Source organism: Euphorbia lathyris, chromosome 4 (genome assembly GCF_963576675.1).
Source record: "Euphorbia lathyris chromosome 4, ddEupLath1.1, whole genome shotgun sequence".
In the NCBI taxonomy this organism is placed as follows: domain Eukaryota; kingdom Viridiplantae; phylum Streptophyta; class Magnoliopsida; order Malpighiales; family Euphorbiaceae; genus Euphorbia; species Euphorbia lathyris.
The window spans coordinates 79,804,749-79,876,837 of NC_088913.1; the positions used below are offsets into that span (position 1 = coordinate 79,804,749).

At 36.9% G+C, this 72,089-nt stretch overlaps 2 protein-coding genes and 1 non-coding gene across 4 annotated transcripts; 1 reads left to right on the forward strand and 2 right to left on the reverse strand.

Moving 5' to 3' along the window:
* Window positions 1–4,131: 4,131 nt before the first annotated feature.
* Window positions 4,132–4,238, reverse strand: LOC136228256 (small nucleolar RNA R71). Its single transcript, XR_010688584.1, has one exon. It is a non-coding gene; the product is annotated as a small nucleolar RNA R71 (small nucleolar RNA).
* A 20,265-nt stretch (window positions 4,239–24,503) lies between these two features.
* LOC136226329 (phosphoinositide phospholipase C 2-like) lies at window positions 24,504–28,923 on the forward strand. Its single transcript, XM_066014762.1, has 9 exons — window positions 24,504–25,009; window positions 26,518–26,714; window positions 26,827–26,962; window positions 27,036–27,278; window positions 27,362–27,576; window positions 27,789–27,906; window positions 28,015–28,167; window positions 28,269–28,355; window positions 28,430–28,923. Exons 1-9 carry the CDS (start codon window positions 24,692–24,694, stop codon window positions 28,721–28,723), a joined length of 1,761 nt encoding a protein of 586 aa, XP_065870834.1. The 5' UTR covers window positions 24,504–24,691; the 3' UTR covers window positions 28,724–28,923.
* A 1,373-nt stretch (window positions 28,924–30,296) lies between these two features.
* On the reverse strand, window positions 30,297–33,360 carry LOC136227731 (F-box protein CPR1-like). 2 transcript variants are annotated; one of them, XM_066016469.1, is made up of 2 exons: window positions 31,093–33,360; window positions 30,297–30,841 (listed from the first exon to the last, which is right to left on the reverse strand). In XM_066016469.1, exon 1 carries the CDS (start codon window positions 33,273–33,275, stop codon window positions 32,139–32,141), a length of 1,137 nt encoding a protein of 378 aa, XP_065872541.1. In that variant the 5' UTR covers window positions 33,276–33,360; the 3' UTR covers window positions 30,297–30,841; window positions 31,093–32,138. The 2 variants fall into 2 exon arrangements, with proteins under 2 accessions (XP_065872541.1, XP_065872542.1); XM_066016470.1 differs by having other exon boundaries at window positions 30,297–30,851.
* Between the last annotated feature and the right edge of the window lie 38,729 nt (window positions 33,361–72,089).

Here is a 72,089-nt window from a genome sequence, read left to right on the forward strand (position 1 = left end):
TACAAGCGTATACCGTGCACTTGCAGAAATCGCTCAACACCCTACTAAAAAGAATTAAGCACCCGTTGGAGCTCCTTAGCAGTTGGCACGCACAAAAGAAAGATACTCATAAAATAGCGCCCTATTGTGAGAGGGTTAGAAACTCCCACTATAGCTGAAATAGCTACACTGAGATTTGAAGATACATTGTTGCTGCACATAATGTCAAATTTATAAAAAAAAAATAATTGCTTGACCGGAAGCCAGTGTTTTGAAAACCGGACCGGTCGGTCGAACCGCGAACCAGTCAAGTGTCCGGTTCGGTTTTAACTATACAGGTTCAACTATATTAAACCGCATCAAACCGGGGTTGAACCACGAACCGATGTTGAACCAGTGAACCAGATTGATCCTGATTTTTTGAAAAACATATTGAATTAAGGAAAAAATTTAAAAATTAGGTAGAGAACAACCTTTTAATAATTGGTGTTAATTAATTTAATTTTAATCTTAATATTGTGTTAAACTATGGGTTTGATTTTAGATGTGTGAATTTTTAATTAATGTGTTAAATTAAGGATTGGTTACCGATATGTGAATTTTTATATTATCTGTATGAATTTTTAATTTTTAATTAATATGTTAACTTAAGAATGGTTTATTATATGTATGAAAATTTTAATTTTATGTTCAATGAAACATCATTTTATTTTATATATATATATATTTTTATTTTTTTATCCGGTTGAACCATTCCGGTTGAACCTATTGAACCTTGAACCAGTTGTCTCACTGGTTCAACGTCCGGTCCGGTTTTCAAAACATTGCCGGAAGCTTCCTCATAAACAACTAGTAGATCCTTTAGTACTCTACCATCTACAATGTTGGCCTGAAAAAAATTAGAAAAGCACCATCTACAAATAAAAAGTGAGAAATAGAAGGGGCACCTCTACAAACACGACACCCATGTAAAATTCCATCACTCTCAGCGTCTATAAGTAAAGCGGATAAATCCTCAACATAAATAAGAAATAAGTATGGAGAGAGGGGTCTCCTTGGTGCAGACCTCTGAAAGGAGTGATTGGGCCAACTAAATCATTGTTAACTCGAACTGAGTATTGCATGGTGGTGACACAAAGTAACATAAGGTTCACCCCACTGAGCCGAGAATCCAAGCTTCAGCATAACTGCTTTCAGATAATTCTAATCCACCCTGTCACAAGCTTTACTGATGTTGATTTTAAGAGCCACATTCCTAACCTTCCAATTCACATTCTTCTTTATACTATAGATAACCTCAAAGGCAAATAGAACATTTTCTAGAATAAGATATCCCTTAATAAAAGCAAATTGATTGTCTGGATAATGCTCGTTAACACTAGCTTTAAGTGGTTAGGAAGAACTTTGACACAATCTTATACATCGCATTGCATAAAAGCAATAGCTCTCACATCCTTTATATTAGAGGGATCATTATATTTTGGAATAAGAGTTATCACTGTGTTATTGAGACTCTCAAGAAATGAGTCTTGCTCCAACCACCTGCACCCTGTTGCAAAAATATCATCTCCTAGAATCAGATAGAGTTTCTGGTAAAACCCAGTATTGCATCTTGTAGGTCGTAGTGCTTTATTGGGCTACATCTCAAATAAAGCTCAATGACACTCGTCCTTAGTGTAAGCAAAAAGCAGTTGCGAATTGAGTTCAAGGGTTACCTTAGTTCAGATGACATCCACAATTGGATCAAATATCTCTGACTACATGAAAAAAGTTGAGTGAAATATTCTTGTGCCATATTACACAAATATGCCAATTCTGATACCCAAACCTCATTCGATCTTAATGATTTAGAGATGAAGTTCTGTTTTCGACACTTTATTGCAAAAGTGTGGAAAAACGTGTATTTGAATCACCATTCTAGAGCCATTGAAGCTTCACTCTTTATCTACAATGATCCTCCTCCTGCAATAAAAAGAAGACCATTTTTGTTCTTTCATCCTAATAAGCTTTAACACCCTCCTTTGATGAACCACCTCGGAGCTACTCTAATATGAGGTTACTTCTCTTGATAGCTTGTCGAAACTGTACGTTTAAATTTCATCCCCTATTGCTCAAATACCCAGCTAGAACTGCTAATCGGCCAGGCATTAATAAGTGTACTAAAACTCACCATTCTGCCTCCACTAGACAATTCAAACTAGGTTCCCTAAGCCATTTTTGCTCGAACATAAAGCGCTTTTGAGGTTGCATATCAATCTGATCTTCCATTAATAAAACGATAGGGGATTGATTTGATGTGGGGGCTAATGTGTTATAAGAGGAACCATGAGGGAACCTAACCATCCAACTTTTTATTACAAATGAGCGATCAAGCTTTTCTTGCACCTTATTAGGCTTACCGCGATGCTGGATCTAGGTGAACAGATAACTAGCCATAGGCATCTCAGAGAGAACACAAGATGCAATGGTTTCTCGAAAGCCTTTGAGGCACCACCCCCAAAAAATCATTGAAATCTCCTATAATAGCTTAAGGAATCGAATAAGATGAAGCAATGGTTCTAAGAAGATTCTAAGAATCCTTTCGTTTAACCCGTTCAGGATACCCGTAAAAACCTGTCAATCTCGACCTACCATACACGCTATGTGTATTAACTTCTAGATCAATATGATTAATAAAGAAAGAAAGAAGGGAGCATTAACTAGCTTGTTTCCAAAAAACACAAATACCACCATTGTGGCCTATACAGTCAACTAAATAACAACCTTCAAAGTCAATTTTATTACGAATAACCTCAAGGTGAGAATTATAAACTAATGTTTCAAAAAGAAAAATAACATTAGGACAATGAACCCAAACAAGTTCACATAAAATAGGAATTTCCTTCACAGTACTAAGTCCTCGGCGCTTCTTGCAAAACAAGTGTGAAGGATGATTGAATTTCTGGATTCTCTTTGTGCGTTGGTTTTTAAAAATAAAATTTTCTTAGACATGGTTTGATGGATGTAAAATTGGATTTTGTGCGAATCATGTGTGGCAAAGTTTATTAAAAACAAGGCAGAACATTTTTTTATGGAAGTTGTTGGAGGGTTGACGATAGGCGTTCGATTTTTTTGATGCAGTCACATTAGATCACTAAGGTTGCCTATAATCATCCTTTATTTCTATTCAATGAATTACCCTCTCAATATATCTCATGCCTAATTGATTTTGATACATTTTGTTGGAAGAGGGATTTGATTCATTTTTGTTTCTATACAGAGGTTGCTACAAATATTTTACAAATTCCTTTGAGTCATCAAAATCTAAAGGACTCGTTTTCTTGGATTCATTCAAGAAATCGTGAATATCTGGTTAAATATGGGTATAAGATTGATGTTGGTTCTATATGGCTTTCTACAAATATGGCTTCAACTTCTACGATTTTTGAGTTGTTATAGAATTCCTTGTGGAAGATTAACGCACCCGTGAAATTTATTTATACAGTCTGAAGTGTTGCTAAAACTGTCATGCCATGCTTTGGAAATTTGGTTCAAAGGGGGTGATTTACAAAGGATGTGTTGCTTTTGTAATTGTTCTATGGAGTCTCTGATTCATCTTTTCAAATTTTTCCTAGCTACTAAACAATATCCAAAGCAAGCAGAGTTGAGTGTCAAAGTTTACAAATTAGCATATTATGATTGTAAGGACTGGATGGCTAGTCTGATCTCGTCACTATCAAGGGCTGAAGGTGTTGTATTTTACAACATGATTTGGTTCATGTGGCTTGAAAGGAATAAAATTGTCCATAAACAGTTGTGTTTTGGGCCTGTTAAAGTTGTTTCTTCTATGTGGGAAGTATTAGCAGGTTTTTGCACGGTGTTTCCTAGGTTTGACAGGTCTGCATTTCCGCTAGTCAATAACTCACGATGTAATGTTCCATCTCGTTGGTGCCCACCGCCTTTAATGCGTTATAAGGTTAATTGTGATGCACCAAATTCGATAGAAGTCACTCATCTCCTTTTAAGTTGGTGGTCCGGAATAATAATGGTTTAGTAGCCTTATCGAGTGATGGTCCTCTTGGTTTGACAATCTCAACTTTACATGTACAACTTCAAGCTATTCTATTAGCCCACGCATTTTTATCAAAAAAATTTCCTTTAGCAAAAACCGCAAGAGTCATTAAAGAGTTAACATCTTTTTCTGAAAATGATAATGAAACTCTTTATGAGGCTTGGGAACGTTTTAAAGAACTTCAACGTTTATGCCCGCACCACCAATTGCCCGCTGAACTTTTAATGCAAACATTTTATAATGGGCTAAATCCTACGACTAGAGGTTCATTGGACGCTATGTCTGGAGGGTTATTCATGAAGAAAACATTTGCCCAAGCAAGAGAACTTTTGGAGGAAAAGGCAATTAACAGCAGTATGTGGCCCGCGGAACGTGGACACGTACCAATAGCGAAACCATCATCCTCAACTACGTCATCAGTTAAAGGTATAGTGAATCTTGATCCAGTTGCGATGTTGCAAGCCCAGTTTTCTGCCTTATCGCACAAAATTGATAGGTTTATGGCACCGTGTGATCCTAATGGTAAGCCAATCCAAACGGATGTGGATTATGAAGGTATGAGCGAAATTGAACAGGTAAACTTTGTCCAAGGGCAAAACCAACCTAATAACCCTTACTCCAATACATATAATCCTGGATGGAGAAATCATCCTAACTTTAACTGGAGAGATAATAATAATAATGCTAATGCTAATCAAAATCGTACCACTAATTATCAAAATCAATCAAGAGATACGATTAGCACTTTATCTTCTAAAATCGACAAATTTATTGATGCTGTGAGCGGAAAAATAAGTAATCACGACGATGGTTTTAAACGGATCGAGAATAAATTCGATCAGCTTATTAAAAACCAATCATCTAGCATCCATAATTTGGAGGTTCAAATCGGACAACTCGCTAAATCAATTCCATCCCGCAAGGAGGGAAGTCTTCCAAGCCATACGGAAGAAAATCCGAAAGAGCATGTTAAGGCTATCACTCTTCGTTCAGGGAAAAATTACTTAGGTCCGGAAATGCCCGGAAATTCGACTTTACCTAGAACTGATTTACCAAAGTCCAAAGAAGATACATTAAATCAAAAAGATGCACCAATTGACTCTAGTACAAAACCTTTTGTACCCAAACCACCTTTTCCACACAAAGTCCGTAATAAGGACTATGACAAACAACTTTTAACATTTTTAGGCAAACTTACAAATTTGCATATTAATTTGACGTTTATGGATGCGATTACGCAAATTCCCAATTATGGTAAATTCCTCAAAGATTTAATTTCAAAGAAAATCAGTTGGGAAGGAATTTCATCCATTTCACTAACTGAAGATTGCAGTTCAATTGTGTCCAGTAATTTGCCCACAAAACTCAAAGATCCCGGATGTTTTACCATTCCGTGTAAATTGGGAGATATTGAATTTCCCAGTTGTCTCTGTGATTTAGGAGCAAGCATTAACTTGATGCCATTATCTATTTTTAATAAGTTAGGCTTAGAAGAAGATATCAAACGTACCAATATGGTTTTGCAATTAGCGGATCAAACCACTAAAAGACCATACGGTATAATTGAGGATGTTTTAGTTAAAGTTGACAAATTTATTTTTCCTACCGATTTCGTTATTTTAGATTTTGCTTATGACGTTAATTGTCTGCTAATCTTTGGTAGACCGTTCATGAACACGGGACATGCTCTAGTTGATGTGTCGGAAGGGAAAGTAGTTTTACGAATAGGAGATGATAAGATTGAGTTTGATATGAACCAAGCGATGAAATATCCTATGGAAGATTTCGCTTGTATGAAACTTGATTTGATTGAAGAATGTGTCAATGACATTGTTCAAAAAGAAGAAATAATAGAACCTATAATGAGTGAGGAACTAGAAGATAAGGACCCAGAACCTTTGATTCGAGAAGATGGACCGGTTCTGCCTTCGATTATAGTTCCACCTAAATTAGAACTTAAAGAATTACCAAGTCATTTGAGGTACGAGTTTCTTAGGCGAAGGCGATTCTCTACCTATAATTATCTCTAACAAGTTAACACAGGTTCAAGAAGAGAAATTGAAAGAAGTTGTTAGAAATAGGATAGGAAGTATGGGTTGGCAAATTTCAGACTTAAAAGGTATTAATCCGAGTATTGTAATGCATAGAATTCACTTAGAAGAAGATAAGCCACCTAAAGCGGATAGGCAAAAACGCCTAAATCTGAATATGAAGGAAGTAGTAAAAAATGAGATTACTAAACTTCTGGACAATGGAATCATCTACCCTAATTCGGATAGTGAATGGGTTAGTCCAATCCATTGTGTACCAAAAAAGGGAGGCATAACAGTTGTAAGGAATGAAGAAGGCGAATAAATACCTACACGAACCACCACTGGTTGGAGGGTTTGTATAGACTATAGGAACCTAAATAAAGCAACTAGGAAAGATCATTTTTCTCTACCTTTCATTGATCAAATGATCGAAAGGATAGCTGGTCATGCTTTCTACTGTTTTCTAGACGGTTACTCCGGATTCTTTCAAATATATATTTACCCGGATGACCAAGATAAAACGACCTTCACATGTCCTTACAGAACATTTGCATATAGGAGCCCTTTGGTCTATGTAACGCACCTGCAACATTTCAACGTTGTATGACTGCGATTTTTAATGATTTCATTGAAGATATCATGGAAGTTTTTATGGATGATTTTTCAGTTTATGGAGATTCTTTTGATTCGTGCCTAAAAAACTTGGATAAAGTTTTGTCTAGGTGTGAAGAAACAAATTTGGTATTAAACTGGGAAAAATGTCATTTCATGGTTGACGAAGGAATTGTTTTAGGTCACAAAATATCTGAAAAAAGATTAGAAGTGGATAGAGCAAAAACTTCAGTAATAGAAAAATTACCCCCTCCAACTACTGTTAAGGGAGTAAGATCATTTTTAGGACATGCCGGTTTTTATAGAAGATTTATCAAGAATTTTTCTGTAATTTCCAAACCACTCACTAATCTACTCATGAAAGATTCAACCTTTGATTTTAATGAAGATTGCGTTAAAGCTTTCGAAACATTGAAAACAGCTTTAGTCAGTGCACCTATTATTGCTAAACCCGATTGGGATTTACCCTTTGAAATTATGTGTGATGCAAGTGATTTAGCTGTCGGATGTGTTTTAGGTCAAAGGAAGGATAAGAAACTTCATGTCATTTATTATGCAAGTCACACACTGTCTGGTGCACAATTAAACTACACCACAACTGAGAAAGAAATGTTAGCTGTAGTTTTTGCATGTGATAAGTTTAGGTCATACTTGTTAGGTTCGAAAGTTATTATTTATACTGATCATGCAGCATTAAGATATTTATTTGCTAAAAAGGATGCAAAACCACGTCTCATTAGATGGGTTTTATTGTTACAAGAATTTGATATAGAAATTAAAGACAAAAAGGGAGTAGAAAACCTTGTCGCCGATCATCTATCAAGACTTGAAGATGAAAATGGTCCTATAGGTGAAAATATCGGTATACGAGATGATTTCCCTGATGAACATCTTTATCAAATAAAAGATGTCATGTCACCATGGTATGCGGATATTGCAAATTATCTTGCAGCCAACATTGTTCCGGAAGGATTAACTTTCCAACAAAAGAAGAAATTTTTCTTTGACATTAAATAGTATTTTTGGGAAGATCCTTTTTTGTTTAAGACTTGTGGTGACGAGATAATTAGGAGATGCGTTAGTGAAAATGAATATGAATCCATATGTCGGAATGCCATTCTAGCTCTTATGGAGGACATAATGGAGTTAGCAAGACAGTAGCTAGAATATTTGAATGTGGTTTCTTTTGGCCTACGATGTTTAAAGACGTCCGTTGATTTATTACTCGTTATGATAAGTGCCAAAGAACAGGAAATCTAGGAAGGAAAGATGAGATGCCCCTCACAACCATATTAGAAGTTGAAGTCTTTGATATGTGGGGAATAGATTTCATGGGACCTTTTCCCCCTTCTTTTGGTAAAACTTACATATTAGTTGTCGTTGATTATGTTTCAAAGTGGGTTGAAGCAATTGCAACCCCGACGAACGATTCTAAAGTAGTCATTAATTTTCTTGACGATATATTTTGTAGATTTGGTTGTCCTAGAGTCATCGTTAGTGATGGCGGTACCCATTTTATAAACAGAAGTTTTGAAACGCTTATGAAAAAATATGGAGTACGCCACCGCGTGTCTACGCCATACCATCCTCAGTCAAATGGTCAGGCGGAAATATCAAATAGAGAACTCAAATGGATTCTAGAGAAAACAGTTTCATCTTCAAGAAAAGATTGGTCTTGTAAACTAAATAATGCGTTATGGGCATACCGTACTGCATTCAAAACACCAATAGGAATGACTCCATACCGCTTAGTGTATGGGAAGGCATGTCATCTGCTAGTCGAATTAGAACATAAAGCCTATTGGGCTATTAGGGAACTTAACTTTGATTTACGACAAGCAGGTAAAAAACGTTTGCTCGATTTAAATGAGTTAGATGAGTTACGCCATCTATCTTACGAAAATGCAAAGATTTATAAAGAAAAAATTAAAAAATGGCACGATGCCAAAATTAAAGTCAAACACTTTAATGTTGGGGATAAAGTGCTGTTATTTAATTCACGACTTCGTTTATTTCCAGAAAAACTTAAGTCCAGATGGATAGGACCGTATTTAGTCGTCAAAACATTCGATTATGGTTCTTTAGAACTGGAAGGTCCTAAGGGGGTTCGTTTCAAAGTTAATGGTAATCGATGTAAAATCTATTACGAAAATATTTCACAAATAGGAATTGAGTTCGTAACAAGATTATCTGACGTATAAATCATTTCGTTTATTTAGTTTTTTTGTTCATTTTATTTTATTTTATTTTTATTTTATTTTTATTTTTTCTTCAAAATGCCATTTTTATGATTAGATGACTTAATGTTATGATTTACATGCATAAAATGTGTTTACTTTATGATTTTAGATTTGATTTTAGAAAATTAGACCGAAATTGAAGTTTCAGGCAATTCTCTGCCGAGAATTTGGAATTCTCAGCCGAGAATCCTCTTTTTCAGAGTTGTCCAAATAGGTTAGGTTTTTTTTTCTGAACTTACCGAGAATAATTAATTCTCTACCGTGAATCAGAAAATGGGTTACGACGCCTGATTTCCGTAAGGAAATCAGCGTGTCGTGATCGAGAATTTGGAATTCTCGGTCGCGACACGCGTTATTCCTGCACTATCAGACCTGATTCATCTTCAACCTGCAGACAAACCCTTTCATAAACGAAAACTTAAGTTTCTTCAATTCCGAAGGGTGTAATTTTATGCCTTTTCGCATCAAAACAACACCTCATTTCGTCCTACGATCTTATAAATTCATCCATAAGGATCTTGGTTATGTTACAGATCTTTTTCATCTTTGTCAGATCAAATTTCTGATTTTCTTCAAACACCATTTTTCACTAAGTAACAGAAACCTTGTTTCTTTATTTCTACACCATGCCTACTAAACACAAAACCTCTAAGCACAATACTGTTTCAAACACCAAACGCCCAGACTTATCCAAACGGTATGGGGCGCCTTTTCCTATCTTCAATCACGACGAAGGTAGGCGTTACTGGAGGCTCCGTTACAAATTCTTCACTGGAATGTTGTATATGGATGACTTTCTGAACACTCAACTTGGCATTAGCGATGACATGAGTCGCTATTTGGAACGTTTAGAGTGGACAAAATTCACCAAAATGCGATTTCCAATCATTGGCGATTGGATTCTCGAATTCTTTTGTACCGTTCGTTTTGTCAATAAACGACGGGTACGTCTCAGTTTTCGTCGAGATGGCGAAATCTTCACTTTCGGCTATCCCGAGTTGCATGCTTGGTTTGGTTTTCCTCTGAAGGATACCATCAAACGTCATCCTGGAAAAGACATGACGTCCACGGATATTTGGAGAATGCTTAGCAGTTTTTGGCGTTTCAATCCTAGACTCGCCTATAATCATTCCTTTCACTTCAATTCCATGTTGTATTTGCATAAATTTTTGTGTCACAGTTTATTCGGTCGCACATTTAGTAGTGTGGTCCGTGACACAGATCTTTATGTTCTTGGAGATATATTCCAGGGAAATGCAGTGGATTCTTCAAAGATTCTGATGGAGGGTCTTGTCGCCACTTCTCGATCCAAGGATAAAAAGATTGGGTTCAGCAATATAATCTGTGGAATAATTCTAGGTACCAAGGGTACCATTGATGTTCCTTGGAGTGATGATGAATTCTTCCCGATGATAGACTATGAGTTTTTAGAGTTCGAAGGACTCGTAAAACGTGTCTTTCGTGCAGGCCCGCATTTTCTTTCTGCACCGGAATGTCAAGCTTTCATGCAGTTAAAAATCGACCATTATAGGGCCACCGAAATCCCGCTTGATAGGGATGAATATGTAGAGTAGTTTAGGTTTTTCATTTTAATTTGTATATATTTTTCTTATTTTTGTTGTAATTTATTTGTTTGTTTTTAATTTTGTACATATATGATTCAATTAATAAATTCACCTTGTTCATATATTTCATCTTTGTTCATTTATTTTCTAATAATTGCAAATATTGGTTAAATGACAATAATTAAATGTCTAGATTAATCTAATAAGATTTCTTATTTAAAACACATAATCTAGTTTCACAAACTTAATTCATTAAGTTTAATACATTAGGATTTTTCAATTCATTCGATTGATTACTTTCATGTATTCAATATATATTTATATGAACTTAATATGCACTTAATATGGTTCTTTTAACTTGTATGCATAAATGAGCATTTAAGTTTCATTAATTCTATATTTATCACCATTTAATTCCAATTAATAAAGTTAAACCTTTGGTTTTCCTTGCAATTAATGACATTTATTGTTAGTTTTTGAGTACAGGGACAGTTTTTATTAAGTTCAGGACCCAATTCCTCAACAAAATTGCACAAACCAAGTCATTAGGCACCATTATAGCCATTTTTGACCAATTCTCTACCGAGAATTAATAATTCTCGGTATGAGCAGAAAAAACGGACCGAATTCAGAGAGAAAAATTCTCTGAAATTCGCGTGCCGCGACCGCGGCTTTGCCATTCGCGGTCGCGACACGCGATTTATAGGCCCTTTTGATTCCGATTTTTGACACAATTTTTGCCTATTCCTATTCCTATTCTATCTCTACATCTACCTAATACCCCCTATATAAACCTACATCTTACACAAACCTCACATCACCTCTCTTTTTACCCAATCCCTTACTCCAAACTATTCCCCATAAAACAACTTTCACTCTTCCCAATTTATTCATTCCCATTTCTATACTCTCTTCAAATCAAACACCTACCATTCCATCCCCCACACTCATCTTCAAGCTTTGCTCTTTCTCTCAATTCATTTTTCTTCTTCTTCTTCTTCCCAAACCCTAAAACACCCTTAAAATGCCTCGAACCAAGCGTGTTGGTCACAAGCCCACTGTAACGGAAGCTAATCGCCTTCGGGTTCGATGCGGGGCTTATTTCGATATCGAAACGGATGAGGAAGCCGCTCATGTCAAACATTTTTCACAAGCCGATCGTCAATTTGTGGACATGCACTTCCTAGACTTCCATTCGGTAAGAGCATTGAATTTCTCCACTAGAATTGATGCTTTTATTGAGGCTTTGGGTTGGCAAGCATTCGTTAATATGCGTTTTCCCCGTATTAATGAATATATGGTGGAGTTTTTGGTCACTTTGACCATGAACAAGAAGAAAACTTTAATATCTTTTAGGAATGAGGGTACCACTTACACCATTGATTATGAAGCAATGGGAAACATGTTTGGTTTCCCTACTTCTGATTTTTATGATAAGCCTAAGGATTTTGATAATGATGCTATTTGGCAAACTCTTTCGGACCAAGACTATTTTAATTCGAAAAACACCTCAAGCAAGTTGATTAAGGACAATTGTGTGTTCTTCTTTCACAAATATTTGAGTTTTTCCTTGTTTGTGCGTGTTGAGAGTTCGAAGATTCAGGTTCGGGATTTGTTTGTTTTGGATAGTTTGTTTAAAGGCTTGAGGGTTGATAGCATTGGTATTCTGTTTGATAATTTGTTCCGTGCCTCGAGGGCTACTACCATTCAAATCCCTCTCTGTAATTTTATCACCGCTATTGTGTTGGGAGCACGGGGTGAATTGGCGGATTTTGACATGTCCACCTACCGTGGGTATATTCCACTATTGGACATCTCGGCTCTTGAGTGGGCTTATTTATTGCTTCCGCAAGGTCCCTCCGTCTTTATTTCGTATGTTTCCCGTATTGCACACCTTCGTGGCACTATGGGTGGTGGCGCTTCAAGTTCTCAATTTGTAGGTATCGACGGCGGGGGAGAGGCGGAGGGCGAGGAAGATGCACTACCGGCTCCACCACAATCCCAAGCACCTCAAGATGATGATCCGGTTGATCTTAGGCGGATTTTGGACCAAATCAATTCCAACAATCGTCAAATGAACTTAAGAATTGACGATTTGGTAGAAAACAACATGGTGATGAATGACAACCTCAACCTTTTGAGGCGTGAGCATAGGTCTACTCGGTCTCGGATGCTTTCATTTTTCCGACGCCGAAATGTGGAGACTTCACCTACACCTCCAGATTCCCCACCTCAAGCATAGGTTGTTTTCTTTATTTTTATTTTATCTTGTTACAATTTGGTACAATATTTATTTTTAATATGTTTGGTACACTTTTCAATTTTTACTTTTTGTTGAATGCTTTTAATTTGCTAATATTCTATCTTTATTTCGTATGCTTTCTTTCGTGCTTATTTTTCATGATAACTCGATTTTTGCACCAATGAGGACATGGTCCAATTTAAGTGTGGGAGGAGATATACATATATCATTTTTAGCACATATAACAAATGCAACGAATAATTTTTATGCAAATGCAACATATATTGCAACACATTTTATTTTTACACTATTTTTATAAACTTGTCATTTTTCATATATTTATAAATTAATCATAAGATAGTATGATTATTTGTTTAGGTTATCGTTATCGTTAGGAAAAATATTTCTATACGGGTAATATTTTTCAAATTTTTCACAAATCTCCGATACAATTTTAAGTAAAATTGTCTCGAGTGAATGTATTTTAGTTAAATAAAATTCTTTATTTTTAATCTCTATTTTATATCATGCAATTCATGATACAATAAATCTTATTTTAAATTTTCAATTAGGTTTATAGGCATTAAATTGAACTAAAATTTTTTCGCTCGGTTTGATTTCATCTTACATTAACACCAATTGAAGTTTTTAAGGAAACTTTAGCCATAATACATGTTGAATTTTAAGTCAATATAGGATGAATGTGCTATCTTTCTTTTTCCCAATTTACAATTTATAATTCAAATTAATTAATCAATTAGTTGAATTCTTAACTTTTGGCCACGATTGAGACCAACCTTATCACAATCGAGGTATGAAAGGGAAGAAAATTAAGTACCGTTTACTTTTGGCCACGGTTGCGACCACCCTTATCACAATCGAGGTATGGAAGGAACGTTAAAACAAAAAAATAAGCGTGTTTAAGTTTAAAGTAACGATTGCGTCCACCCATGGCATAGTCGGTACCTCTTAAGCGAACACTAAGCAATAACATACGTATAAAAGTTACGATCAAGACCACCCTTATCTCGGACGTAACTAAGCAAATAAATTAATCCTAAGTACTTATTTAAATATACAATATATCTCATATATTAGTTTAGGTTTGGGAAAGGAAATTTTGTGCTTTGAAATGCCTTGAGACGAAAGACTCAATAACATGCGAGCTTATATCGTCCCGAATGCTTCAATTCAAAATTGAAAATACAAGACGAATGATATATCGTATATTATACTAAGTTAGTTTGATGTTTTGCGTATAAATTTGCCATGCGAAGTAAGTCTTTTCGGCTTAACTAATTCAAAAGGTAATATAGAGATATATGTTTTATTTTCAATAACGAGGTTAGTTAAAGAATAAATTCAGTGAAATTTTGCTCGGGACTAGCAAAAGATTAAGTGTGGAGATTTGTTAACCGCAAAATATACCTAAAATATCATCAATAATTACATCAATATTGCTATGAATTTATGCTGTTTATATCTGTTTAGAATACTTTTACTCTCGAATATGTTTCTTTCATTCAAAGTACATAAATATTTGGTAACATCCAAATAGGAGTGAAAAAGGATCAAAAATAGAAGAAAAACCCTACAAAAGGAGTCGAAGACGACGAAAATTAATAACGCCAAATCGAGGACGAGAACGAAAGCCAAAGACGCGGAAAAGTTCCGTGCCGCGACCGCGGCCCCCCCAATTCTCGGTCGCGACACGCTCCCTTCAGCTTCTCCTTCCCTTCGTTCGAAGACCAAATTGATGCTCCCCCATTCTCGGCCGAGAATTAAATATTCTCGGTAAGAGCAGAAATCTGTAGAAGCCAAATTGCACACTTTCGTTTTCGACGAAACGCGTTCGTTCGGGTGGATAAAGACGTCCTTTCACAACGGATACGATCCTTCACAACGGACACGACACTTTAATCAAGACTCTTCAACATCTATAAATAAAGAGTTGATGGAGAGTTGAAGATATGTAGAAGAAAGAGATTAGTATAGAATTTATGCAGAAATTCCGAGTCAAGTGATTCAGAATTTTAGATGTGTGAATTTTTAATTAATGTGTTAAATTAAGGATTGGTTACCGATGTGTGAATTTTTATATTATCTGTATGAATTTTTAATTTTTAATTAATATGTTAACTTAAGAATTGTTTATTATATGTATGAAATTTTTAATTTTATGTTCAATGAAACATCATTTTATTTTATATATATATATATATATATATTTATTTATTTTTTTATCCGGTTGAACCATTCCGGTTGAACCGATTGAACCTATTGAACCTTGAACCAGTTGTCTCACCGGTTCAACGTCCGGTCCGGTTTTCAAAACATTGCCGGAAGCTTCCTCATAAACAACTAGTAGATCCTTTAGTACTCTACTATCTACAATGTTGGCCTGAAAAAAATTAGAAAAGCATCATCTACAAATAAAAAGTGAGAAATAGAAGGGGAACCTCTACCAACACGACATCCATGTAAAATTCCATCACTCTCAGCGTCTATAAGTAAAGCGGATAAATCCTCAACATAGATAAGAAATAAGTATGGAGAGAGGGGTCTCCTTGGTGTAGACCTCTGAAAGGAGTGATTGGACCAACTAAATCATTGTTAACTCAAACTGAGTATTGCATGGTGGTGACACAAAGTAACATAAAGTTCACCCCACTGAGCCGAGAATCCAAACTTCAGCATAACTGCTTTCAGATAATTCTAATCCACCCTGTCACAAGCTTTACTGATGTTGATTTTAAGAGCCACATTCCTAACCTTCCTATTCACATTCTTCTTTATACTATAGATAACCTCAAAGGCAAATAGAACATTTTCTAGAATAAGATATCCCTTAATAAAAGCAAATTGATTGTCTAGATAATGCTCGTTAACACTAGCTTTAAGTGGTTAGGAAGAACTTTGACACAATCTTATACATCGCATTGCATAAAAGCAATAGCTCTCACATCCTTTATATTAGAGGGATCATTATATTTTGGAATAAGAGTTATCACTGTGTTATTGAGACTCTCAAGAAATGAGTCTTGCTCCAACCACCTGCACCCTGTTGCAAAAATATCATCTCCTAGAATCAGATAGAGTTTCTGGTAAAACCCAGTATTGCATCTTGTAGGTCGTAGTGCTTTATTGGGCTACATCTCAAATAAAGCTCAATGACACTCGTCCTTAGTGTAAGCAAAAAGCAGTTGCGAATTGAGTTCAAGGGTTACCTTAGTTCAGATGACATCCACAATTGGATCAAATATCTCTGACTACATGAAAAAAGTTGAGTGAAATATTCTTGTGCCATATTACACAAATATGCCAATTCTGATACCCAAACCTTATTCGATCTTAATGATTTAGAGATGAAGTTCTGTTTTTGACACTTTATTGCAAAAGTGTGGAAAAACGTGTATTTGAATCACCTTTCTAGAGCCATTGAAGCTTCACTCTTTATCTACAATGATCCTCCTCCTGCAATAAAAAGAAGACCATTTTTGTTCTTTCATCCTAATAAGCTTTAACACCCTCCTTTGATGAACCACCTCGGAGCTGCTCTAATATGAGGTTACTTCTCTTGATAGCTTGTCGAAACTGTACGTTTAAATTTCATCCCCTATTGCTCAAATACCCAGCTAGAACTGCTAATCGGCCAGGCATTAATAAGTGTACTAAAACTCACCATTCTGCCTCCACTAGACAATTCAAACTAGGTTCCCTAAGCCATTTTTGCTCGAACATAAAGCGCTTTTGAGGTTGCATATCAATCTGATCTTCCATTAATAAAATGATAGGGGATTGATTTGATGTGGGGGCTAATGTGTTATAAGAGGAACCATGAGGGAACCTAACCATCCAACTTTTTGTTACAAATGAGCGATCAAGCTTTTCTTGCACCTTATTAGGCTTACCGCGATGCTGGATCTAGGTGAACAGATAACTAGCCATAGGCATCTCAGAGAGAACACAAGATGCAATGGTTTCTCGAAAGCCTTTGAGGCACCACCCCCAAAAAATCATTGAAATCTCCTATAATAGCTCAAGGAATCGAATAAGATGAAGCAATGGTTCTAAGAAGATTCCAAGAATCCTTTCGTTTAACCCGTTCAGGATACCCGTAAAAACCTGTCAATCTCGACCTACCATACACGCTATGTGTATTAACTTCTAGATCAATATGATTAATAAAGAAAGAAAGAAGGAAGCATTAACTAGCTTGTTTCCAAAAAACACAAATACCACCATTGTGGCCTATACAGTCAACTAAATAACAACCTTCAAAGTCAATTTTATTACGAATAACCTCAAGGTGAGAATTATAAACTAATGTTTCAAAAAGAAAAATAACATTAGGACAATGAACCCAAACAAGTTCACAGAAAATAGGAATTGCCTTCACACTACTAAGTCCTCGGCGCTTCTTGCAAAACAAGTGTGAAGGATGATTGAATTTCTGGATTCTCTTTGTGCGTTGGTTTTTAAACATAAAAATTTTCTTAGACATGGTTTGATGGATGTAAAATTGGATTTTGTGCGAATCATGTGTGGCAAAGTTTATTAAAAACAAGGCAGAACATTTTTTTATGGAAGTTGTTGGAGGGTTGACGACGGGCGTTCGATTTTTTTGATGCAGTCACATTAGATCACTAAGGTTGCCTATAATCATCCTTTATTTCTATTCAATGAATTACCCTCTCAATATATCTCATGCCTAATTGATTTTGATACATTTTGTTGGAAGAGGGATTTGATTCATTTTTGTTTCTATACAGAGGTTGCTACAAATATTTTACAAATTCCTTTGAGTCATTAAATCTAAAGAACTCGTTTTCTTGGATTCATTCAAGAAATCATGAATATCTAGTTAAATATGGGTATAAGATTGATGTTGGTTCTATATGGCTTTCTACAAATATGGCTTCAACTTCTATGATTTCTGAGTTGTTATGGAATTCCTTGTGGAAGATTAATGCACCCGTGAAATTTATTTATACAGTCTGAAGTGTTGCTAAAACTGTCATGCCATGCTTTGGAAATTTGGTTCAAAGGGGGTGATTTACAGAGGATGTGTTGCTTTTGTAATTGTTCTATGGAGTCTCTGATTCATCTTTTCAAATTTTGCCTAGCTACTAAACAATATCCGAAGTAAGCAGAGTTGAGTGTCAAAGTTTACAAATTAGCATATTATGATTGTAAGGACTGGATGGCTAGTCTGATCTCGTCACTATCAAGGGCTGAAGGTGTTGTATTTTACAACATGATTTGGTTCATGTGGCTTGAAAGGAATAAAATTGTCCATAAACAGTTGTGTTTTGGGCCTGTTAAAGTTGTTTCTTCTATGTGGGAAGTATTAGTAGGTTTTTTCACGGTGTTTCCTAGGTTTGACAGGTCTGCATTTCCGCTATTCAATAACTCACGATGTAATGTTCCATCTCGGTGGTGCCCACCGCCTCTAATGCGTTATAAGGTTAATTGTGATGCACCATATTCGATAGAAGTCACTTATCTCCTTTTGAGTTGGTGGTCCGGAATAATAATGGTTTAGTAGCCTTATCGAGTGATGGTCCTCTTGGTTTGACAATCTCAACTTTACATGTACAACTTCAAGCTATTCTATTTTCACTAAGGATTGTTCGGGAATCGGGATTTCATTCTGTCTTCGTGGCTACAGATTCATTATATGCTATTTATATGCTACGTCGTGATCAAATAGCTAAAAATTGGTTGGGTGTGATTGCTTGTTATATCTTTCAAGTGGAAAGATCTTTTGCTCCAATTGAACTTATACATGAAAGGCGTCGAGTAAATACAGTAGCACATAATTTGGCGGCTTTTGTTTTACCTTGTCTACAGTTCAGACTGTGTTTCTTTCTCTTTTTAATACTAGTCTTGCACCCGTATGATGCACAATATATATACTTTTAAATATATCAAATATAATTAAATTAATATGATATCTGATTTTGAAAAAAAAATGCATATTTAACCCATTGATCAATTTAACTTTTATATTATTAAGTTCTTGATCTTTTAAATGCAATAAATTAAACTTTTAATCTATTATTTTTTTTAACACATTAAACTCTAATTTTTTAAATGGAAAATTAAACTTTTGATTATTTATTTTTTTAATACATTAAACTCATTTTTGACGGTCCAATGATGTGTGACACAATTCAATGCTAATTAACCGTTTAAGGCATTTTTACATTTTGTTGTGCAATTTGTAAAAAGAGTAGCACATAAGAAAATAAAATAGAGTAATTTGTAATTTGTAATCTGTAAGACCTTATTCTTTACCACTTAATTTCAGTATCAGCAATTTCATTTCAGTTCAGTTCAGTAGAATTCAGTTCAGTTCAGTAATTTATCATTATTTATTATAATTATCTATAATAATAATAATAATAATAATAATAATTATTATTATTATTATAAGAACCATTATTATTTTTATAAACTTTTTTTAATTATTGCTATTCTTAAAGGATTATATTATTATTTCAGTTTTAGTATATTTCAGTTCAGTTTACTTAATTTCAGTAAAAAAAGAACAGAGTCTAATAAACAATCACCAGTAGGGATGGCAACGGGTAGGGTACCCGCGGGTAGTGCCAATCCCAAACCCTTACCCGTTTATTTTTTAATTACCCGTACCCTTCCCATTACCCTAACGGGTATAGGTTTTGCATCCCATACCCGTCCCATTTAATTCACGGGTACCCGCGGGTACCCTTATCCGTTAAGAATCAATAAATAAAACAAAAATCTTATAAATTTAACAAAGTATAAATTTAATAAATCATCCATCTAAAAATTAAACAAATTGAACCTTAATCTATAAAAATAAAGTAGTTTAGTGGTATCACTTAATAGTCGAAAAATAAAAAATTGGTGTTCAAATCTCACATTTTACATCTCAAATACAATACTATTTTTTAATATATACAAAAGTTATGACGGGTAACGGGTACCGGGTACCCTAGGGGGTCTTTCTATACCCGTCCCATTACCCTAACGGGTAATGGTTTTGATCCCATACCCTTTTATATAGGGTACGGGTAGTCCCATTAGGGTCGGGTAGTGCCGGGTACCCGCGGGTAGAGTACCCGTTGCCATCCCTAATCACCAGTTCTTTTTTTTTTTGATAAAAGAAAAGCTTTCATTAAACAAAATAACCATCAATTCTAATACAAGCAGATAGAAAATCTGGGAATTCCCCCAGCAGGATACATGGTTCAAGCAAGTTATGCCCCCATTTTGCTAATTCGTGTGCTGCACGGTTCTGTTCTCGAAATTCATGGTGAAATGAAGCTCTGAGGCGTACTGAGGAGAGCCTTTTAATTTCGTGCACAATCACATCTATATAGGACATATCTTTTCCCAGATTTATTGCCTCAATAGCTAACTTACTATCAGAAACAACAATCACATCCTGCACACCTAATTCTTGTACAAAGTTGAGTCCATTAAGGACAGCGAGCAGCTCGGCATGCACTGCAGACCAGCACCTCGACATGCACTGCAGACCAGCACCTCCCTAGTGGACTTGCACCGCACATCAGCACTTGACCATTATATGTCCTTGCGAGGAAACCAGCAGTACCTTGTCGACTCTGTGGATCGTACCTAGCGTCACACTGTAATTTTATCGCCCCGGGTGGGGGAGGGTTCCATGACTAGGGACATCGCACGGAGGCAGCAATGGCTGCAACTGTTCGAGGGTTCTAGGCCATTGCGCTTTGAATTCCTTGGAAAAATTCCCTCTCTGATATTAACCCTCCCGTGTGCCAGTATTTATTATGAGCAAACCAGGCCATCCACAAAAAAACATAAAAAATGCGGAATTCATCCATTGTGAGTGACTGAAAAATGCAACTCATCCATTCTAAACAGGAGCTACCTCTGATTGAGCATACTTTAACTGTAAGTCCCGCTCCTTTCCACCAATTTTTGATTTTGCTGCACTGCTTAAACAAATGGAGTAGAGAGCCCTCAGGAGATGCACAAAGGACACAATGCCCTACTTCCAGGACTTTTCTTCGAGCCAGATTAGCTGGTGTAGGCAAAGTATTGTGACAAGCCCCCCATAGGAAATGCAGGATCTTCGGAGCTAGATTCATCCTCCATATTTGGTTCCACATCCTGTCAGGTCCAACTGAGGATTCCGCCCTGTTTGCGTCCACTGCATTTATTCTAATTGCAGCCCTGTAGCCTACCTTCATAGTATACTCACCTGATCGGGTGTCAATCCAAAATAAACTATCCTTGTGTCTCGACGCCCTTAGCGGGATCTTGAGGATCCATTCTGCATCCTCCTCAAAACAGCAGTGATGAACCAGGCTCACATTCCATCTACTCGAGTCCTGGTCAATTAAGGAAGAGACATTTTCAGTGGGGGTTTGATTTCTGAGCGCCAGCGGGTGAAGACAGGGGATTCCCGGAACCCATCTCGACTCCAGTACTCTGATATCGTCCCCCAAACCCACACGCCATAGGCCACTCTCAAGTAGGACCTTCCTGCTTGTCAAAAGGCTTCGCCATACATAACTATCCCCCGACCTTGCTTGTACACCGAAAACCGTCTGTTGTTTCAGATACTTGGCGTGAAAGATTTTGGAGCAAAGTGAATCGGGCCTAGACATGATTTGCCAGATTTGCTTAGCTAGAAGTGCTTGGTTAAAAGAGAAAAGATGGCGAAAGCCAAGTCCTCCCTCCTTCTTGGTCTTACAGAGTCTGCCCCAATTCATCCAGTGGTACGTTTTTTCTCTTCTCTTGACCCCCACCAGAAGGCTGCTGTCAGTGCCTGGAGCTCCTCACACATGGTTTTGGGTAATAGGAAACAACTCATTAAGTATTGAGGGATAGCTTGGGTTACGGCTTTAATTAGCGTCTCCTTTCCTGCTCTCGATAAGCATTTTTCATTCCATCCGCTCACTTTCATCATAATCCTCTCACGAAGTGAACTAAAAATCATTTTTTTGGATCTTCCTATGACTGTAGGCATACCAAGGTACCGTGGAAAGGCTTGAACCTCTTTGACCCCAAGGATTGTTTTGATAGCCTTCTTTGTTTCTTCAATCACATTAGAGCTGAAGTTGATTTCCGACTTGTCATAATTAACACATTGTCCCGACGCCCGCTCATATAGGTTCAGGATTCCCAACACGGTGGAGCACTCCTCAAGGGTGGCTTTGAAATACACCAGTGAGTCATCAGCGAACAGTAAATGAGACACAGTGGGTGCATTGTTGCTTACCCTTAGTCCATGTAAGACACCGTCTACTTCTGCTTTCTTAATCAATGCTGAAAAACCTTCCGCGCATAGTAGAAACAAATAGGGTGAAATAGGGTCTCCTTGGCGAAGCCCCCTACTAGGTTTAACGATACCTTTTGGCACCCTATTTATAAGGAAAGAAAATCACCAATTCTTTGTTGTGCGGTAGTCATACACTTATCCATAATCATTAGAAAAAGTCTAGTCCCATATGAAAACTGAAATCTTGTTCATCATCTACTATACAAATGGTTTCACATCATTTAAATAAATCGCCACGTATTTGTGAGAGATTAATATTAAATCTGTAATTGGATTTTAACTATCAGTTTAATCTTTTAATTGAATTGGTTCTATGATATGGTATCAGAGCCTCTTGGACCAAAAGATCGAGGGTGTTCGAGCCTGTGATAACTTCAATATCATCAAACAATTTACACTTAGCAATTTTATTCATAACATCTAAAATGGTACAATTTTACCCTTAACGTTGGTAGTCAAGAGCAACTTTACCTATAACGTTGACAAGTTAGGTCAATTGGAGAAATTATTGATCAAATTGTCATATACACTTTACATGTGCATCATTTTATTACTCATTAGTAACACACAAACATATGATTAAACGTTAATTTTTTTTAAAAAAAATACTTGTACAAGTTGGATAAATAAATTCAAATATTTCACCGAATTTAAAATATTAATCTCCAATAATATTATTAAATCCAAAAAACATGGATCTTATAATGAAGAAAATATATGTATTTAATAATAATGTTTAAAATTGACGGAACTTGCTAATGTTATGGGTAAAATTGCTCTTTACTGCTAATGTTAAGGATAAAATTGTACAATTTTAGACGTTAAAGGTAAAATTGCTTATATCCGTAAATATTTTGCGTATTTTTGCACCTTATCCCTGTTATATATATAGATAGATAGACAAGGGGTTTGTTTATAAAATAAAAAAAGGCCTAATGCTTACTCAGCCCCCTTAACTTGTCCAAATTGGTCATTTTACCCCTCAACTCATCGAATGTCCTATTTACCCCCTTAACTCCATAAAAGTGTTATTTCTCACCCCCTTAACTTGTCCATTTATCCTCCCAACTCATAGAATGTTCTATTTACCCCCTTAACTCCATAAAAGTGGTATTTTTCACCCCCTTACAATCCGTTATCGAAGCCTATTTTGTAAGTGGAACCTAAATTGATACTTCTTCAAAAATCATAGGCCTATTTTGGTACATTATCCCTACATATAATGTATTTAACTTGTTTATATTAATGTTCTTGTTATTTATATTTTTTATTCATTCTTTCTCTTTTCAACTTTTTTTACTACTATAAAGGGATAAGAAATACTATTTTTATAGAGTTAAGAGGGTAAATATGATTATAAGTGGTGAGAAATACCACTTTTATGGAGTTAAGGGGGTAAATAGGATATTCGATGAGTTGAGAATGGGTAAAATGATAAATTTGGACAAGTTAAGGGGTGAGAAATACCATTTTTATGGAGTTAATGAGGTAAATAAGACATTCGATGAGTTGGAGGGGTAAAATGACCAATTTGGACAAGTTAAAGGGGTTGGAGAAGCATTAAGCCAATAAAAAAATAAAAAAATGTTGATTGTTGAGCGGAATACTTGGTATTATTCCCAACCTTTTTTAGAATGCTAAAATTTCATTAAAATGAATATAACGATAGCATAAAAACAGTAAGAAATAAAACCTTACATAAGTAAAGATTATACCTAATACATTGATCCACGAAAGTAAGAAATAAACAACAAATCGGGTCTATACTCAAAACAAATATGGTTTAAGGTGTTATTGAGCCTTTGATCTATTTAAAATTTTATCATTTGGCCCTTGATATGTTATTCGGCCATATTTGGTCTCTGAACTATCTCAATTGGTGAAATTTCAATCAATTTATATGGAGACTTGACAAAACCGTTATTCCCTCGCATATGTAATGATATTTTAACATATGAGCTTGACATGTCACACATCTTGAAGTTTCTTTATTACCTAAACTCTTTTATGTTAAAATAATTAATTAGATTAAAAAAGAAAAACAAATAAAAACAAATCTCGATACTAAAATTCATATAATCATATATTAATAAAATAATAATTATATCAAGTCTCCATCTAAATTAGATGAAATTGCATCAATTAAAATATATTAAAAAATAAATATAATTACTTCAAAAAAAAATTAAATATAAAGAAATAATAGATCAATGGTTTAAGCCAATGGTTTAAGCCAACAAATATTCCCCTCAACGTTTTACACGTAACAAGGGGATTGATTGCTAGTTGGAAAAAGAATACGTAACCATAAATAAAAATAAACTATAAACTAAAATTAAATTAAATTAAAATAAAAGACAACTGTCCATAAAATCTGGTCCCACACAATAATACAAGAAAACAAGTGGGACCCGCATTCTTTCCCCACTTTTCAGCTGCTCTGGAAAATATCACTTCCTCTCTCATTATCATCGTCTCTTCTTCTTCCTCTTCTTCCTCATTCTTTCTTCTTGTCAATGTCATACATAATCCACAACAGCGACCTATTAAAACGCAAACCGACATACGCAGCGCAAGGACAATCCTCATCAAAGTCCTCTACTTTTCTTTTTCACCTCTCTGTCTATCTAATTATCCCCAAAATTCCCAAATGTCCAAGCAAACTTACAGTGTGTGCTTCTGCTTCCGCCGGCGCTTCAAATTGGCGGTAGCGGAAGCGCCCGAAGAGATCAAGGCTTTGTTTGATCTCTACTCTGAGAATGGATTCATGAGCGTCGATAATCTCCGCCTTTTTATTGTAGAGATCCAGAAACAGGATAAAGCTACAATTGAGGATGCCCAGGCTATTTATGATCATCTTCTCGAGTTCAAACATTTGAACATTTTTCACCGTAAAGGACTCACTCTTGAGGCGTTTTTTAAGTTCCTCTTTGGTGATTTGAATCCTCCTCTTGATGTTAAACCTCAGGTACTTAATTCGACTTTGGATTATCTGAATTGGGTTTTGTTGTTTTTTGTTTTCTTTTGCCCTTTTTGTTCAGTAGCTGAATTTAAAGTTACCCAGTTTTGGGGTTTTTTCTGGTTTTTCCTGTTTTTGTTTGCTTTCCTTTTCAACATTTTGCTTTTAATTGCTGTGATGGAAAATTTTCTGGGTTCTTATGACCTATTAGGTAGGAAATTGAAGAACTGAAGTTCGTAGGGGAAGTATCAATTTAGGTCCACTTACAAAATAGCACCAATACAAGCTTAATCTTTAAAAAAAAGTACCAATTTAGGCCTTTTATAACGAAATTGAGATCTTTCAATTGGAGTGAGAAACCAAAACTTAACAGACTAATATGAATGGCTTCGAGCCTAAATTGGTACTATTTTTTTTAAATGTTAAGCCTCTATTAGTGCTATTTTGTACGTGGAGTCTAAATTGGCACTTTCCCAAAAACTTTAGGCCTATTCGGCACCTTATCCCTATTTATTAATTGTGATTTAAGATCAAAATTGTGGAGTTATGTTTTTAGATTATATGAGCAGTTGTTAACTACAGGGGCTTGTATTCCTTAATGGGCAGTTACTTTCTAATCATTGCTTAAATCATGTAGCTTAATGGTCTTTAATTTAATTACTAATTACAAATAGCTTTGAATAGCTCCTATTTGTGCTTAAACAAGGTTTACTATCAATTTATAAGCTTAAAAACTCCATGTTCACATTATGAACTTCTGAGTTATGTTCACCTGTCTACCATTTGAAAGTTGTTATGTTCTATAGTTTGAATGCTAAAGCTGATCTTATGTATTCTTATATGCATAGTTGTTAAAGGCGCGCCTGAGGCTCCAGGAGCACAAGGCACTAGTCCGAGCGCCTTTGAGCCAAAGATGCGTGCTGGTGCAAAAGCGCGTCTATATTTGGCATGGGTTTTTTAGTGTTTGTTTAAGATTTTTCATTTAGGGTTTTAATTTCCACCATTGGGTTAGACACATCTAGTGTACAAAATTAAAAACAATAAAAGAAAGACTGACTTTGAAGAGACCCGAATACACAACAGGAAGCTGATTTTATAGATATGTATGATGAGGATGAAGAGGATTAGATCTTTGAGGAAGGATTTAATGATGTTGGCGATGAGGAGAGTGATAGTGATAAGTAACGGTTGATGATTGATGAAATTGGAGACTTTTAATGATAAGTAGCTATTAGTCAACTTAGGATTTGCTATTTCGTCGAACACTTGAACTCTAGAATATGAGGCTTATTACGTGTTAGAACTTATGATTAAGGTTATTGTCATGATTTAGTATTTATTGCATTTTGATTTTAGAATTTATCATTTCTTATATATTTTTATTATTTTAGTACGCCTTGTGTTGCACAGGTGCACGCACCAAGGCTCTAGGATCCCCTTGCGCCTTAATTTGCCATGCATAGTTAAAATGTTCTTATGTCTATCATTTTGGTGAGGAATTTTTTTTTGAATTTCAGGTGCACCATGAAATGACTGCTCCTTTGTCTCATTATTTCATATATACAGGCCACAATTCTTACCTTACCGGGAATCAACTTAGTAGTGATTGCAGCGATGTTCCCATCGTACAGGCATTGCAGAAAGGTGTGAGAGTAATTGAATTGGATATATGGCCTAATTCCTCTAAGGATAATGTCGATGTTCTTCATGGAAGGTATGATGTGGCAAATCCTTTAAATGACCAATCTTTTCTGGTCATTGGCTTAAAAACATTAGGCTCATGTATTTAACGTCTTGGAACTATATGTTTTGTGTCCTTAATGTAGGACGTTGACAAGTCCCGTGGAACTCATCAAATGTTTGAGGTCCATCAAGGAGCATGCCTTTACAGCTTCTGATTTTCCAGTGGTTATAACTCTAGAGGATCATCTTACTCCAGATCTTCAGGCTAAAGTGGCCGAGGTTGGTATTTGTTATTTTCAGGTATTTGAAGCTCTTACCTGTCGATTGATTATATTCTCTGAATAATTTGTAGATGATCACTCAAACATTTGGAGACATCTTGTTTACTCCTGGATCAGAATGTTTAAAGGAATTCCCCTCTCCCGAATCATTGAAGAAACGGATTATAATATCAACGAAACCACCAAAAGAATACCTCGAAGCCAAGGATAGCAGAAATGGTTCACAATCACAGAGTGGGAAGGCTGCACCTGACGAAGACGCCTGGGGGAAAGAAGTCCCTAACCTCAAAGGCAATGCTCCAAGTGATGACAGGGTGGGTGGAATAATGGTCGAGATTTAAGCAGACGTGATATTTAGATTTATATTTTTTCTTGCTTACTCGTCTTCTTCTTTCAGAATGAACTGGATGAAGACAGTGACGATGAAGAAGGAGATAATAAACTGCAAAATGGAGCACCTGAATATAAGCATTTAATTGCCATCCATGCTGGGAAGCCTAAAGGCGGTATAGAAGAATGTCTGAAAGTGGATCCCGATAAAGTCAGACGTCTAAGCTTAAGTGAGCAACAACTAGAAAAGACTGCAGAAACTTATGCAAGAGAAATTGTCAGGTCCAACCGAGCATTGATTAACTGTTTCATAAAGTCTTATCTTTCCAAGTTGTTCAACATGCACGTATTTATACGAATTTAAGAGAAAAATTAGGATATCATAAATGTATGATCCTTTGTAATCACTTCCCAATCCATCTATGGATAGATTGTTTAAGGCATTTATTGAACATTTGATGCATACATCGTCTGATCATTGCGTTGCTATACAGGTTCACTCAGCGGAATATACTGAGGGTTTACCCAAAAGGAACTCGTTTTAACTCGTCCAACTACAACCCTCTTATCGGTTGGATGCACGGGGCTCAAATGGTTGCTTTCAATATGCAGGTTTTTTTCCCCTAATACTTGTCTAGATAAAGATTTCAAATGTTATTAGATTAGCATCGCTCAAGTTTTGCCTCGGCCGTTAACTGAAAATCAAGATGTCATTGACAGGGATATGGAAGATCACTTTGGTTGATGCAGGGAATGTTCAGAGCCAACGGCGGGTGTGGTTATGTGAAGAAACCGGATTTTCTATTGCAATCCGGTCCACATGGCGAAGTCTTTGATCCTAGAGTCAAGTTGCCTGTCAAGAAAACCTTAAAGGTGATTATTTTTTCATTGTATCAATTCTTTGAGACGTTTTAGTCGAACCGAACTATAGTGTTCATTATGCTTAAAGTTGTAATAATTTTGTTTGTTAACAGGTGAAAGTTTACATGGGGGAAGGTTGGTATTATGACTTCCCTCGCACTCACTTTGATGCATATTCGCCTCCAGATTTCTACGCACGGGTAAGCAGATCACGTCTCTCTTCCTACCCATTTTAAGTATTGTGAAAATGAATAACCAAACATTGGTATTACAGATAGGGATTGCGGGGGTACCTGCTGATAGTCTTATGAAGAAGACGAAAACACTCGAGGACAACTGGATACCTGTATGGAACGAGGAATTTGAGTTCCCATTAACCGTTCCAGAACTGGCTCTGCTTCGGGTTGAGGTTCATGAGTACGACATGTCTGAAAAGGATGATTTTGGAGGTCAAACATGTCTGCCTGTATCCGAGTTAAGGAAAGGTATTCGAGCAGTTCCACTCTATGATCGGAAAGGTGTAAAGTACAATTCCGTGAAGCTCCTCGTTCACTTCGATTTTGTTTGAAACAGAGCTTGATGTACAGATTTTATTTTGGAAGTTCAGTGTTTGGTTGTGAAATTTATATTGCCATTTGACTGAGGAACGTCTTCTTAGGTGTGCTGTGTTGTCTGTAACTTTGTGCAATGTGCTTCATGTTGATAAAGACAATGATGTGTACTATTTTTTTTTACCGTTATTCAACTACAGTTTTTGCTCAATAATTACATGAAATATGTTGATAATATAAATGGCAATGTTATCGGAACCGGACCGGACATCAAACCGGATTTATAGATGGTTTATGACTCATTTGGTCGGACTGGATGATCGGATTGATTGGACCAGATGATGTAATAAATAAATAATATTTATATATTAAATATATATAATTAATTTAAAATTATTTTAATAAATTATATATATATAATGAACTATAAACAAATTTTGGTTTGTAATTTTTGTCAATTTGAGACTTAAATATATAATGGATAAATGGAGTTTAGAATAACCTAAATATGTCTACGTATCTCATGTCATGTGGTTTTTTTAATGGTACATTATAAACTGAAAACGGATAAGTGATAAATGAAAAATTATATTATCATACTTAATGTTTTTTAATAAAAAAAAAAAAAGTAAAAACGTCAACCAAAAAATCTGTGATAATTTTTTTTTTAATTTTTCATGTTTGTTAATCTATTATTACGGTAATGTTTTTAATAAAAAAGTAAAAAATTCAGGCACTTTGTTCAACAAATAAAAAGATTAAATTTATTTTTTTTACTTAATCTGCAAAAAAAAAAAAAAAAAAACCTGGAGTTGCACCGGTTTTCAGTCCGACCTCTGATTCCCTGTCCAACCCCAGATCACTCTGGTTCGTTGAATAAACCAGTGTAGCTCAAACCAAACTCATGGCCAATTCCTGGTTTGACCTGTCCGACCGGCCGGTCCAGTCCGGTTTTTATAACATTACTAATGGGAAACCTCCGAGTGATTAGAGAAATTATGTGCATTGCTTGGTGCATCTAAAGAGTTGATATTTCTGTGAATTATTGGTGCATCGAATGATAATTCAGCATTAGATTAGACCTGACGGTCAGTTAACTTTGGATCTGTTTAATTCATTCAGCGCTATATTAGACCCGATGGTCGTTTAATTTTCGATCTATTGTATAGTAAAATCGATGGTCGTTTAATTTTCAATCTGTTTGTATCAGTAAAATAACTAATTTTATTTCATTTCAATAAAGTCGTTTTAAACTTTTCAAGCTACATTCTCACTGAAATACATTTTGAACACTTTCAAGCTAAATTCTCGCTGAAATACCGGCCAAAACACTTAATCAATTCCACCACGTAAATGATGAATTGTTTTATTGATACAAAATAAATTTTTATGACCTTATTGAAACATCGTCCAAACTTAAGCATCCATCGGTGAAATTTACCCAAAACACCTTGATTAAATTTCCAGCATCAAACAACATAAATGATGAATTATTATAAGTATGCCGTTGATGTAAAAAACATTGAAAGATGGCACAGACTAATCCAACCATCTCATATCCAAGGTATTTAGAACAACCATAAAGTGTAATTTAGCCCTTAAACTGCACACCTAAAATCAATTAGGTCCCTATTCTTTCAAAATCATCAATGAACATCTTATCCTCTTTTCAAATCCCAAATCAACCCTCTCCCTCAAACACTGGTAATTCTATTCTTAAATGAACCCTAAGTCTTCTTTCCCAACAATTAGACCTGGAATGTGTCAGAAGAACCAATTGCTTTTTATGGCGCGTTAACTAACAACATTTGAGGGACGGAGTTGATTGAAGATTTGAAAAGAGGATAGGATGCTCATTGATGAAGATTTTGGAAGAATCGGGATCCAATTGATTTTGAGTGTATAGTTTAAGAGCTAAAAGAGAAGACAATCATCAGTAGCAGAGACAAAACGTAGCCAATGCAAAGATTTAGTTTTGCTTTCGGAACATGTACAGAAAATGACATCCAAAGTTCGAGATAACAATGAGAGAAATCGTTACGGTGTTCCGCATACTATGGATAGTATTTCATATCTAAGAACATATATATCTTGAACTAACTAGGTAAAGCTGCTTGAGAAATCTTCACTATGTCCTGAAAAAATCTTTTGTTAAACTAAAAAAAATGAGAATCCTCAATTTAAAAACATATTCAGCAATATATAATAATTCATCAACGTCTAGGAGATTAAAAGACATGAACTAAACTAATCAATAATATGAAGAACTAACTCTATTACTATTTGAAATGTGTTCAATCTCATCTAATAAAAAACAAAAACAAGTCATCTGCAATTTCCTATAATAGACAAACTCCGCTCCAAACTAGCAGCACATTAATCATACCTGGTCTGTTTCTCCCTTCTCAATTCAAGCAATGAAATGCAGTGTATGCCACCAGCTCCAATGCCTATACTTCATCAAATCTCCGCAGGCTGATCCGAGAATACAAAAACTTCACCAGATAAAACCTTAGGAGCCACATAATCCATAGGTATAACTATCAAAAGTTCTAATGAAATAAAACACAACAAAGCTATGGATATCAGTTTTCTGTGAAAATATTTAGACCATAGCACTTAGGATCAATATCATCAGCTACTTATACTAAGACATGAAAAAAAAAGGCAAAAAGCATCCCGAGGCCCCTGATCTTTCATTGTTTGGTGCATTAAGCCCTCGATCTTTTATTTAGACACATTGAGCCCCTGATCTTTCACCATTTAGTGCATTAAGCCCTCGATCTTTCATTTTGACACATTGAGCCCTTGATCTTTCATATATGGGTGTATTAGGTCCTTCCATAAATCAATTAATATATAGGTTTATTAAGGGCATGTTTGGTGTGACAACAAATAATGTTCTAAAAATAACAAATTCTAAAATAAAAAATATACTATACAAATTAATAAAAATAATTTAAATAAAAAAAAAAAAGTTTATTGAACACAATAAAACCTTGTTTTTCGATAATTATATTCTAAAAATAAAAATAATGTTAAAATTGAAGCACGTTTTGTGGAAATAAGAAGGGTAATTTTATCAATAACAAGTAACTACAAACAACTATTCATGAAAAGAGCTTTTCGTGAAAAGCTCTAAAATGTTGCAGTGCAGTTATATAAACCTAACCAAACATGCCCTTAATAAACCTATATATTAATTGATTTATGGAATGACCTAATACACCCATATATGAAAGATCAAGGGCTCAATGTGTCTAAATGAAAGATCGAGGGCTTAATGCACCAAATGGTGAAAGATCAGGGGCTCAATGTGTCTAAATAAAAGATCGATGGCTTAATGCACCAAACAATGAAAGATGGGCCTCACGATGCTTTTTGCAAAAAAAAAAAAAAAAAAAAAAAAAAGTCTAATCTACAATTCAACAACTATGCACCACCGACTGGTACAAGACTTTCAAGACAAATAATTGGAGCTTTCCAACCAGAATCGTAGTATGTTTCAACCTTGGCAAAAAAATTCTCTTTAAGATCACATGAAACTAGATAATCCAAACCAAAATAAAGGAGAATCTTATCTCCACTCTTTGAATATCCCACGACATTCATAGTTTGAAACCAAGATATGTGAAAAAACAAGGGTTCTGCTCTTGTAACAGAGAACAACTTTGTCCAAGTAAACTGATCATCTCCATTCTTCTTCCTGATATATAAATCAGACTGAAGCGGCAAAGGAATAGAGAAAGGACAACCAGAAAAATAGCTGATGCAAAGACAACCTTCTAAAACATGCAATTCCTTTAAAAATCCTTCCACTCTGCAAACAGGTTGAGACACTATGGAGAAAGTCTCTTTTCTCATATCAAATGTCACAATCTCTGATTGCCATGGATCGCTGTCAAGGCTGCATAACCAGTGTATACTACCATCTGTGGTAAAGAAACCAAGTCCGGCAATACCTGGATCAGTATCAAATTTGTATCCCACATAAGGGAAATTCTGAGCCCTTCTCCAACTATTTGATTTCAATCCATAAATCCAAACATGAAATTCCAACTGAACCTGTACAATAAAAAAAGCCCTGTAGTCATCAGTAGAGTCATCATAACCCAATCCTGAACCAATTATTCTGTAGTATTCAACATTAGATGGGAGTTTGAAAGGGCAATCAGGAAGATCCCTATGCTGGCGGGTGGATGGATTCCACCGAGCAAGTCCGAAATACGATGCACTTCCATACAAGAGAAGCAAACCCTTGCAGTAACCATAAACCTCCTTCCATGAGACTTCCTTCCATAAGGATGAGACTGGTTTTCGGAGGAGTAGAATCTCTTCTTCCGGATCCAGAATCATATCACGCACATGAAATTTCTCCCTATATGGATGCTGGAAAATCAATTTGCGGAGATTGAAGTTTTGAGAAGACTTACTAAGGTGCGAGTTAATAAAATCAGGGCTGTCGATGACTCCGCGTAAGAATTTAGAAAGACATCGGAAACGCAGAAGAGACTCTACCGGCAACCACAACAGTATCTCGATGATTAGCTCCTGCGGGAGTTGCGCCATCGCCGCCGCACACTGTGATTTCAATGGAAGTGTGAATATTTCTAGGGTTAAAAGACAAGTAAAAGGTTATATTTTAGTCGATAAAAAAAAAACAAAAGTTATATTAGAAAGGCCGGGAAATTTGGACCCAAATGTGAATATAATCACTTTGAATGATAACCCACCAGTTCATGGGTCCGGGTAGATCCGGCAAAGCGACACACGATCCGATGACACGACACCAACACGGTATGCTTTTTTTAGTGTTAGTGTTTACGGTTTTATGGCAAGTGTTGGTGATGGCGTTAAATAAGATGATGTCTCGCTGGTGAAATGGCCCCCCTACCCCCTACGAAATTTAAAATGAATGTTGATGCTTCCTTCAGTCAAGATGGTGTGCAGTGATAATCTTTCGTTGTTGTTCATAAATGAATAAATAGTAATAAAATTTTATCACCTTTGCATAATACACAAGATTCTCTTTCACGTCCCATCATATAATGCTCAAAAACCCCTTGAATTAATTTGTTCTAGTGTGTGGGGTCCTGCTTGGATTCTAATATATGATGGTTCTTGATATTATGTTTTATTTAGTAAATACACTTGAATTTTAAATTTTAAAGCATAAATATGAGGTTTGTTCAGTTTTTAAGAATTTTAAAATGACGGTTGAAACGCTCTCTAATACTCCCATTTAGTCTTTTATATCCGATCGGGAGGAGAATTTCAAGCTCTTGCCTCCGTTTTTTTTTATTGAACATGGTATTAATAATCATGTTTTCTTATCCCCATAGTCAAACGGAACTTTATGGTCACCTTGTTGAGAAAGTGCACATGGAACAACCGTTAGGATATGACAATCCTTAGTTCTAAAAAAATCTCCTCATGTCCGGCATGAATACCTCACAACCGCGTTTCTTAAACTTGGTTTCAAGGTTTCAAGTCGGATGTTTCACTTTACTACTTTCGTCTCGGCTCACTTCAGCTTTATTATCTTATAGGATAAGCTGTAAAAATACGTCTAACGTTTATGGCCATGAGCAATTTTACTCATAACGTCTAAAATTATGTAATTTTATCCCCAAAGTCTAAAATTATGCAATTTTACCTTTAACGTTAGCGATCAATAGCAATTTTATCCATAACATTGACAAGTTGGGTCAATTTCAGATATTATTGTAAAATACAGCTATTTTGTTCCTTATTCTATACCAATTACATATCAATTTGTTTAAAAAAAATCATCTTTTCTATGATTTAATTATAAAAATGGAGATTAATATTTGTTAATTTGACGAAATATTTTGATTTTTTTTTGTCAAACTCCTAAGATAAACAGTATATTTTTGTTGGTAAATTACACTTATGGCCACTAAAGTTTATAATGTAGCTATCGAATTTCAATTGTTAACAGTGTGACCACTAAACTTTACACTTTTTAACATAAGTGGTCACTCAACTTTAACTAACTCCTCAAAATTACTGTTAACGACCTCAAAATGAAAATATTCAAGAATTAAAGTTATTCATAATGATATTTACCATAAAATCATATTTTTTACTTTCCAAAATCACCTTTCTTGGAGATTTCCCTCTCTAAAAATTCATCTCTCTCTTCTAACCAAATACAACACCTAACACTACAAAAAAATGATCTATTGCGACGCTAAAATTTATGGCTTAACGACGCTTTTCAACGTCTCTAAATGTTTACCCACGCTTTTTAAAGTATCGTCACAACTGTCGTTAAATCGCGTGTCGTTAAATTTAACGACACATAAACCTTGTGTGGGTAAATTAGATCTGACGACATTTCGCATACAAACGTCGTCATGCTACCAACGCTTATATTTTCAACGTCAGAATTTTTTCCAATTTATTTATATTTAGTTTTTAAAAATTCCAATACATTTTAATAAAGCGTTGCAAAATTGATGACACATGACTTTTGTTACGTCGTTCTTTTGCTTCAAGAAATATTTATGGTGTCTTAAACACGTCGATATTTTAATTTAAAAACATCTTGGAATTCACGACATTAAGTTATACAGTCATCTACATTTAGCTAGATGAAAATCTATTATAACAATTATACCTATTTTTTAAAATCTATAAAATTAAGACACTTCAATAAAAGACGTTTATATTCCAAATGTAATGAAATTTTCTTAATAAAAAATTGTCATTGTTATTATTATTACTATGAAATATTTGTATTTGAAGAGATATAAAAAGAAATCTGAAATGGAACACGGAAGGAAAAAAAATTATACAACATCTAAATGTTAATGAAACAATATAATATTTTATTAAACCTCTTCAAACTCAAAAAAAATAAAATAAAATATACATATAAACAATTATTACAAAGATAAAAAAAATAATAATAATACATAATATCAATGTACAAATAATAAAATCTGAAGCTTCAGCCGTCAAGATCAGCCTTCTCTTTCTTTTCCTCAGCAACATCATTGTTCCATTTTTTTTCTGCGATCTAAAAACTAAAATTGAAAGTCAGACTCAGAGATAAATTAAGGTTCCTACTCCACTTCAAAAACACCAAAATGAAAGTGCTAAAAGAATTAAATAATAATATATAAGACGATGCGTTTTCAAATTCATAAACTAACAGGTCTCATAAATTTAATATTTTAATTTATAACCTGTCAATAGCAACATTATCCGTCCACATAGATTCAATTGCTTCAACCATTTTCGAGTCAAATACTTTTCTCGACGTTTTTTCGGAAGAAAGAATTTTGGCATAGAAAATCAATACAAGATAGAGGAATAATAAACTCGGTACATGACTAAAATGAGATAAACACGTACCCATTCCGTAGCAGTCTCAGCATCAGCCAACGGAGGCTTCAGTGATCCTAATAACTTCAAAGAATAAAAAACTCAAAGCCTTTCAATATCTTGGACTATAAAAAAAAAAAATCGAAACAGATATACGAAGTAACTCATAAGACTAGGATGTTGTACATCCAAAATGATAACCTTTGTATTCGTTGGACTGTTCCTGATTCTTTTTATTTGTTGTACAAGCATCTTGATTCCTGCCTCTCACGTTAGTTCTTAAAAATGAAAATGAAATTGAAAGAGGAATTGGATTTAGAGGAGGTAAGATTCAGATAGAGATAGTGAAATACAAATGGAGAAGAGGCGGCATACATGAAGATGGAAGAGAATTGGGTTAGTTAATATTGGGGTGATTATAGAGATAGTGGACACGATTTAACCCACACATGTTATATATCATGATAGTTTACTTCTTTTTCTTATTTTTTATGTAATTTTTTCATTTATATTTAAAATAAAAAAGAGAAGAGGGTTTTACAGAAACAAATATAGAAAAAGCATAACTATAAAATATGTCATTAAAAATGATGAATAAATTTTCTATACAAAAAAGAGAAATAAATAGGACTTTTTTATATTTATGATATATATTTAACGAGATTTATTATTATTATTACCTTTTAAATAGTATTTATTTTGTATTATTATTAGTAATTAATTTAAAACGCCGTTAAGTGATTATTAAAAAGTGTGGTTGAATTTTTAAATATGAGGACAAAACTAGAAAGCGTCTTCAACTAAAACAATATAAGGACACTTTTTTATTGTCGCAAAACCTAAACTGTCTATAAATTCTGACCAGTGGCGGAACCAAGAGCTCAAATGACCCGGGGCTCAAACACATCAATAAAAAAAAAAAAATCGGAATTAACTGTGCGATTGACGGTAAATTTTCAAAGTCCAGCCCGTTAGGGCAGGCAAAATTTTTTTAGCCTCCAACGCATTAAAACTGTAAAAATGTTATCATTTTTTTTAGAAACTAGTATTGAACTAATTGAATATTAAATATGTTTATTTTTTTAATTGTAAAGATATATTAAAAATGAATTCAAAAGTGTTATGAAAATAAAAATAAAGAGTTGATTTAAAAATAAAAACTTATTAAATTAAAATGAGGTTGAAGGGAATCGAACACAGGACCTCTCAAATAAAAGCAAAGATCTTTAACCATCCAATCTACCTTTAAACATTGATATAATACTACATAGAGTCAATATAATTCTCTCTAAAATATTACGAGATACCATTACTAAAAAAAAAAAATTCTCAATTCTCGGGCGGCCGGCCGGGGCTGGAGCCCCGGCCAACCCCCCCTGGTTCCGCCCCTGATTCTGACGCATTTTTTTCTCTAAATGTATAGTTAAATTTTAAAACATGCCAACAAAAAATACAAAGTGTCATTAAATAATTTAAAAACATGACACAAAATTAAAAAGTGTGGTTGAATTTTTAGTTATGGGAATAATCAATTAAAAATGTATTAAAAAAGAAACTATCGGGACACTTTCTCACAATGCAAATTATAAACTGTCTTTAACTATAAAAAAAATAACGACGCATTTTTTAAAAGTGTATTTAATTTTTTAAAAATGCCATCAAATAATAAAAAGTGTCGTTAAGTGATATAAAATCCAACACAAATACCAAAACGTAGCTAAATTTGGAAATATCAAGACACATATTAAAAATGTCGCTAAAAAAGTGTCGTAATAGACCCATTTTTTTGTAGTGTAAATGACATCAAAACGAAAATTTTCAGCAATTAAAGTTTGTTAGAATATCATTAACTCTTCTAATTTTTTTTTATTTTGAAACCGTCAAATGTCGTTTTAAGGCGTTGAGTGGCCACCGGTATTAAAAAGTGTAAAGTTCAGTGGTCATACTGTTAAGAATTTAAGTTCAGTGGCCACAATGTTAAAATGAGTAAAGTTTAGTGGCCATAAGTGTAATTTATCCATTGTTGTCACGTCCGGGTCTAAATTTCTAGAATTTATACCTTGATAGTAATATATATTATAATTATTAGGTATATGATTTTTATTTGGTGTTATAGAAAAAGTTTGAAGTTAATTTGAGGGTTTTATATGTAAATTAAAAGTTTAAAATAATTTTTAAAGATTATAGAAAGATGGAGGATCAATCTTGATATTTACCATATTTGAGAGATCTATCTCAAATGTTCCAGCGGATGATCATCATCTATTATTTTCTTTCTTTTTCTTTTTCTTTCTTTCATCTTTATCTGTTCATCATCGTTCATCGATCGTTTCTCCACCGTTTCATTGATTTACGGAGATTCGACCGTCCGAATCACTCAAAATTAAAACTATAGCATCCTTATGTATAGTTCTAAGTCCTAGTCGAAGAGTTTTTGAATTTCGGCAGTATTTGAAGGGAAATGGCTTAGACAGAGTTTAGAGGCGAATTGAACGGGTTTGTGGTCTTGAATTAGTAGCCAAGGTATGTAACTATCAACTATATTTTGAGGTTTATGTATATAGATATATATATAATCAAAGAAGTTTCAGAAATTGATATTTGAAGGTTCTGCAGGAATTTTATAAAATTGAGATTTTTCACGATCTTGCTTTTATTGTGAAATTACGGTTCAAATGAAGCTATTGATTATGTTTCTATCTAAATTTCAGATTTTAATTGATTATGTTGATTTAAGACTTAATTTGGTTGATTTACATATATGTTTTTGGTTTCAATATATCTATATATTGAACAAAATGAATTTGATGATTTCTTACGAATTGTTTTTGGATTGAGAAATCTATTGCGGTTATTATTGTTATTATTTTGGATTGAAGTCCAAATATGATTTTTATCATACAAAAAGGCAAATTGAAGCCAAATGATTTATGGTGATGAAATAGTTTGGAATTTGATTGTGAAAGGAAATTTGAGTACGTTATGATTTTATGATTTTATATCCATCGAGAGCTATCCGGATCGGTGGTTCCATATTTGAAGACCATGTTCAGTGAGGGACATGGCATGTGTACACAGTTTGAAGACCTATTGGGTATGGCAAAGAAGTGTTGGGTAAGACCATATGGGATAGGCAATGTTAAGAGACGTCTCGATTATATATGTGGTTATGGATTGATATTTAAGGGGAGAAACTCGAGGATGGATACAATGTTTTTAAGTTCATTTGGATTATGTTTTCCGTTATGATTGATTTTAATATAAGATTTTACGTTTGTTTGATTACGATTTGGTTTGATAAAACGTTTATTTGATTATAATATTTTATAAGGTTTTGAACTCAAGAATCGATATAAGATTATATATTTTTGGTTTTTGGTTCACTACTTTGACTATATTATGAACTTTGGTTTGAGTGTATTTTATAAGGTTTTGTTTAAATCCCTTTTTAACGGTATATATGTAGCTATGTTCAGTAAGTTGATTTTTATAACTGATAGTTTCTTACTGAGATTTTTGTCTCACATTTTCAAATGTTTTAATGTTTTTAGGTGAGAAAGTACAGGATATTGAGAAGGTTACCGACCGTTTAGGCGGGGTTTGGAAGTTGGCTGCTTATTGTGAGAATTATGGCTAGAACTTTGGTAGTTCAATATATAATGATATTTGGATTAAATTAGAGACTCCTAAGTATTGATTATGATCTTTCTATTTCACGCCCGATGCCGATTGAGGTCATTTAGGGTCGGGTATGACAGTTTGGTATCAGAGCTCTAGGTTATCTTCCTCGGACATAGTAGGTTAAATTCTTCGGACCTAAGGTTGATAGTCATTGAGGAATATGAATATGTGGTGATAGCTAAGAAATACTTGATAGTATTTGAGGAATATGAATATTTGGTGATAGCTAAGAAATAATCGATAATAATTGAGGAATATGAATATTTGGTGCAAGCTAAGAAATAATTTGAAATTTTTCGAGGATTTGATGGTTAGTAAAATATTGGGTGTATGAACATCTAGAGATAATAGAGAATTGTCTATATAGGTGTTGCGGGAGAATCAGATCCGTATCTTAATCTTATGATGCATTTTTCAACCAGATAGAGACTGAATCTGTCATGGAGTCCTAAATGAAAGTTCTTTATTATTATCTTACCTTTCCAGGGGTTTTTGAATCGCCTTAATCGGACTCCGTATGAAAAAGTTATGCTGAAAACGGCATATGTTGGTCATTTTAGCGTTAAACCAGAATTTGGTTTTTGTTTGATTTTTCTCCATAGTGTGACTTGGAATTGATATTTGAGAGTTTAATAGTGGCTGCAAAATATACGTATCTCAGATGTGAAGTAATGTTAGGAGACATTGAAATGATATGATGAGTTTTGGAGTTAATTTATATGTGATTAAGAAAGCGAAAATGTGGAGATTTCAATTAATTGTTTTGGAGGTGATTATCAATTGGAGATTATGATAGGAGTTTAACAAGTTATGGAATCTTAAGTTGAATAAATGATCTCCGAATTCAAATGCAGATCTATTGTTGAATTTTATCGGGTTGAGGTTTAGAATTATTGAGAGTTATATAAATGATGTTTAGAGAGATACCGATGTTAGTGATCAATAAGAAGTAAAGTTGGAGAATATATTGGAGTTCATGATTTGATGATTACATATGAAAATTTGGTAAGCTTAAATAGTGTTTGAGAAAATAATTAAGAGATGAATTTTGAGGACAAATTTGTCTGATCTTAAGAGTTTGAGGTAGGAAATTACGAGATAAATAAGAAAGAAGTTATTTTTAGTTGAAGTTTGTGTGATTATGGTTTTAGTTTATATAAGGATCAAATTGAGTGTTTATAGGTCAAATAAGAAAATCGAGTGATATTATAGATTTATTGACTTTTATGGGTATAAAGATATTATTTGGAGTTTGAAGAAGACAAAAAAAAAATATTGATTGTCGTAATTTAGATACCATATATTCATTGACTATATAGTTTGGAGAGACGATTAAAGTTTATTTGGTTGGATTAGTGGTATATATAGTGATGATTATAAAAAAAAAATAGCATGTTACCTTAATTGATTTTAAGGAATTAACTGGAGAATTATAAGAGTGATATTGATATTAAAATTTTATGTAAATAGTCTTATTGATAGGAAATTGTATCATCAGAATGATGTTTATATTGGTGATGTTAATGTTGAGGTTTATGCAATGACTCTTATAAGAGTGATGATGATGTTGATGCTAATAATTGAAGATTATAATATAAATAGTTATTGGAGTGAAAAGTTATATATTTAAGTATTATTATGATGCAATATGATTATAGATGTATGATGTTTATTGATTGGCATTATTTGAAGTTTAAGACAAATATAAGATCGTACATATTAGCGGTTCAAAAGTGATATTTTTGAAGTCTACAGAACTTGGAGATAGGTGAAATATATTTGATATATATGCAATTGATGGAATCAATTGTGATTTAAATCTATTAAAGTGAGAGGTTTGGTTTAATGATAGGAAGATATGCAAATAACGTATATTGTGGATTATGGTGATGGAATCGATTAGGTTAAAGTTTAGAGTTATTAAGAGTATATTGCAATAATGGTTACAGTGATTTTGATATTGATAAATGATGGAGTTAATGGGAGGAAACATTAGAATTTGTGGTCTTATGATGATTATGAGGAATCTTGATAATTTGAAATAATTTTGTGATCTTGGAGATTATTTGAGGAAGAAAATATAGATTTAGAGAATGTGAATTTCGAGGACGAAATTTTTTAAGGTGGGGAGAATTGTCACGTCCGGGTCTAAATTTCTAGAATTTATACCTTGATAGTAATATATATTATAATTATTAGGTATATGATTTTTATTTGGTGTTATAGAAAAAGTTTGAAGTTAATTTGAGGGTTTTATATGTAAATTAAAAGTTTAGGATAATTTTTAAAGATTATAGAAAGATGGAGGATCAATCTTGATATTTACCATATTTGAGAGAACTATCTCAAATCTTCCGGCGGATGATCATCATCTATTATTTTCTTTTTTTTTTTCTTTTTCTTTCTTTCATCTTTATCTGTTCATCATCGTTCATCGATCGTTTCTCCACCGTTTCATTGATTTACGGAGATTCGACCGTCCGAATCACTCAAAATTAAAACTATAGCATCCTTATGTATAGTTCTAAGTCCTAGTCAAAGAGTTTTTGAATTTCGGCAGTATTTGAAGGGAAATGGCTTAGACAGAGTTTAGAGGCGAATTGAACGGGTTTGTGGTCTTGAATTAGTAGCCAAGGTAAGTAACTATCAACTATATTTTGAGGTTTATGTATATAGATATATATATAATCAAAGAAATTGATATTTGAAGGTTCTGCAGGAATTTTATAAAATTGAGATTTTTCACGATCTTGCTTTTATTGTGAAATTACGGTTCAAATGAAGCTATTGATTATGTTTCTATCTAAATTTCAGATTTTAGTTGATTATGTTGATTTAAGACTTAATTTGGTTGATTTACATATATGTTTTTGGTTTCAATATATCTATATATTGAACAAAATGAATTTGATGATTTCTTACGAATTGTTTTTGGATTGAGAAATCTATTGCGGTTATTATTGTTATTATTTTGGATTGAAGTCCAAATATGATTTTTATCATACAAAAAGGCAAATTGAAGCCAAATGATTTATGGTGATGAAATAGTTTGGAATTTGATTGTGAAAGGAAATTTGAATACGTTATGATTTTATGATTTTATATCCATCGAGAGCTATCCGGATCGGTGGTTCCATATTTGAAGACCATGTTCAGTGAGGGACTGGCCTGTGTACACAGTTTGAAGACCTATTGGGTATGGCAAAGAAGTGTTGGGTAAGACCATATGGGATAGGCAATGTTAAGAGACGTCTCGATTATATATGTGGTTATGGATTGATATTTAAGGGGAGAAACTCGAGAATGGATACAATGTTTTTAAGTTCATTTGGATTATGTTTTCCGTTATGATTGATTTTAATATAAGATTTTACGTTTGTTTGATTACGATTTGGTTTGATAAAACGTTTATTTGATTATAATATTTTATAAGGTTTTGAACTCAAGAATCGATATAAGATTATATATTTTTGGTTTTTGGTTCACTACTTTGACTATATTATGAACTTTGGTTTGAGTGTATTTTATAAGGTTTTGTTTAAATCCCTTTTTAACGGTATATATGTAGCTATGTTCAGTAAGTTGATTTTTATAACTGATAGTTTCTTACTGAGATTTTTGTCTCACATTTTCAAATGTTTTAATGTTTTTAGGTGAGAAAGTACAGGATATTGAGAAGGTTACCGACCGTTTAGACGGGGTTTGGAAGTTGGCTGCTTATTGTGAGAATATGGTTAGAACTTTAGTAGTTCAATATATAATGATATTTTGGTTAAATTAGAGACTCCTAAGTATTGATTATGATCTTTCTATTTCACGCCCGATGCCGATTGAGGTCATTTAGGGTCGGGTATGACAATTGTTTTGTAATAAATTATGGAATTGAGGTGAAAAATTGAAAGGGTAAATTACACCCATGGCCACTGAGCTTTACCCATTTTCACATTATGACCACTGAACTTTATCTCTTCCCGGTATGACCACTGAACGTTATACTTTTTAACACCGGTGGTCACTTAATGCCTCAAAATGATCGTTGTCGGCTAAAAATAAAAAATCCAAAATGTTAATGATATTCTAAAGAGCTTCAATTCTTGAAAATTTTCGTTTTGAGATCATTTTGGTGTTGTTTGGTTAGGAGAGAGAAAGTGAATTTTTAGAGAGAGAAATTTCCAAAAATTGTGATTTTCGAAAATAAAAAATATGGTTTCATGGTAAATGTCGTTCTGAACAACTTTAATTCTTGAATATTTTCATTTTGACGTTGTTAACGATCGTTAACGGTCATTTTGAGAAGTTACTTAAAATTGAGTGGCCACCAGTGTTAAAAAGTGTAAAGTTCAGTGGCCATACTGAGAAGAAATGAAGTTCAATGGCCATAATTTGAAAATGGGGAAAGTTCAGTGGCCATGAGTGTAATTTACCCAAAATTGAAAATAACAACATAACCTATAGGCTTAATACATCATTTGCACTCTGAACTTGTCTAAGAAGCTTGATTGGCCCCATGAACTTTCAAAGTGTCCTAATAGCTCCATCAACTTTTATAAAAGGTTCAGTTAGCCTCCTGCACTTGCATAAATTGTAATCAATTAATCACTCAGTTGCAAAAAAAAAAAAACAAGCAAGTTAAATGTGGAAGATGTATTCCATGTGTCTTAGAATGTTATTATATAATTCAAGAATAGAGTAAAAATGAAGTTATTACTTGCTCAACTATCAACTTTGTATTCTCTAATATTACAACCGCAATACCCCGATCTTGATTTGTCTTACTTTTTTTAAGACGCGTGCAATACATTTTCTGCATTTAACTTACTTCTTTTTTTGCAATCGAGTAATCAATTGATTACATTTTGTGTAAGTTCAGTAGACCTTGCCATGGGCCGATGAGCCCGCCCGCCCAGCCCGAGCCCAGGCCCATTTAGTCGGGCCTGGACACATAAAATTAGTGTCAGGTCCGGCCCGACCCAAGCCCGATTAAGCCCGCCTAGTAAATGGGCGGGCCTGGGCTATGTAAATACCCGGCGGGCCCGACCCAAGCCCGATTAAGCCCGCCTAGTAAATGGGCAGGCCTGGGCTATGTAAATACCCGACGGGCCCGGCCCGTTATATATATATATATATTTATTTATTTATAAATTTAATTATATAAATTTTAGATAGCTATATTTTATTGTTATGTTGTAATTTTAGATAGTTATTTTTTATTGTTATATTGTAATTTTATTTCGAACTTAACTATTAGTTTGTTATATTTTTCTAAGACTTATTAACTATTATGTTTATTATTTTTTATTAAAAAAAAGTTAGTATTTTATTTTAATTGATTTTTTTTAATATAGATATGGGCTTGGGTGGGCAGGCTTGGGATTCCTTGTTTAGGCCCGAGCCCGGCCCGAACCGAGCCCGAATCTAATTAGTGTGGGCTTGGGCTGGGTTTGGGCTTATCAGGTTTTATCACCGGCCCGAGCCCGGCCCGGCCCATGCCGAAGTCTAAAGTTCAGAGGGTTAACTGAATATTTTATGCAAGTTCAGAAGGCTATCAGAACACTTTGAAAGATTAGAAGACCAATCAAGTATTTTTGGACAAATTAAGGAGGAAATGATGTATTAAACCTAATCTATAATCATTATTTGAAAGAAGTCATGGTCTTTATTTTTGTGGTCAAGGATTTTTATTTTTGTGGAAATTTTTTATCTCATGATATCACATAATTTAACTTGTTTTTATAAGAAACCAAATCTTAATTAAGTTGACCAAATTTTCTTGTATAATAATTGGTCATATATTATGCAATGAGTATAATGATTAGAATGTGAACAATACATGACACCAGCAGAAGCTTCATTTCTCATAAAAGCATAAATACAAATTCACAAACATCACCACCAAAATAATAATAATAAAATAAAATAATTAATAGTTCATACCCATATTTAAAGAATTCCAAACATCTTAAAAAAAAAAAAAAAAAAAAATTCCAAACATCACACCAAAACAAAGGACTTCACACGATGGCAAATATAATATTGATCATTGAAAATTGATATTTAGAAGCAAAACAACATTTTGGTATGTTATTGCTGCCAACAGTATTCCGGTCTATTGGCTTAAACCTCTTTTAGGCTGGGTTAAAGTCAATATGGACGGCTCTACTTTTGGCACATCTGGCAAGACAGGAGCGGGAGGTATTTTTTTTGCAAATATCGAGGCTTTTCCAAATGTTGTTTTGCTTTTTCTACCATCCTTCTTTTGCTTATATGGCTGAATTGAGAGCCGTTATTTTCGCAATTGAACTTGTTTGGAAAAAAAATTGCCATCAGTTTTGAGTTGAGTCAGACTCAATGTACGTAGTTAATCTGCTTAGACATCGTTCCACGGATGTTCCTTAGAGTATTCGACAAGAGTGGTTGCATGGTCTCAGCATTTGCTCTAGGATGAACATTCTCTTTTCACACATCTTTAGGGAAGGAAATAGAGTTGCTGATGTATTGGTAAAGTTTGAAGTCTATTCCTCAGTGATCAATTGGTGGCCCTCATCTCCTGCTTTTTGCCATAGGTTTCTCCTCCCCCCTTCTTTTTGTTTGTTCTCCTTCCTGTTCTCTTGTTCAAACACTCACTTTTTTCTTTTATTAATATATTGCAAGTTTGACAGTTCTTGGGACCATGAGTGCTCACCCCGTTTAAAGTTCTGTCTCGTCCCCATGTCTATATAAAAAAAAAATTTGGTTCCCTTTGACCTATATTCCAATTTACAATTTAGTATGCGGCTTTAAAACATGTTTTTATGTATTAAAAATTACCTTACTAACTCAATCACTTTCTTTTTATTTTTCGGATGAGATTTTCAATTATGCTTCAGGGAAAATTACAAAACTGGGTCAAATGGGAGGCTCATTTACATATTTAACCCATTTACTCAACATATCTAGACTAATTTTGTGTGACTTTTCCATAATACCCCTAACCTTCCCACTTCCACCACTCGCGAACCGCCGCTCCCCCTATCTCCTTGGTTATGCGAAAAGTTGTTCCTGCATTAATAATTTCAAGACTTTTGATCTTCCTTTTTTCCTTTAAATTGCACGAAATCTGCACCATTTAGTCAAAATCACAATGAATTTCTCTTTTTCCCCTCTTCATCTCTTGATTCTGCAACTTCCCAACCCTAGAAAACGAAGCCATGGTTTTTCATTTTTCTGTTCGTTGCTTGGTTTCTTTCTTCTTGTTACCATCAAAGAAATGGTTTTTTTTACGTTATTTCTTTCGTTTATTCCCATGTTATCATATTGTTATTGTAGCTTTTGGGGGGTGAAAGGGACGAAAAATGTAAGTATCTGTTTTTTTTCTGCGTTTTTTCATGAATTCACTTCGCAATCGATGGTTTCGCGAAGCTTTGCGAAGAGAACGAGCCTGGAAAAGTGACGATCTACTTCGTGAATTGAAGATTTCGCGAAGATCTGCGAAGAGAAAGAGTCTGAAACGTATGGATCTACCTCGCGAATCGATTAGTTCGCGAAGTTTGCGAATAGATCCTCACGTTTCAGACCTCGCAGACTTCGCGAAAGCATGAATATGCGACGTAGATAGTCACATTTCAGACCTCGCAGACTTCGCGAAAGCATCGATATGCGAAGTAAAATCACCTCTTTCCCTGCACATTTACATTCGCATGCTTCGCTAATCTTCATTTTGCGAAGCCAAAATCGTCTTTTTCCCTGCCTAACACGATTAATTTTTTCTGTACATGGTTGAATACGTAACATCCCTTTCTGGAAGGCGGCATACTGGGCTGCAGGGGAGATGATTTTCCTTCATGTATAGGGATGAACTTCCCCAAGATTGACACATTCACTCCTAAAGTGGTTGGTTAGGAGAGGTTGTGTCAATCTTGGGGTGCACCATGGGACACGTCCATCCCATGGTGCCAATCTTCAAAGTGAACCTAGCTAATCCGGTACCAATTTTAAATCGGATGGGTAATCTTGGTGTGCACCGTGGGAATGGAAGTCCAGACCTTTTGGGATGGATGTGTCACATGGTGCACACCAAGATTACTCATCCGTTTCAAAATTGGTATCGGATTAGTTAGGTTCACTTTGAAATGATTAGTTAGTAGAGTTCATTGTAGCAATCTTGCTGTAAATTTTGATAATGTTATGATTTGAATGTTGTTATTGTGGCAACTTGTTGTAAATTTTGATAATGTTATTATTTTAATATTAGAATCCATTGTTGTTTGCCATTTTTTATGGTATACCACTTGATGCGGAGCATCTTTCCCTAGGACTGAGTCCGAACAAGGGAAGTCGGGGAAAGAATCAAGCACGAGCAATAAGCAAGCAAGGAGGCCAAACTGTGCCATACAACAAGTGGGGCACGCTCCGCGTGTACTTGAGAACTTGAGCCAAAGAAAAGCCCCGGAGGTCATACACGCGAGGCGTGGATCAAGCACGCCCCGTGTACAGAGAAAACACACTCCGCGTGTAAAACAAGAATGATCCGGAGAAGAGTCAGCAGCCAAAACACGCGGGCGTACTGTTGGACACGTCCTGCGTACTTGAATGTTTGATCCTAAGAAAAGCTCATCAGCCAAGACACGCAGGGCGTACTGTTGGACACGCAGGGCGTACTATTGGACACGCAGGGCGTACTGTTGGACACGCAGGGCGTACTTCCACTTTTCAGCAAACTTGCTCCTTACTTCAGCTCCCTTATTATTTACACATTTGGTCCCTCAGCTCCTTCCCCACTTCCAAAAGACACCCCTCCACTTATCTTTACCCCATTTACCCCTTCTCTTATCATTTTAATTAGTTATTTGATTTAGCCTTTTATGTAATTTGTTTTAGGGTTTTTGAGATGATATAAATTCATCTCTTTCTCTTGTAATAGGAAAACTTTTTATCAATCAACTAAAATTCTTCTTCAAGAAGCTTGTTAAGGTTTTATCCTTCAACAATGGGGAATTCTTATTTCCTATGGATTTAGTCCATGAATTGGGATCCACTCCTTCTAGTTTAGCTAGATAAGTGTTAGCCTTTGTGAGTTTACGGTTTAAAACTCTCAGATTTATTTAATCCGTATCATTTGGTATCAGAGCCGATCGTTTTCCTTGAACGGAGACTTCTTTCGACGATGATTCAACCGAGTTTTCTACAAGCCATTAGAGATTATGCCGCCAAGAGCCTTGAAGTACTCCAAACCGAAGCAAGGGAGATGGATATTGAGCTTGCCGAGATGAGGAGGAAGACTATAGAGAACTTGGAGCAAGAAGAGATGGAGAGGCTCCAAAGGGGAACCTGAAATAGCCGGAGACGACAACGTCGAGCCCAACGGAAGAGAGATGGGGAAACCACTATTTCACCTCCTAAAGATTCATCCCAAATCTGTCCCATATTGCACAATGAGGAGGTAAATCCAAAGCTTTCAAATCTTGATGTGGAAGTTGTGGGTATGCCTATTATTAGTGATGATTTGGTTGTTTGTGGTGTTGAAGTAGATTTAAGTTCTCATTGTGGATTTATTGTTAATGAAATTATTGATGAGAATTTAAATGCATGTGTGAATGAGGAGGAGTGGGGATTGAGAAGTGGAAATTTTGAAGAAACCCATGTTGAGAAGGGTACTCCCCAAGTGTTTGATGAAATGCCTTTTAAGCATAGCTACATATGTATGCTTAAGGACATTGAGGATATTTGTCTTCAAGAGGGGGAGAAGGAGTTTGGGCTTATTAATCTCTCTAAGGAGAAAGATGAAATTAGTTTATGTGTGGAGGTTGATGGCTATGGTGATGGAAGAGATGTTTGTGGTTCTACTATGTTGGGTTGTAGCATGCCTTTTGAGTCGGACGACTTGGCACGTGGATTAGTCGGTTCGGACTATGGAGAGAAGTGGAAGGAAACGAGAGGTCATGGGAAAAGACGGATTGTGGATGAAGATGGAATTAAATTTGAACACAACCATGAAGAAGAGGAGATTGATGAAGAAGAGAACCAATCCGAGAATGAGCTAGTAAGACATGTGGAATGTGATTATTGTGAAGGCGAATTCGAGGATGAGGTTGAAGAGAGAGAGCACGTTTCCAAATATGACATATGTGACGATAGGCCCACAAAACACTTGTAAGTTGATCCGCCCATTTTTTGTCGTGTTCTCCTAGCCTTTTCTTTATCCCTTTTACGATTGTTCGGTTGGTTACTTCGGTCATTCCATTGGACTGAGGATAATAAACGGAAGCGAATCTGTTCAGGATGCCTAATCCCTCACAAAAAGCCTTGAATTTGCCACAGTTAAACTGTGTCCCATTGTCGGTGATAATAGTGTGTGGAATGCCGTATCTTCCCACGATGTCGTCCTTGACAAACTCTATTATCTGCTCCGCTGTAATGGAGGAAACAGCCTCGGCTTCCACCCATTTGGTGAAATGGTCCACTGCTACTATTACGTACCTCTTTTACCGGCGAGTTGGAGGAAATGGGCCAACAATGTCTATTCCCCAGAGGGCGAACGGACGGCCTTCAATAATTGGTTTTTGAATGTGCTTGGTAGTGTGTGACTCATTTGCATGAATCTGGCAACTGTGACAAGATTCTACCAAACTCTGGGCGTCTAACTCGGCTGTGGGCCAGTAGAAACCTGCTAACCTGGATTTTTTCAAAATCGTGGCGGATGCCTCATGCGACCCACAAGATCCCTCGTGTAGTTCCTTAAGGATTTGTTGTCCCTCTTCAGGTAGAATGCACTTCAGCCAATGATGGCTAAAGGATTTTCTATAGAGACCATCGTTGATCAAGGAGAAATAAGCTGCCCTTCTGATTATCCTTCGTGACTCTTCTTTATCTTCAGGTAATATTCCGTTTAGCAGATATTGGCGGATGACCGTTCTCCAATCATCTTCCACTGTTGTGAGTAGAGACACTTCCGCAGATACAAATGCCGGAGCCATTTTTACTTCGAAGGGACAGTCCGGATCCGCCCAATTTGCCTCACAAGAAGCCATTTTGGCCAATTGATCCGCCTCCGTATTGGATTCTCTTGGTATGTGAACCAATTCCCATCTGGCTTCTTTAGCTTCGAGGTTATCTAGCAATTTTTTGACTTCTGCTACATATTTGGCCAGGATCTCGTCTTTTACCTCGTAATTCTTGATGACTTGGTTGACCATTAGTTTTGAATCGCTGTAGATCACGATCCGTTCTGGGGTGATCTCTTGAAGTAGACGTAGACCCAATATTAGAGCTTCGTACTCCGCAGCATTGTTAGTGGCATGGAAATTTAGTTTTGCTGCGTACCGCAATTTTATGTAATGGGGACCCTTGATCACAACTCCCACCCCTGCTCCCTCCGCCGATGAAGCCCCGTCGGTATACATCGACCATTCTTCTAACGGAGGTTTGGGATGAGATATCCCCTCATCAGTGAATTCATTCACGAAGTCCGCCAGGACTTGACTTTTCAATGATGACCTGCTTTTATATCTTACATCAAATTCGCCCAGGCGGATCGCCCACTCCATCAACCTTCCCGAAGTGTCCGGCTTCTGTAATACTTTTCTCATTTGTATATTAGTACGAACTATTACTGTATGTGCTTGAAAATATGGCCTAAGGCGAATTGCCGTGGTTACAACAGCCAGTGCTATTTTATCTAGTTTTGAATATCTGGTCTCAGCATCTTTCAAAACCTTGCTCACGTAATAAATTGGGAACTGTTGGCCATCCTCCTCCCGTATCATGACCGTGCATACGGCTTTATCCGTGACCGATACATACATGTATAAATCTTCTCCCTTCAAAGGTCGACTCATCATAGGTGGTTCTGTGAGGAACCGCTTGATTCCTTCGAAGGCATTCTGACAATCTTCATTCCACTCGAATGCTTTTTGCTGTTTGATAACTTCGAAAAAAGGCTGACATCTACGAGCTGAGCAAGAAATAAACCTGCCCAAGGCTATAATACGCCCATTAAGGCGTTGTACCTCCTTGATATTCCGGGGCGCTTGCATCTCAAGAACTGCTTTGACTTTGTCAGGATTTGGGCTAACTCCTTTTTCGCTGATCATGAATCCTAAAAATTTTCCATATGTAGCTCCAAAAGTGCATTTCTCGGGATTTAATTTGATGTTGTGGTGTCGCAGCACGCCTAGTACTTCCCTTATATCCTCCGCATGCCTTTCCGCCGTCATGCTTTTAATGATCATGTCATCTACGTAGACGGAATAATTACCGCTTTTATTGTCCGCGAATATCTTGTTCATCATCCTCTGATAGGTAGCTCCCGCGTTCTTGAGCCCGAAGGGCATAACTTTGAAACAATAAGTGGCTTGATGCGTCACGAACGAGGTCTTGATTCTATCCGAGGGCTCCATAGGGATTTGATGATAGCTAGACTTTACGTCAGTAAAGGAATACATTGCGTGACCGGCAGTTCCATCTACAAGCATGTTTATGCACGGTAAAGGATAATTATCTTTGGGGCAAGCTTTATTAAGATCTGTGAAATCGATGCACATACGATAAGATCCGCCAGCTTTTTTGACTAGTACGACGTTCGCCAACCACTGGGTATAAAGCACCTCCTCGATGGCATCCGCCTTTTAGAGCTTGGCGATTTCATCCTCAATCACTTTTTGCCTTTCCGGACCATGGTTTCTCCGCTTCTGAGCCACAGGAACCGCATTTTTGTCAATGTTGAGTTTGTGGGTGATCACGTCTGGGCTAATTCCGGGGAGTACTTCATCTTCCATGCGAAAACATCTTCAGCTTCTCCAAGTACTTTGGTGATTGCGTCTCTGATCTCACCTTGGAGGCTTTTAGCTATCCGCACCTGCTTCCCATCCGCCATAGGGTACATTTCGGTTTCCCCCAAAGCCATCGTGACATGTTCCTCCTCATCTTCCTCCTTAGATTGAGGGCGAATCGTTAAGGATGCGGAGTATGTCTCTTGGGCCTCCTTTTGACAACCTTTGACCATCATGCATCCCTTGACCGTGGGAATGTAGAGTGCTAAATGGCGAATGGAGATAAGAGCTGCAACTCCGGAGATAAAAGGTCGTCCAAGGATAATATTGTAAGCTAATTGTCCGTCTAAGACCGAAAACTCCAAATCTTCTCTCCAAACTTGATCATCCCCGGTAAGCTCGCAATCCAAAGTAACATGACCTTTCATCTGAATGGTATGACCAGTGACTCCTAAAATATCGACCACAGTTGGTTCTATCCGGACAGGATCAATCTTGAGTTTGGCGAATGCTCCTCGCGTAATAATGTTACATGAACTTCCCGTATCAATCATTATTCGCCTCATTTCCCAACCTTCAACCATCATGGTGACGACCAGTGCGTCCGCATGGGGTGCAATCTTCTGACCTGCATCTGAAAAAGGGCGGTTTAATGACGTTCTTTCAAGGGTGGTCACCCTTGCCTTTTTTGCTGTTGGCTGATAACCTGGTCCGCCGGCTATGACGTTAATTATGTCTTTTCTCTTCCTTTTCATCGAGTCCTCTTTGAGTCTAGCATCAGTGTAGCCATCTTCCTTTGATATTTATAATAATTCTCATGAGTGGTCATATCTGTGCGACCAGCACTTGGTGGTGTAATTATCAATGATTTAATCCCAGAGGAGAAATTTAGTCTTTCCTCCGTCATGATGTTTCAGTGTGAACGAAAAAATCCTTTATCTGACCAAGGATTCCACGTTCACCGCACCAATTGATAACACTGGAGAAACTTCTGATCGAATCACATCCCTGTGAGACGCTGTTGGGATCGGCCGAGGACACTCCGATGCCTAAGTCAGTAGCTGATATGGAAAATAAACTGTATTGACAAGGATGAGAGAACGTAAGAATGAATGTACCTTTTGGTAGCCCTAGATGTAGGCTATTTATAGTTGGAGAATTCGTAACCCCTAGGTGACTAAAAAGTCTCTATTAATGCTCATTTATTGGCGGTTATAAGTTACTCTTAACCTGACGGTTTTGAGAATATTAATGATTCATTTATGGCCGAGACGGCGGCCAGCCGTTATCTGGGAAAGTGGAGAGACTCGCCTTAGAGATCCGCCAGCGGATCTCTTAGAGCTAATCCAGGGAGATCCGCCGGGCGGCTTCTTGTGCTACGTGGCACACTTGAGGCAATTATCTCTTTTGGTCCTTGTGATAATATCTCGATGTTATCAACCGACAATGAGGATATCTCAGCAATGAATGCTAGATTCACTAACATAATAAATGAGCTCAAAAGACTCGGTAAGCATTTCACTGAAGAAGAACAGGTGAAGAAGATCTTACGAAGTCTTCCCAAAAGCTGGCAAGCCAAGAAGACAGCTGTAGAAGAAGCTCAGGACTTGACCACATACAAGTATGATGAGCTGATCGGATCCTTGCTGACTCATGAAATATCTATGAAAAATTTTGAAGCTAAGGAAAAATCTGAGGATAAGAAACAGAAATCACTGGTGATGAACGCTGACTCTACAGAAGGTGAGTCAACAAATGATGAAAAATGAAAAAGTTGTTCAGAAGGAATGAAAGGAATAGTAAGCGGCCATACAAGAGAGGAGATAAATATAAAACTGAGTCCAGTGACATCAGATACAAAAAGGACAGCTCCAAGCCTGTCACATGTTATGAATGCCATCAAACTAGGCATATTAAGTCAAGCTGTCCTAATCTGAAGAAAGATAAGAATGGAACCAAGAAGGCAATGGTGGCCACATGGAAGTAGAGCCAAATATTCAAGGGTGACAAGCACGCGTCTTTCAACGAGCCACCGATAGGGCTTCCTAAAGGGCTGCCACCTTTGAGAAAGTTACCACGAGACATGGCATGGGATCCGGGAGATAGTGCATCTAACTCTACTTATAGTGAGTTGATCTCAAGAGAGGAGGAGGAAGGTTGCTCTATGAAGCCTATTGATAGCACCGAGATGCCTAGCACATGCCACATGCAAAAGAGTCGAGTCACTCATTGGGTAAAATCTGAACTTATTCTTTTGTGCTTTGTTGAAGTATATGTGTTGGAAGCTTGGTTGTGTATGTTGAAGGAGAACCATTCCTATGAAGAGCCCATGAGGGGTGATCTTATCATGAGGCATGGGAGTTTATTATTGAGGGAGGATCTTTCCTATGATGAACCCATGAGGGGTGGTCTTGTCATGAGAAATGAGAGTTTTATATTGAGGGAGGATCTTTCCTATGATGAGCCTATGAGAGATGATCTTGTTGTGGGAAGTGTGAGCTCTATGTTGAGGGAGAACCTTCCCTATGATGAGCCTATGAGAGGTGATCTTATTGTGAGAAAGATGAGCTTTATGTTGAGGGAGAACCTTCCCTATGATGGAACCATGAAGGGTGATCTTATTGGGGGCTTTGGTGTTTGTTTGTTGAAGGGGAATGGCTTCCCGTGGAATATGGAGAAGATGGAAGAAGGTCAAGACTTGGTAAACTCGGAACTCATTACTTTGCACTTTATTGCTATGTATGTGTGGGGGTACATGTGGTGCTTGTTGAAGAAGCATCAACCCTATGAGGAGTCAATGAGAAGCGATCTTGTGATGAAGAGAGTTGGGTTTGTGAAGTCTTTGATGAATGGGGATAGCCGCCCGAGAGATGTTGAGAAGGTAGAAGAGATTCAAGACTTGGGGAGTGATGGCCAAGTTAGTAAAGTGGCAAGTCTTGAAGTTCCGGGATTGTTAACCCAAGGTGAGGATGGAGCTACTATAGGTGTACTTGGGTTCACTATGATGTGGGTTGACGAGTGTCGTCGAGATATTCCGTTTGATGTGGGCCATGGGCAAGGAGATAATGAGCATGATAGCCAAGTTAGTGGAATGAGTGATAGCAAAGTTCGGGCATATTCAATTCAAAGTCATGTTTGGGTTGTGAAGAGTACTCAAGGGATCGCTCCAATTTGGGTTGATATATGGCGTCGGGACATGTCATGTGAGGTTGGCTATGTGCGAGTGGAGGTTGAGCCTAGCATCCGGGTTGATGGCGTGAGGTACATTGAGATCCGGGCATATTCGACTCAAGATCATGTTGGGGTTTTGAAGAATACTTGTGAGATTGATTCTAGTTGGGTTGAAATGTGTCGTCGGGATATTCCATTCGAAGTAGGCCATGGGTGGAAGAAGGTTGTGTTGATTCCTCAAGTACGTGATGGGGAGATCAAGAGGGTCCATGGGTGGTCCGTGCAACCAAATGAGGAGCATTGGAAGATCATCCAAGTAGTTATGGGGAAGTGGTTTGACAAGCTTCGCCAAGACATACCATTCGATGTTGGTAGAGCATCCGAGATTGGTGGAGATTGGGGGATGAGTGCCATGGAAGATGGATGCCGGGGTGAAGTACTCGTTGAGATATCGGGAGAAGTGTTGAAACACCTTTCCACAAGATTTTGATTTGACAAAATCATCCATGATTAAGAGGCAATTAAATTTAGATGCTTTGATTTAATTGTACTAATATGTTTGTTCAATATTGAGTGCAAAAATACATATATAAGATAAGACAGGTCAGAAGTCAACATAAGTCAAAAGCTGAGTCGAACGGAACTCAGCATAAAAAATGCAAGCTGAGTTAAGTGGAACTCAACATCAGAAGCTTCCTTCAGAACGAAGCTGACTAAAACATAAGTCTTCTCTAAAGCTGTCCAGCAGAACAAAGCCAACTAAGTCAGACGTCTTGCAGAAGTTAAGCTGACCAAAAGAAGAACTCAATATAGAAGAATGAAAGCTAAGTAGAAAGGAACTCAGCATGAAAGAATAGAAGCTGAGTGGAGCGGAACTTAGCATCAGAGGATTCCTTCAGAATTATCCAAGCAGAACGAAGCTGACTAAACACGGAAGTTGACAACATTCGAAGATAACAAATGAAGCTGAGTAACAGTCAGGACAGTATGAAAAGATCCGTTCACTAAAGGACAAAGTCTGTCGATCCTCTGTACCAATAATTAAAGTCTCGAAAATACAGAGAAGAGCTAAGAAAAGCAATAAAAAATCCAAGAGAGGAAAATCTAAAAAGCACTCAAATACAAAAGAGATCTTACACCAAATTCTCTATTCTTGTGTAAATGCTAGAGTGATTCTGTGTAATCTTCTAAAGTGTTCTTTACCTGATAAAGAGCAGTTAGCTTATCAATTGTAGTATTGAGAGTGTATGCTGAGTGCTTGGTTGTAAGCATTGAGGGGTAGAAAAGTCTGAGTGCTTGGTTGTAAGCATTCAGTGGTAAAGAAATCTAAGTACTGGGTTGTAGTGCTTAGTAGGAGTTGAGTAGACGAATAGAGGACGTACTCTTGCATACTCACTGCCTTGTAAAGGGTTTGTGCTCTACCTTGAAAGAGCTCAGTATTGGATTGAAAATCCCAGGACGAACTGGGGACTGGACGTAGGCAGAGAGGCCGAACCAGGATAAGTCGTACTGAGTAACTCCTAAACTCTCTCTCTCAATATGCATATATATGTGCATGTGTTGTTTATAAAATTCACTCAGCTTATAAATTGTCAAAACTGAAATTAAGTAAATATTGAGTGCTGAGTTAGAAGCTGACTCATCAAGTGTCAATTCTTAACTCACGAGTAAAGCAGTGTTAGTCAGCAAAGCACTAACACTGTGTTACTTAAGAATCAGCCGTGCTGACCAACACGCCAAGTTCTAAAATTCCTAAAATATCTCTAAGTCAGCATTATTAAAAGCGAAAAAGTTACATCAGTTCCTAACCCCCCCTTGGAACTAATTACACGGGACCAACAAGTGGTATCAGAGCCTAAGCTCACTACTCAAAGATCTAACAATCTTGAGCTGATCCCTATAAATGACTGAAAATAGCACTCGTTTCTGTTGAAACACCTTTCCACAAGATTTTGATTTGACAAAATCATCCATGATTAAGAGACAATTAAATTTAGATGTTCTTAATTTAATTGTACTAATGTGTTTGATGTTGAGTGTAAAAATATATAAAGTAAAAGACAGGTCAAACGAAGCTGAGTAGCAAGGAACTCAGCATGACAAAAGAGAAGCTGAGTTGTGTTGTAGTTCAGAAAGCAAAGCAGAGATGACCTTGGTAAAGCTCAGCATGAACCATAAGAATCAAAGAGAATGATCGAAGCTAAGTAAATACGCATATATCAACGTCAGGACGGCATGAAGGTTTTGGGTTCTTAAACGACACGTCTGCCAATCATCTGCAACAAGATAGAACCTCGAAGAAACCTAAAATGACTAATTCCAAGAGTCATGGGACGCTGGATTATTGAAACAGACAACTGGCACAAACAAACAAAAACAGAAAAAGACAACCTGACGCCTGAAGTAGCGCAGAACCAGAGAATGGCGAGCAGACTGAAGATTTCCAGAAGATGTTCCCCAAAAGAGCCGTTTTGGATTCAACGGCTACATCACCATCAAAGGATCCAAACTTCAGGTCCTTTATCTATATAAGGACAATCAGAATCCTTGGATCATTACCAAGACGTGCAGCGAAAAATACAATACAGAAAAATCTGAAAAGCACTCAACAACAAAAGAAATCTTACACCGAGCTTTCCATTCCTGTGTAAATGCTAGAATGATTCATTGTAATCTTCTAAAGTGTTCTTTATTCAATAGAGAACAGTTTCTTTATCAATTGTAATATTGAGAGTTAGGCTGAATACTTGGTTGTAAGTATTCAGTGGTAGCAAAATCTAAGTACTGGGTTGTAGTGCTTAGTAGGAGCTGAGTAGACGAATAGAGGACGTACTCTTGCATACTCACTGCCTTGTAAAGGGTTTTGTGCTCTACCTTGAAAGAGCTCAGTATTGGATTGAAAATCCCAGGACGAACTGGGGACTGGACGTAGGCAGAGAGGCCGAACCAGGATAAGTCGTGCTGAGTAACTTCTAAACTCTCTCTCTCTCAATATATATATCTGTATGCATATGTGTTGCTTGTTGTGTTCACTCAACTTATAAATTTGTCAAAACAGAAATTGAGTAAATATTGAGTGCTGTGTTGTGACCTGACTATTCAAGTGTCAATTCCAACCTCTTAAGTCAAGCAGTCTTAGTCAGCATAAGTACTAAAACTGTCTGACTAACCATTCACCCGTGCTGACCTACATACTAAGTTATTAAACTCTTAAAATAATCTTAAGTCAGCATAATTAGATCTGAAAAAGTTACATTAGTTCCTAACCCCCCCTTTGGAACTAATTACTAGGGACCAACAAGTGGTATCAGAGCTATAGCTCACTACTCAAAGATCTAACAATCTTGAGCTGATCCCTAAAATGGGTGAGAATAGTACTCGGTTCCTTCCAGGAAACCAAACAACATAGATACTCCCTGAGGGATTATCAATCACTAGACCACCTCTTTTCTTTAGGTCTAATTATACATTCTGAAAGAATAGGATGAAGAACTTTATTCAAGCCACAAATATGAGTGCATGGCTGGCAATAGTTCAAGGTCCACACATACCATATAAAACTGTTGATAATGAGAAAGTTATCAAGAGTGAAACTGAGTGGACAGAGGATGACCTCAGAAAATTACAAAATAATGCTTCGGCTATCAATATGCTTCACTGTGCTCTAGATGCTGCAGAATACAATAAGATCTCAGGTTGTGAGTCAGCACAGGAGATCTGGAAAAAGCTGGAAGTAACTTATGAAGGCACCAGCAAGGTCAAGGAATCCAAAGTGAACCAACACATGCGGTTATATGAGCTGTTCGAGATGACCGACAATGAGGATATCTCAGCAATGAATGCTAGATTCACTAACATAATAAATGAGCTCCAAAGACTCGGTAAGCACTTCACGGAAGAAGAACAGGTGAAGAAGATCTTACGAAGTCTTCCCAAAAGCTGGCAAGCCAAGAAGACAGCTGTAGAAGAAGCTCAGGACTTGACCACATACAAGTATGATGAGCTGATCGGATCCTTGCTGACTCATGAAATATCCATGAAGAATTTTGAAGCTAAAGAAAAATATGAGGATAAGAAACAAAAATCCCTTGTCATGAAAGCAGACTCAACTGAAGCTGAGTCAACCGACGATGAGGAATTGGCCATGTTCACCAGAAAGATGAAAAAGCTGTTCAGAAGAAATGACAGAAATGGCAAAAGACCATTTGGAAGAAATGATAAGTACAGAGCTGAGTCAAGCGATAAGTACAAGAAGGACAGCTCGAAATCTGTCACATGTTTTGAGTGTCATCAAACAGGGCACATCAAGTCAAGCTGCCCCAATCTCAAAAAGGAAAAGAATGGAAGCAAAAAGGCTATGGTAGCCACATGGAGTGACAGTGATGAGTCAACATCATATGAAGCTGAGCAAAATGAAACAGCCAACATATGTTTTATGGCAGATGAAGATGCTGGCCAATCCCAGTCTGAGCATGCTGACCTCTCTGATGAAACTGACCAAGAGAATCACAACAATGAGGTAACACCTTTACTTTTACTTAGAAATGAAGTGGTGAATGCCCTGAGTGACTTATATACACTTACTAAGAAGTGTAACAAAAATATTAAGGCACTCAGCAGGCGCTGTGACGAGATTGAGGAGGTCAAACTAAGTGACCTTCGATATCTTCTCCAAGACAACTCAGATTTACATACCAACATGCAAATCTTACATAAGTTTGTCACGGAGGTTCAATCTGAGTCAAAGAAACTTAGAAAGGATGTCACAACTATACAGAACAAAATGAACAGTTCAATTAAAAATAAACCCTATGCTGAGTACTCAAGTACTGGTCAGCATAAACAGCTTACTCAATGTAGCTGTTGTGGAAAGAAAGGACACACAAAAGCTGTGTGTTGGCATAACAAACAGACTGTTCAATGTGACTTCTGTGGTAAGAAAGGTCATACCACCAAAATATGCTGGCATGCTCAGCACAACAATGCTGACCACACTCAATATCGCTCTCAAAGGATAACTATGTGTGACTTTTGTGGTAAAAGTGGCCATCCTACAAATGTATGTCGTCACAAGTTAAAATACGATTTTGCACCTGTTTACACTAACAAGAAAGGACCCAAAAAGAATTGGGTACCTAAAAACGAATAGTTTAAAATGCAGGTCAGCTTGACATGCGTGGAGAAGTCAAAACTCTGGTATATAGACAGCACATGCTCAAGACACATGACAGATGATGAAACTCAGTTCATCACATTAGAACTTAAACGAGGAGGTAGTGTAAGCTTTGGAGACAACAAGAAGGGCAAGATAGTCGGTTCAGGAACTATCAGAGGTAATCCTAAAATTGAGTCAGTCTCCTTAGTTAAAGGTCTCAAGTACAATCTTCTAAGCGTAGCTCAGCTTTGCAAGAGTGGAAGGAAGGTTATATTTGATGATGCTAAGTGTCAAATACTCGAGGGAAAAACAAATGATCTGATTTTAACAGCCCCTCGTGTAGAAAATGTTTATATGTTGAGTTTGGAAAAAGAATTTTCAAAAAATATATGCTTGGTGTCAAAAGAGGATAACTCCTGGCTATGGCATAGGAGACTTGGGCATGTCAGCATGGACCTCCTTGCCAAACTAGCTAGAAATCAATTAGTTGAGGGATTACCAAAATTAAAGTATGAAAAAGATCAACTGTGTAATGCTTGTCAGCAAGGTAAACAAATCAAAAAGTCATTTCATAGCAAAAAGGGTGTCTCAACCAAAAGACCATTGGAATTACTACACTTGGATCTTTTCGGACCTATCCAGCCACTCAGTTTGGGAGGTAAGAAATTTTCCTTGGTGATTGTAGATGATTTTTCTAGGTATACTTGGATTATCTTGCTGAGTTGCAAGGATGAGACATTTGAGGTGTTTACCACATTAGTCAAAAGGCTTGAAAATGAAAAAGACCTAAGAGTTGCTCACATTAGAAGTGATAATGGTGGAGAATTCAAAAACCAATTGTTTGATGAATTCTGTGAAACTAATGGCATTGATCATAATTTCTCTGCCCCTAGAACTCCTCAACAGAATGGAGTTGTTGAAAGAAAGAATAGGACAATAATAGAAATTGCTAGGACAATGCTTAGTGAAAATAGGCTTCCAAAGTATTTTTGGGGAGAAGCTGTCAATACAGCTTGTTATATATTGAATAGGGCATTGGTAAGACCTATATTAAAGAAAACCCCTTATGAACTTTGGAAAGGACGAAAGCCCAACATTGGATACTTTCGTGCTTTTGGGTGCAAATGTTTTATACTCAACACTAAGGATAATCTGGCAAAATTTGATGCCAAAGCTGACGAAGCGATCTTTTTAGGGTACTCAACAAACGGTAAAGCATATAGAGTATTTAATAAAAGAACTCAAGTTGTAGAAGAATCTGTACATGTTGAGTTCGATGAAACTGACCCTACAGGTAAGTCAACTCAGTCTGAAGAAGAAGAATCAGGCTCAGCTCCCGCTGATCAACCAGAAGACACAATGCCTAACATACAGGAGTTGACTCAAGGTAAACAAGAAATTGAAATATCATTTGCTGACCAATCTATTCCTGTAGAGATTGTAGAAACACCTCTTCCAAATAACTCAACATTACCAAAGGAGATAAAGATCCCAATAGGTCATACAGAACAAGCCATTCTTGATGCTGCCAACAATAAACTAATGACCAGAGATCAACTCAGAAAATACCTCAGCAATGTCGCATTCGTATCAATACATGAGCCAAAGAATTTTGCTGATGCTGAGCAAGATGAGTACTGGATCAATGCCATGCAAGAAGAGCTTGATCAATTTACCAGAAATGAGGTATGGGATTTAGTACCTAAACCTAGGAATCAAAAGCCCATAGGAACTAAGTGGGTCTTTAGAAATAAGCTAGATGAACATGGGAATGTGATCAGAAACAAAGCTCGACTTGTAGCTCAAGGCTATAGTCAGCAAGAGGGCATAGACTATGGAGAAACATTTGCCCCAGTTGCTAGATTAGAAGCCATACGAATATTATGTGCCTATGCCAGTTACATGAATTTTAAACTATACCAAATGGATGTGAAAAGTGCATTTCTTAATGGCTTTATAAACGAAGAAGTATACGTCAATCAACCTCCTGGATTTGAAGACTCAAAATTTTCAAATCACGTTTATAAACTCAAAAAGGCCCTGTACGGCCTAAAACAAGCTCCAAGAGCTTGGTATGAGAGGTTGACCAACTTCATGTTGACCAGGAACTATATCAGGGGAAAAGCTGACACCACCTTGTTCATTAAGAAAAAGGGTAAACATACCCTACTTGCACAGATATATGTTGATGATATAATCTTTGGTGCTACTGACGAATCTTTGTGCAAGGAATTTAGCCAACAGATGCAAACTGAGTTTGAAATGTCCATGATGGGTGAACTCAACTTCTTTCTTGGACTTCAAATCAAGCAAGGCAAGAACGGCATATTTATAAGTCAATCTAAGTACACCAAGGAAATGTTAAAGAAGTTCAGCATGGAAGAATGCAAACCAATATCAACCCCCATGGGTACTGATACTGTCCTATGCAAGGATGAAAAGAGTAAGTCAGTTGATAGTAAACTCTATCGAGGTATGATAGGTTCATTACTCTACCTCACTGCTAGTAGACCAGACATTCAATACTCAGTATGCTATTGTGCTAGATATCAAACTGACCCCAGGGAATCTCATCTAACTGCTGTAAAAAGAATTTTTAGATACTTGCAAAGTTCAGTTGATGCAAGTCTATGGTATCCAACCTCAAATAATTTCACACTCATTGGATATACTGATGCTGACTACGGACGAGATAAGCTAGAACGAAAAAGCACTTCAGGGGGATGCCACTTCCTTGGAAGCTGTCTGGTATCTTGGTTTAGCAAGAAGCAATCATCCGTAGCTCTGTCTACAACTGAAGCTGAGTACGTGGCTGCAGGAAGCTGTGTTGCTCAAGTCCTATGGATAAAGCAACAGCTTGAGGATTATGGAGTAAAAACGGAAACAATTGAGATCAAATGTGACAACAAAAGTGCCATTGATCTGTCCAAGAACCCAATCCAACACAGCAGGATGAAGCACGTTAGCATAAGGCATCACTTCATCAGAGACCACGTACTAAAGGATGAGATCAAGCTGACCTATGTACCAACAAACGATCAGCTTGCAGATATCTTCACAAAACCCTTGGCCCGAGAGCAATCCAACACACTAAGGGAAGCAATTGGTATGTCAAATCCACTATGACTAAATTTTGCATTAAATAAGCATGAGTGGAACTTTGAATAACTGTACGAATGCCATATTAAGTGAAATATCTATTCCCTACTAAGCTTAGGTTGAAATAGCCACCCAGCATACACATAGTAAGCAACAATACTGAGTCAGGCATAAAGCTTAAGTAAACATCCCATGCTGAGTAGATAGACAAATCACTTCATGCTGAGTAAAGACACATGTTGAACACGTAATCTATGCTGAGTTAATAGGAGATGGAGAGATCGTCTTAACAAACGATAGGCACTCAACATTATTAACGTTTCAAAATTCGGCAATAACCCATTCGTATAAAATTACACGTGTAACCTCTGACACATCGGGAAGACGCACATTAATGGCAAAAAACCCATGCGCTGAAGAGGTCATAATTAACAGAGTATCTGACGCCTGAACTTCCCTAGGAGAAAAACGGCAAGATAATGATTCAGGATCCTCATTGATTTATATAAAATAGTTGAACTCCCACTCGTTCCTTCTCATTCTTGCAATCCCTAAAACTCAAACCTCTTCCGTTCCAAAAATCTCAAATTCGTCAAAATGTCTCCTAGCAAAAAGAAAACCCCAGAAGCGCAAAACACTCTCACTGACCACGCTAGTCCTTCAAAGGAAAAGGAGAGGATAATGCTGAAAGTACACTCGAAGGTTAACAACATGGAGGTGTTAAAATGCCGGTGGTTCTCTCCGAGCTTCGTGTCGACTGAAACACCATTCTGTGAATGGATTGCGAAAAACAACTAGACAGGTCTTTTTTCCCTTCTAGGAACAGCCTATCCAAGATTAGTTCGAGAGTTCTACTCAAATTTACGAGTTGATGCAGACGACTCAGATTACTTGGAGACAAAAGTGAAAGGTCAGAAAATCGTTATTACCCCTGCCTATCTAGCCACACTATTAGAGATACCGAACGAAGGAATCCAATTTCGAACAACAAAGGAGAAAATACCTAAAGCCACGTCTGAAAAGTTAAAAGGGTTCTGTAAACCCAAAGATCACAAAGGAGAAATACCAAGTACTTGCATGGGTAAGGATCAAAAGATGGTTCATTTCATACTGACCAACTTTATCTTTCCCAAACTTAGCTCTGCCTCCTCCGCATCTAACTTCAAACAGTGCTTTATATGGCACATGTTGACTTCAACTCCTTTCAATCTCCCTGTATTTCTAGTTGGAGCCCTTCAATAAAGTGGTAGGAAACTACGGTTGGGCTCACTTATCACAAAAATCATACAGGACAAGCAGATTGAGACGGTGGACGAGACAAGCTCATTGGGAAGTGAAATCACAGCAGTTTTATTAGATGGACTGTTGTATAATCAACCCTTGAAGGGGTATGAAGGAATAGGAGAAGATGAGGAAAATGAGGAAGAAGAGCAAGCAGAAATGGAACCTGAAGCTGAGTTTGAACAAGAAGTTGAGACTCATACTGAGTCACCAAAGACAGTTGAGCCTAAAAAAGGGAAAAAGAGGAAGGCTGCAGAAGTTGGCTCCAGAGATATTCATTCTGTTCCAAAGAAAATAAGGCTTTCATCAAGACTGAAGGCTCAAACTGACAAGGATGATAAGCACATTGGGAAAAGAAAGAGGCCAGAAGTGCCTGAGGATGAAAACGAGGAAACTCCTGAGACCCCGTTAAAGAGGAAGAAAAGAGGTCACTCTTTGAAAATAGTGGAAAACATACCACTAACCTCTCCTCAAACTGATGGTCATGAGATTAACCACGAGAAAGAAGATGTGGAACACGTTGAGCAACAAAAAGGTAATAATGAGGAAAAGGAAAGCAGTCAGGATGATATTGAGCCCAATACTGCTGAACTCAACATTATTGAGAGAGAGCTTGATGATGAACCTGCAGATGAAAACATAGCAACCAGGGTCCATAAAAGGTTTAAGATGAAGGCCAACAAACCTCTCTTCATTGATCTTCTGGGAGATTCTCCTGCTGAGCCAACTGCAGATCCCTCCTCCATCAAATTTGAGTACTTTTCTCATCCACATGAGTCCCCTTCTACTCAACTGAAGGAAAATCAAGCCACTGTTACTCCAATTGAGGAACATGCCAAGACTCCATCCAATCCAAAGCTTGCAGAAAAGGATTTTGAAGCACCAGTGACTCAACAAGAACACGAAACACCTGTTAGCACTCCCCACTCTCACCAAGACCAAGCTCCACCTCCATTCAGCCCTATTCCTACCCCTGTGTCTGAACCAACACCAACCCAGGCTGGACATCACATCATGGCAACAGCCAAATCACTCCTACAGGAGATCACCACTTCTGCCACCAAGACAGCAAATGCTGAGTCCACACCTACTATCACCAATGCTCAGCTTCTTACAGAACTTAAGGGACTCAAGGACCTTGTAAGCATCATGTCAACTGTCCAATCCCAGCACCCTACTCACGAACAAATTACCAAGCTAACCGAGCTGTTCTTACTCATGGTCAATCACGTCAATTCCATCGAAGCCAAGATCAACCATCTCTCCGCTCCTGCCTCCAGCCATGCTACCTCAGCAGAATTACATGAACAAATTACAGCCCTCAAAGCAAGCCTGCCCAGCTCAGGAATCTCGGCAAATCCTGGCTATGTCACATCCAGTGAGATGAAGGAATATTTTGACAAGCTGTCAGCAGACCTACTCAGTACTCGTGAGCTTGTATCCTCCACCTCTCAATGCCAAATTGACCAACTCAGTGAAGCTGTAAGTCTTCTGAGTGTCCACAAAGATAGAATGGAAGTTGATCCTGTTCGTGCTCCCAATTTCCCACGAACTGGCCAGGACGTTAACTATGACCTTGGTCAATGCATTTTCTATGATTCTGCTCTCTTGAAGATGTTTCATCAATCCTTTGCTCAAATAACCAGTTCCCTCACATGGTTAAGCAAGTCTCATGAGTGTATCATCAATTTGATTACTGGCTCTATCCCTGTGCCTCGCACTGTTCAAGCTGATTGCATCCCTGTCATCGATGGCCTGAGTGAAAGCACGAAGCGCTTGCAGCGTTATTCTGGTGTTTTATCCTCAGCTGCCCGCAATAACACATTTGTCTACAAGGGTGATGCTGGCAAAACGGGGGAGAGACCCCAGAGTGGAACTCCAAAAGAGTCAGTTGCATCAGGAAGCAAGGAAAAAGGGAAAGGTAAAGCCACACAGTGAGCAAATGAAAAGAAGTTCATGTTAGCCAGAGTGAATTTTAAGTTTAGAAAAACTTAAGTTGTTTTGTTGTTGTTGTTTTTTTGTGTTGTCTGGTTGGTAGGCATCATACTCTACTGCTTAATAGACATCTTTTGTGTTAGGCATCATACTCTGCCTTTAATGAATCTGGTTCTCAGCTATGACTCATCTATCCAGAATTATGCATATACTCAGCATTTAATGAATGAATCAAACTAAGTACTCAAACATGAAAACTCAAGACGCACTAAGGCCATATCTAGTTAGCCACACATCCTAAGTTCATTTCGAAACAAAACATGAAAAATTCAGAAAAAGATGCAACCCTTACGGGGGAGTAGTCTCCACATGAAAACTAAATCAATCATGGGGCAACTCGTAACTGAGTTCCATAATCATGTATTTTGCCAACATCAAAATGGGGGAGTTTGTTGAAACACCTTTCCACAAGATTTTGATTTGACAAAATTATCCATGATTAAGAGACAATTAAATTTAGATGTTCTTAATTTAATTGTACTAATGTGTTTGATGTTGAGTGTAAAAATATATAAAGTAAAAGACAGGTCAAACGAAGCTGAGTAGCAAGGAACTCAGCATGACAAAAGAGAAGCTGAGTTGTGTTGTAGTTCAGAAAGCAAAGCAGAGATGACCTTGGTAAAGCTCAGCATGAACCATAAGAATCAAAGAGAATGATCGAAGCTAAGTAAATACGCATATATCAACGTCAGGACGGCATGAAGGTTTTGGGTTCTTAAACGACACGTCTGCCAATCATCTGCAACAAGATAGAACCTCGAAGAAACCTAAAATGACTAATTCCAAGAGTCATGGGACGCTGGATTATTGAAACAGACAACTGGCACAAACAAACAAAAACAGAAAAAGACAACCTGACGCCTGAAGTAGCGCAGAACCAGAGAATGGCGAGCAGACTGAAGATTTCCAGAAGATGTTCCCCAAAAGAGCCGTTTTGGATTCAACGGCTACATCACCATCAAAGGATCCAAACTTCAGGTCCTTTATCTATATAAGGACAATCAGAATCCTTGGATCATTACCAAGACGTGCAGCGAAAAATACAATACAGAAAAATCTGAAAAGCACTCAACAACAAAAGAAATCTTACACCGAGCTTTCCATTCCTGTGTAAATGCTAGAGTGATTCATTGTAATCTTCTAAAGTGTTCTTTATTCAATAGAGAACAGTTTCTTTATCAATTGTAATATTGAGAGTTAGGCTGAATACTTGGTTGTAAGTATTCAGTGGTAGCAAAATCTAAGTACTGGGTTGTAGTGCTTAGTAGGAGCTGAGTAGACGAATAGAGGACGTACTCTTGCATACTCACTGCCTTGTAAAGGGTTTTGTGCTCTACCTTGAAAGAGCTCAGTATTGGATTGAAAATCCCAGGACGAACTGGGGACTGGACGTAGGCAGAGAGGCCGAACCAGGATAAGTCGTGCTGAGTAACTTCTAAACTCTCTCTCAATATATATATCTGTATGCATATGTGTTGCTTGTTGTGTTCACTCAACTTATAAATTTGTCAAAACAGAAATTGAGTAAATATTGAGTGCTGTGTTGTGACCTGACTATTCAAGTGTCAATTCCAACCTCTTAAGTCAAGCAGTCTTAGTCAGCATAAGTACTAAAACTGTCTGACTAACCATTCACCCGTGCTGACCTACATACTAAGTTATTAAACTCTTAAAATAATCTTAAGTCAGCATAATTAGATCTGAAAAAGTTACATTAGTTCCTAACCCCCCCCTTTGGAACTAATTACTAGGGACCAACAGTTTCCTCCCAGGAAATCAAACAACACAGATACTCCCTGAGGGATTATCAATCACTAGACCTCCCCTTTTCTTTGGGTCTAATTATACATTCTGGAAGAATAGGATGAAGAACTTTATTCAAGCCACAAATATGAGTGCATGGCTTGCAATAGTTCAAGGTCCACACATACCATATAAAACTGTTGATAATGAGAAAGTTATCAAGAGTGAAACTGAGTGGACAGAGGATGACCTCAGAAAATTACAAAATAATGCTTCGGCTATCAATATGCTTCACTATGCTCTAGATGCTGCAGAATACAATAAGATCTCAGGTTGTGAGTCAGCATAGGAGATCTGGAAAAAGCTGGAAGTAACTTATGAAGGCACCAGCAAAGTCAAAGAATCCAAAGTGAACCAACACATGCGGTTATATGAGCTGTTCGAGATGACCGATGATAACACTGGAGAAACTTCTGATCGAATCACGTCCCTGTGAGATGCCGTTGGGATCGGCCGGGGACACTCCGATGCCTAAGTCAGTAGCTGATATGGAAAATAAACTGTATTGACAAGGATGAGAGAACGTAAGAATGAATGTACCTTTTGGTAGCCCTAGATGTAGGCTATTTATAGTTGGAGAATTCGTAACCCCTAGGTGACTAGAAAGTCTCTATTAATGCTCATTTATTGGCGGTTATAAGTTACTCTTAACCTGACGATTTTGAGAATATTAATGATTCATTTATGGCCGAGACGGCGGCCAGCCATTATCTGGGAAAGTGGAGAGACTCGCCTTAGAGATCCGCCAGCGGATCTCTTAGAGCTAATCCAGGGAGATCCGCCGGGCGGCTTCTTGTGCTACGTGGCACACTTGAGGCAATTATCTCTTTTGGTCCTTGTGATAATATCTCGATGTTATCAGAAGCCCCCCTCAAAATGCCTTTAAAGTCCTTCAGGGCTTTTGGGTCCTCTGCGCGTCGTCTTGTGCTTCTGCGAGCATTCTGTTCAATGTTCTTTTATGGCCGACGCGTGTAGTAACATCACAGTTGTGACGGATGATTTTTAAAGGGATACTACCAGCCTTTGATTTCGTCTTTTCGTTAGGTTTTGTTCCTTAAGAGATATCTTTACTGGTGGCGAATCTATGGCTGTGGAGGAGGACCCTCAAGCGGCGAGGGCGAAGAAAGGGGGTAACCCTATTTTCTCGATTTTGCTTAGAGATTTTGGTTTGGAGTAGGTGGCCAGCCATACTCCATTGTATGAACCTTTGTGAAGGTTTTGAAGCTGTTCTATTCCTTCTCAGAGGAAGTAAAGTTGCCTAGGGGTTCAATTTGGTACCTATCTTTGAGGTAAAATGATCCGCCCGCAGGACTTATAAATCCTTCTCTGGGAAGGGTATGAGAGTGTAGAGACCTTGCATCCAAGGATCGTTTTAACTCTATTGGTGACCATGATCCGCCAAGTGGCGGATCTATTGTGAATGTAGAGAACTTGGGATGTTCTCTTTATGGAATACTGAAATTGCAACAGTAAAAGACGTAAAGTTGATCAACAATGTTTATTGATTGGAAAGACACCTATTACAGTGAATAGGTCTTTTACAAAGGAGCTTCATTTGATAACCTTTTAACAAGAAAAACCATATGGGATAAAAGCTTGCTAAAGGAAAAAAGAGTACTCAAGACCGTGAGCGCGCTCTATTTTCTGACAAAGTATTTGCGGAGGTTTTGGAGATTCCACGTGCGTGGTAGCGTATTGCCCTCCATATCTTGTATTTTGAATGTGGCTGGTCCAACCTTCTCCACTATCTGGTATGGACCTATCCAATTAATCCCTAACTTGCCTTTGCCTTCTCGAGATTGGATTTTATCAGCTTTGCGAAGCACCAGATCTCCCATCTTTAGATCCACAAGCTTGACATTTTTATCATGATAAGATGCAATCCGCTATTTATATGCTGCCATACGTACATAGGATTGGTTCCTGCGGTCCTCGACCTGATCTAGGCGGTCCCTTAACCGTTTGCCATTGTCCTCCTCGCAATAAAAGGCTACTCGATCACTTTGTATTTCAACTGGGATTACGGCCTCCACTCCATGAGAAAGGGCAAATGGCGTTTCTCCCGTAGCGGTTCTTGGAGTGGTACGATAGGCCCACAAAACACTTGTAAGTTGATCCGCCCATTTTTTGTCGTGTTCTCCTAGCCTTTTCTTTATCCCTTTTACGATTGTTCGGTTGGTTACTTCGGTCATTCCATTGGACTGAGGATAATAAACGGAAGCGAATCTGTTCAGGATGCCTAATCCCTCACAAAAAGCCTTGAATTTGCCACAGTTAAACTGTGTCCCATTGTCGGTGATAATAGTGTGTGGAATGCCGTATCTTCCCACGATGTCGTCCTTGACAAACTCTATTATCTGCTCCGCTGTAATGGAGGAAACAGCCTCGGCTTCCACCCATTTGGTGAAATGGTCCACTGCTACTATTACGTACCTCTTTTACCGGCGAGTTGGAGGAAATGGGCCAACAATGTCTATTCCCCAGAGGGCGAACGGACGGCCTTCAATAATTGGTTTTTGAATGTGCTTGGTAGTGTGTGACTCATTTGCATGAATCTGGCAACTGTGACAAGATTCTACCAAACTCTGGGCGTCTAACTCGGCTGTGGGCCAGTAGAAACCTGCTAACCTGGATTTTTTCAAAATCGTGGCGGATGCCTCATGCGACCCACAAGATCCCTCGTGTAGTTCCTTAAGGATTTGTTGTCCCTCTTCAGGTAGAATGCACTTCAGCCAAGGATGGCTAAAGGATTTTCTATAGAGACCATCGTTGATCAAGGAGAAATAAGCTGCCCTTCTGATTATCCTTCGTGACTCTTCTTTATCTTCAGGTAATATTCCGTTTAGCAGATATTGGCGGATGACCGTTCTCCAATCATCTTCCACTGTTGTGAGTAGAGACACTTCCGCAGATACAAATGCCGGAGCCATTTTTACTTCGAAGGGACAGTCCGGATCCGCCCAATTTGCCTCACAAGAAGCCATTTTGGCCAATTGATCCGCCTCCGTATTGGATTCTCTTGGTATGTGAACCAATTCCCATCTGGCTTCTTTAGCTTCGAGGTTATCTAGCAATTTTTTGACTTCTGCTACATATTTG

Coding starts and splice junctions, on each gene's coding strand:
- LOC136226329 (XM_066014762.1), top strand. CDS start 24,692: ATGTCCAAGCAAACTTACAGTGTGTGCTTCTGCTTCCGCCGGCGCTTC. Junction 26,963..27,035: donor TTCAGGCTAAAGTGGCCGAG/GTTGGTATTTGT, acceptor AATAATTTGTAG/ATGATCACTCAAACATTTGG. Junction 27,279..27,361: donor ATGCTCCAAGTGATGACAGG/GTGGGTGGAATA, acceptor TTCTTCTTTCAG/AATGAACTGGATGAAGACAG.
- LOC136227731 (XM_066016469.1), bottom strand. CDS start 33,275: ATGGCGCAACTCCCGCAGGAGCTAATCATCGAGATACTGTTGTGGTTG.